The sequence below is a fragment of the Carcharodon carcharias genome, chromosome 18 (assembly GCF_017639515.1).
Source record: "Carcharodon carcharias isolate sCarCar2 chromosome 18, sCarCar2.pri, whole genome shotgun sequence".
NCBI classification, from domain to species: Eukaryota; Metazoa; Chordata; class Chondrichthyes; order Lamniformes; family Lamnidae; genus Carcharodon; species Carcharodon carcharias.
Genome location: NC_054484.1, coordinates 60,321,933 through 60,394,021, shown reverse-complemented (window position 1 = coordinate 60,394,021; position 72,089 = coordinate 60,321,933). Strand labels below are relative to the sequence as shown.

The following is a 72,089-nucleotide window of genomic DNA, read 5'->3' as shown; positions in this document are numbered from 1 at the left end:
AAGGACAATCAAGGAAAGCAAACACCATCAAGGAGTTTGATGTAGCCAGTATTGATTTACTGAACACTAATATGATGTTTCTTGTGACTTATTTTCAATTTATTAAAATGGGTTTCCTTCAAACAAAAAAAACTGCACATGCACCTTATCTGTCCTAAAGCTAGCTCACTTAGTGCAGTCATTGTGTGACAATAATGATAGATCTTGTAGGGAATACAGGAGTCCCCTGGGGTCCAGCTCACAAATCAGTTTTACATTTTGGAAGCTGGTGAGGGTGCTGTTTTCTCAGGGGAGAGCAATCAGAGCCAGGTGGAACAAGTAGATCAAGTATCAGTGGGGGAACATTTTGGAGACAGTGATCATTGTATTGTAAGCTTTAGGATGACAGTAGAAAAGAAAACGTGCAATCCAGAGTAAGAATAACTAATTGGGGGAGAGTCAACTTCAATGGAGCAAGAACGGAGCTGGGTCAGATGGACTGGAACCAAAGGTTCGCAGGAAAAACTAGAGCTGAACAATGGGCTACCTTCAAAGGAGAAATGATTCAGGGCACAGTCAACGTATATTCCATCAAAAGAAAAAGGTAGGGCAAACAAATCCAGAGCTCCCTGGATGAAAAAGGAGATGGAAATTTAGATAAAGAAGAAAAAAAAGTGTGCTTATATCAGGTGTCAGGAAGAAAATACAATTGAGAACCAAGCAGGATATAGAAGGTTCAGAGGGGAAGTGAAAAGGCAAATGAGAAGCAAAGAGGGGTTATGAGAAAAGACTGGCAGCCAACATAAAAGGGGAATCCCAAAGTCTTCTATTGGCACACAAATAGTAACAGTGTGGTAAAAGGTGTAGGGCCAATTAGGGACCAGAAAGGGGATTTACACATGGAGGCAGGGGCATGGCTGAGGTGTCAAATGAATACTTTGCATCTGTCTTTACCAAGGAAGCAGATGCTACAGAGGCCACAGTTACAGGGGAGGAAGCTCTATCACTAGAAGGGTCCAAAATTGATAAGGAGGAAGTGTTGGATAAACTGTCGGTACTCAAAGTTGACAATGCACAGGGACCAGATGAGATGCATCCAAGGATACTGAAGGAAGTGAGAGGGGAAATTGCAGGGACAACTGGCCATAATCTTTCAGTCTTCCCTGGATTCAGGGGACATGCCAGAAGACTGGAGAATTGCAAACATTCTTGAACTAGTTTGTGTTATATATTTAACGATTTGGACATGAATGTGGGGGGCACGATTGGGAAATTTGCAGATGACACAAAGATTGAGTAGTGGATAGTGTAGAGGAGAGCCATAATCTCCAAAACAATATAGATGAGTTGGTGGAGTGGGCGGTAAAGTGGCAGATGGATTTTAACATAGAGAAATGTGAGGTCATACATTTAGGGAGGTCAAACAGTTACAGGGATTACACAATAAATGGGAGTATACTAAGAGGGGTAGGCGAAGTGAGAGATTTTGGCGTACAAGTACACAGGTCCATGGAGGCAGCAGTTCAAGTAGACATGGTTGTAAAGAAGGCATATGGAATGCTCTCCTTCATTGGCAGAGGTATAGAATATAAAAGGATATAATGTTTGAATTGTATAAAACACTGGTGAGGCCACAACTGGAATATTGTGTGCAGTTCTGGTCACATTACTGGAAGGACGTAATGGCTCTGGAGAGAGTGCAGAGGAGGTTTACAAGAATGTTGCCAGGGTTAGAAAAGTGTAGCCAAGAGGAGTGATTGGATAGGTTGGGGTTATTTTCCTTAGAACAAAGGAGGCTGAGAGATGAATTGATTGAGGTGCATAAAATTATGAAGGGAATAGAGAGTGTGGACAGGATAAAATGGTTCCCTTGGTGGAGAATTCTACAAATAGGGGACAGAGATTCAAGATAAGAGGCAGAAGGTGTAGGGGGGACAAAAGGAAGAACTTTTTTTTTTTACGCAGAGGGTAGTGGATGTCTGGAATTTGCTGCCCAAGTTGGTGAAACTCAACTCTTTTAAAAAGTACCTGGAACTGCTCCTTAAGTGCTGTAAGCTGCAGGGCTATGGGCCAGGTGCAGGAAGGTGGGATCAGAAAGGGCACCTGGGTGTCCTCAGGCTGGCATGGACAAGATGGGCCGAATGGCCTCCTTCTGTGCTGTAATTTTTCTATGGTTTCTAACATCCTTGTTCAAAAAAGGTTGTAAGGATAAGCCCAGGAATTAGACCAGTTAACTTCAGTGGTGGGGAAGCTTGAAACCATTATTCAGATAAAAATTAATAGTCACACGGAAATGTGTTGATTAGGAAGATCCTTTCTTCAGGGTTTATTCAGGGAAAATTGTCTTTAACTAACTTACTGGAGTTTTTTTTGAAAAGGTAACAGAAAAGGGCGATGAGAGTAATGCTGTTGATGTGATGTACATGGACTTTCAAAAGGCATTCGATACAGTGCCACACAGACTTGTGAGAAAAGTTATTGCTCATGGAAGAAAAGGAACAGTAACAACATGGACACAAAATTGGCTGAATAATAGGAAACAGAGGGTAATGGTCAATGGATGATGATTTTTGGGCTGGAGGAAGGTTTGTCATGGAGTTCCCCAGGGTTTGATATTGGGACCCTTGCTTTTCCTGATATATATTAAATGATCTACATCTTGTGTGCAGGGGACAATTTCAAAGTTTGCAGATGATAGGAAACTTGAAAACATTGTAAACAGTGAGGAGGACAGTATAGAACTTCAAGAGGACATAAACAAGTTGGTGGAGTGGGCAGATGGATGAAGTTCAATGCGGAGACGTGTGAGGTGATGCATTTTAGTAGGAAGAACATGGAGAGACAATGCAAAATAAGGGGTACAACTCTTAAGGGAGTGCAGGAGCAGAGGAACCTGGGTGTATATGTGCATAGATCATTGAAAGTGACAGGACAGGTGGAGAGAGCAGTTAATAAAGCAAACGGTATCCTGGGCTTTTTTAATAGAGGCAGAGAGTACAAGAGCAGGGAGATTATGCTGAGCTTATGTAAGACACTAGTTATACCTCACCTGGAGTACTGCATACAGTTCTGGGCACCACACTATAGAAAGGATGTGAACACATTGGAGAGTGCAGAAAAGGTTTACTAGAATGGCTCCAGGTATGAGAAACTTCAGTTATAAAGATAGATTGGAGAGGTTGGGACTGTTTTCCTTGGAGAGGAGAAGGCTAAGAGGAGATTTAATAAAGGCATTCAAAATCATGAGGGGGCTGGAGAGAACACATTGGGAGAAATTGTTTCAACTCATAAAAAGGATTGAGAATGAGAGGGCACAGATCTAAAGTGAATTGCAAATGAAGAAAATATGATGGGAGAAAACTTTTTTTTCCCCATCATGCTCAGTAACCGCAAACTGTACAATTATTAAAGTGGCGCCAACTGTCTCACTCTTCCACCTATCCCGAATAGAGCCACACCTAATCTCAAGAAGCTCGAGTACAAATTGGCAATCAATTCCCAAAACCCTCCTATGACCTTACCTAATCCCTGCTGGATTCCCACTTCACATCCAATATATCCGTCTGCGCACAGTAGAATTGTGCTATTTTACATGTTAGCAATCACATTCAGATACATTTAAGTCAGGCACTGGTCTGTTCTTTGAACTGTGTATTAGAAAATATTGGAAAGAAAATGCCATCTGATCCATCAGAGCAATATTCTGAGATTAAAATTTGGGCTGCAAGGTCAGGACAATGCCAGCTGGCAGATTCTATGATGGAGGGAATTATTTCTCCATGGGGCTACAGGCCATTTCACATAAGGCTTTTGTCTATTTCCCAAAGTGACAAATATTCTGAAAATAGCTGGAGGTAAGGCAGTCAACAGCATTAAGTCTTAGCAATCAGAACACCCCAGTATTTCTGCACACTGTCCTCGGAGAATTTTCCCATAAGAGTAAATTTCTGCATAAACCCTTTTCAATGCAGCTGGCATTGTACAGCAATGTCACCTTCCTAAGCATCAATAAATCTACAATCATTCAAAAATTATCCAACCATATTATACATGCCATTTGCACATCCAGAAGAGAAATAATTACATACATCTGGCTGGAAAGCTCTGCTTGCCAACTAAGTAGAGGGTGACATACTTTCCTACTGAAAGACAAGAAATTCATTAGCATTGGTGCAATTGTACTTCTTTTGCTGCATTTGAGTCTTTGCAGTTTTTTAAAGTTATTCACAGTGAAGCACTTCATTCATACATACATTAAACTTCAATTTAATTTGAAGAAATCTGTTTTATGTTGGACTAAAAAGTTTATTTAACAAACCAACTAATGTACAATTTTAATTGAATTAAAACTTGAAAACATCAGATAATTTTATCTTGAAGCAAATAAATAGAAAAAGCAGCACTAAAATGGCAATCCATGACCTGCAAGAGAGAGTTTCCACTCCCCAACCCACCATCAGTCTGCCCAGCCCACCGCCACCATTAACTACCTGCCACCCCAACCCCCATCCCCCACTTCCCTCCTTATTCCCACATTACTTGTTCATAGCCTCACTTGAATAGACCAGTCACCTGAATATACTAGCCCCATTCGAATGCCGCCCATGGCTTCTGCAGCCCTTGATCCAAGTCTCAACTGCAGAGAGCACCTTCTTTATGTTTAATAATGGCAAAAATAAAAGTACAATAGGCTTGCCATTGTTGGTATAGTATTAAATAATAGCTCAGATATTCTGAATAGAATTCATTCAAGGACTGTTAGGGTGTTAAGATCAATGAATCAGTTTTAGAGAAAAACATTTTTATAAACCAGGAAATGATTCAACAGATGCCAATGAAAAGGAAACTACACAGTGCTGTTAAATTATTCCACAATTCAAGCATCAATCATTGGTTGTTTAAAACTCAGTGCATATAAAAGAAGCAATGGAACATATCAATGCGCCACTCATGGAACACAGTCACAGAATCTTTACAGTGCCATTGGACTGTACACTACACAGGAGGCCATTCGGCCATTCGAGTCAGCATTGGCTGTCTGAAAGAGCATTCTACCTAGTTCCATTCCACTGCCTTATCCCTGTAATCCTGCAACTCTCTCTTTTCATATAGTAATCCAATTCACTTTTGAATACCTCAATCAAACCTGCCTCCACCACCCTCTCAGGAAGGTCGTTCCAGACTCCAACCACCCTCTAGGTGAAAATATTTTCCTCACATCACTTTTACTCCGTTTGCCAATTATTTTGAATCTGTGTTCTCGAGTTCTTGATGCTCTGCTGAGTGGGAACAGTTTCTCACTATTTACCCTGTCCATACCGCATAGGATCTTGAATACCTCTATCAAGTCTCCTCTCAACCTTCTTTTCTTCAAGGAAAACAGTCCCAACCTCTCCAATCTATCCTCATAGCTATATTTTTTTAATCCATGGAATAATTCTTGAGAATCTCCTCTGTACTCTCTCCAATGCCTTCATATCCTTCCTCAAGTACGGCACCCAGAACTGGAAGCAGTACTCCAGATGAGACCTAACTAGTGTATCATACAAGTTGAACATGGCCTCCTTACTCTTGTACTCAATGCCCCTATTAATAAAGTCTAGGGTGTTATATGCTTTAATGACTGCTCTCTCAACATGCCCTGCCACCTTCAATGACTTAGGTGCATTTACAAAGTTCTCTCTGTTCCTGCACCTCCTTTAGAGTCAATCCCTTTATTTTATACTGGCTCTTCATATTCTTCCTGCCAAAATAAACCATCTCACACCTCTGCATTGAACTTCACTTCCCACTTGCCTGCTCAATCCACAACATGCTTAGGTCCTTTTGAAGTTCAAAACTATCCTCATCACAGTTGACGACGCTTCCAATCTATGCATTATCTGCAAATTTTGAAATTGTGCCCTGCACACCACAGTCTAGGTCATTAATATATATCAGGAAGAACAAGGGTCCCAACACTGACCCTATGGAACTCTGCTACAGAGCTTGCTCCAATCTGAAAAACACTTATCACTACTGTTTCCTGTCACTCAGCCAATCACTTAGCCAAGTGCCTACTTTCCCTTTTATTCTATGAATTAGTTGTGAACTTGGCGCAAATTGTTTGCCATTTTATGACCAGTACATTGAAATTTATGGTTCCTTTTTCCCTCTAACATAAATTAAACTTTGTGCCTTTTCTAAAAATTTAAGCAAGGCACTCTGGCTAATACATAAACATACATTACATAGAGTGTGGTGAGTTATCACCTAGTTTAATTTATGATTAATGTAAAATTTTATATTGTAAATATTTCTGAAATCACACAGGATTTAAGCCCTACTATATAGATGACTCCTTAAAAACAGAGAAAGCTTCATATTTTGAGAAGCATCAGATAAAGCTGCAAAAAGTCAACAAGTATCAGAAACATCAGAACAACCAGATGACACATGGGAGATTTTAATTTTCCCAGACCAAGGGAAAAGCAACTCATGTAGCAAATGCTACAAATTCTGTAATGCATTCTGGACAGTTTTCTAAAACAACATGTTTTAGACCTGACAAACCATACTAGATTTAGTGATGATTAATGTTCCAGAATTAGTTATCAATCTGACAGTAAGGGAACATCTTGCAGTGTAACCATATAGTAGAATTTGATGTTACATTTGAGAGGGAGAAGGGAGAGGCACAAACCAAGATTTCAAATTTGAGTAAGGCAAGCTTCAAAAGTATTGAAAAATAAACTGACTCCATTAAATGGACTGTTCTGTTGATCCTACCATAATGGGAATTGTGTAGAGAAACATCTGATATAACACTAAACACACACCCCTATAATAAAAAGGCTAAAGTTCTAGTTGTTTCTCTGTGTACCTAAACCACCTTGGTCAAATAAAAGAGGCACAAGACAGGAACAAGTTAAAAAATCTTGCACACATGCAAACATAACACAGAATCCAGAAGACTGGGATGACTATATTTTTTTTAAAAAATCAATATAGGGAAACCAAAGTAACAAGAGGTGGAAGAAGGGAACAAGAACAAACAAGAAGCATTTCATAAGGTGGGGCAATCCAGAAAGGAGGTCATAATCTTGACATGAAAACAATCTGATTTAAGAGGGAGATCAAGAAGTACTTCTTCACAAAAAGCCTGTGAATGCTGGGTTAACTAAAACCCAGATAGATTTTTTGTTATACAAGAGCATTATGGGATACAAAACAAACACTGATAAATAGATTTAAAGCATCGATCAACCACATTCTAATCAGATTGTGAAACAGGCTTAAGGGGACTGAATAGCCTACCCCTGTTCCTATCTACTGAACAAGTCAAGAGTTCACATGATATAAATCATCACCTTGTCTTTAAAGTATTATGGAATAATTGACACTTAGATAATCATATTTTGGCGTACCCCACAGGAGGAAGCATGTCCAACACTTCACAGTCCAAATCTATCCCGTGAGCTGTTTCCAACTGGTCCCGTTTCTTCCACCATTCAACAAAACAAGCTGAGTTCAACTACTGTTACTTATGGTGGGAGCTAAAACTAACTTTGGTTAAAATAAACTTTGCATGTTTAATATAAGAAATGAGGGTCATATGATCAGCTGAGCTGCAACTCTTTAAACTACTACAACCTCCGAGAGTAAAAAAAGCTGATACCCAATTATTGGATTTAGATTAATTTGGCACAGTTTACTACATTGGTAATCTAGACTGGGAAGTTTAAAAAAAAGAATTGAAGTTTTTAAGCTTCTGGGAATAGATGGAAGTGAAGGTTTTGGATGGGTGGAGGAAAGAAGGGGTAAAAAGCACATGAAGATTTGAATATTTTTTGTATGGATGATTTCACTGTTCTTTTGTATAGATTTTTGCACTTTTTATATACAAGGCTGCCTTGATTTTTCCCCCACATTACTTCACTTCTTTGAGTGTCTTAATTTTTGTGGGTGGTAGAGTTTGAAATTTCCACGTAGCCCATTTGTTGGTTTTAGCATGAGTATACAGCCCACAGACAACCAAACAGGTGATTCTAGAGAAACTTGAGCATTCCTGAATTTGGAATATAACCAAGTTCAGAAAGTGTACTAATAGACAATGATATTTTGTTTTCCAATATTGTTATATTGTCTTCATGTCTCAGTGGAATACCTGTTCTGCCAGAAAGTAGACTCCAACTAATCTCAATGCATAGGAGACCAGTTGAGTAGGAGGCCAAGAAAACTACTTTCAGACCATTCCCACCAACCACAACACCCCCCCCCCCCCAACCCCTCAATCTGTCCCATGACCCACATTGAAAGGCCTGCAAAGACCTCAACATCAGGGTCCCCCCATCTATGAGAGAATCAGGAATGTTCACAATATAGTTACAATTGAACATACTGCATGCATTGACAAAGATTATAGATACTGAAAATTAGACAGAAATCCTGGTTTCTATGGAATAACCAAAAAGGTAAGTGTACTGAAATGTTGAAATTTGGCTCACCAATGGTTTCATTACAGGGACCTTTCTTGAGCTAATCAGTTCCTATTTTTTTCTGTTTGTTTCAGCAGCCTATCAATTCCATCCCAATTCATGTGCATTGAACATGGATAGCTGGAGGCAGTCCAGGGATGAAAATGGGCAGGGTTGAAGAAGAGGCAAAGACCTCTGAATCCTTTTTTTTTATGTTTAAAATATAACAAAGGATCAAATCATAAGAAAACACTCAAGGTTTTTGAAATTGTTTATTTTTATTTGCTGATTTTCTACAAGATGGCACACTTGCATTTATTCACATATGGTTATAAACGTTGATCAGATATTTATCTGTCTTCGAGAGGATAAACTAAAATATTGTATAACTGTGCCGTCCTGAGTATCAAATAAGCAATATAAAATGCCTCAATCCCTAATACCTGAAATTCTCACCAGGCCTTTTGGAAGTGTTTTTTTTAAAAGATTTACCGAACTCGTAATGGGCAACGGGGTGGGGGATCGAGGGGGTTAGAACTATACTGTATATCTGAAAATAATTCCGAAGTACAAGCCTTTGAAATGTTCTGCTGCAATAACCATACTTTCACGCTTCTTTGCTGTTAAATTGTCGGATCCCAGCCCACTGAACTAGTAAATTGAAATAATTGACGGTCTGGTTTTAAACCGACTAACACTTGTGCTCTCTAATGGCTACCCTGTGTCAGCGTTGAGTGATAAATGTTAATGAAGACTGATGAAAGGGCTGAAAAGGAGGTAGAAACGAATCCTAGAGAACAAAAACATTGAGCAACGAATAGATTATGAAATATATTACGGACTTTCGCTTAACTGCCTTGGTCATATATCCCCCTACAGGTCAACAACAGACACTGCCGTTGCACAGCACACACGGCACTGTTCAGTACGACCCGCAGATAAATTGTAACCAAAAAAATCTTCCAAACCTAAAAAATATTCTGCAGTGACACGCAATAGAACAAATCAATAGCGATCAGCCCTCTTTCTCCTGTTCATTTGCATCGTTCTGCCTCCTGGAGAAAACAGCGGAACTGACTTTAGTAATTACAGATCCTACTCAAATTACAAATTGTAGCAAAAAAGGTAGCGGTTATCGATGAAACAAAATGTACGGCATGTGTACCGACATTACGGAAATCAGCGAGTCAACCCTGTCCAATGTAACAATAACAATCGAATGTCACTGTCTAATTGTCTCCCAAACGCAGATGTTCACCTCTTGTTTAAACTCCCAGTCCTCATCACCAATAGTTAACCCAGCCAGCACCAAATAAATCCAATAAAGGGGCATTCTCCTTCAATTACAAAAACCTACCCCCAATACATGATCATGCTTCGACACTTTATAACGATGCTGCATTCCCTCCCAACGGATTAGGGCATCACTTCAAATGCCGGGGCGTGCCATTAGACGAAGAATTTTTTTAACCACTAAAAGGGACTTATTTCTTATCATTGCCGCACTGATATTAGCAACAATGCCACTGGAATATGAAAACCGTGAACACAATTTGAGAACTGCTCAGCTTCAGGAACCTCTAACAACTGCATCCGACAGTAAAGAAAAGTGTTCAATTGCAGAATTAGCTGATTGGGATCAGATGAACTGGTGTCTATTCTAAGTTCAGATCCGCTACAAAGTCACGGTTTTGTTTACAGCGACGCATTGTACCAGTCTATACTAGTACCAAATACAAATATAAACCTGAAAAATAGATACCCCATACCAAGTATAGTGCATTTTGACTGGGTTATGTAATTTAGACGTCCAGGATACAAAGCTGTTTTGGAACAAGTACATAAACTATGAATCACGAACATTTTATTAACTTGTCAACAGTCCATCTTTCCCAGGTTGAAACAGACATGTCCGTTCTTTTTTACTAAAGACAATTTTGGGAGATTCGGGAATGAGGTAGAGGGTTGTACTCTTTCAGATATTCATCACTGTATTTTGCAAATCATTTCGCAAACCTAGATTTCTATCGTCCTGGTTGTGGCAAAACACAGGTTTTGCTCCAGTCTTTTGCATTGTAACGCAACATTCAACATTTGCGGAATCACAATTTTGAACTTGACATCCATTGTAAAGAAGGAAAGGTGTGTGTGTATATATATATATATACATACATACACACACGCACACACACAGACACGCGGAGTATATGCATATTCTCATTATTTTCGGCATAAGGATCGGACTTACAAATTCTTGTTCAAAACACGTACAGATGACTCCAGCTCAGATCACAAGTGTTTTGCTGCGGTCTTTTAGAAGGCAGTTGTTTTTACCCCCCTTATCATGAGATTTGTAGCACAAGTTACTATTATTTGCGTATAGAGTGCCGCAAATTGTATTTTCAAATTACATTTTTACAAGTTCCCTACCTTGAAATGCAAAGAAAAAGAAGAATCCCAGAATCCCGATGCTGTGTACCACGTAGAAACGCATCGTATTTGTCTTGCTAAAACAATCCCGGCAAGGAAGCAAGTCCTTCTTGGAATCCCACGACTGCGAGTGTCTGTGTACGCAATGGACAGTGTTAGACTGCGATCCCGATCCCTCAATGCGTCTCTCCTTGCTCCAGACAGACAAGTGAGAATTTTACAAACAGTGCAGCTCCCGCGCAACAACGCCACTCAGCGTCGTGAATCTCAATGAACTGTGTTCTCACACTCAGCAGGAAGGATAGCTCAGCACCAGCTTACTGTTCCGACTGCAATTCCATCAAACACTTTTATTTTGGGTCACGCCAACAATAATCATTTCTATTTGTTAATTCGCCTTTATTTTAAATGTATACGAGATACCAACAAACTGACACATTCCCCCTTTTCACTTGGTAGATGCTCCCTCCCCTCCTCTCACGTACTGGATCATATAACCAGCAGAGACACCACCTCCGAAAGGGGTAATGCGGTTTACCTACAACTCTTACCCGATGCCAGTTAGGAGATTGCTAATGGAAAGTGTCTGTTTCATTTTGCTTTAATACAATATAGACAACTTCTAAATTTGCACAGTCGCCCTTTCTGAGGGTGAAACAAAATTGGAGGGGGTGTCGACATATCTGGAATTTCACCCCCTCTTTAGCAGGTGCTGAGTTTGGTAGATCCAGATCTGTAGTTCTCTGTTCAAGAAATCACTACAAACGTGAGCGGCGTGGAGCCGCACCATTTACACAGGGAGGAGCTGCACCTGCTCCCGGGCGAGCCGCGCGCCCGCACTCAGTCCGCACCTGCTCCCGGGCGGGCCGCGCCCCCGCACTCAGCCCGCACCTGCTCCCGGACGAGCCGCGCGCACAGCACTCATCCCGCACCTGCTCCCGGGCGCGCCGCGCGCCTTCACTCAGACCGCACCTGCATTTCGCCCGCACATGTGTCTCCCTCCCCGCTCCCCCCCCCCAAAGCCGCAGGTGAGGGATGTTATTCTGCACGTCTCCACTTACATTATAAGTTTCCAGCGCCACTTGACCTCATTTCACTAAATGTTGTTAGTTCGAGGCACCTCGTTCTTTTAGCAAACAAACATAAACTGCATAATTAATAGTAAATGGAATTAATGGCTTTTGGTGCAGATAAATATCCCTTCGGGGTTAACAAATACACAATATTGGAGATAACTTACTACAATCATTGATATCTTTTCATTGATTTTTCTCATTTTTTGGAAATACTGAATAGACTCCACCTCTTCCCCAACTGTTGCAATTTGAAAAGCAATAACTTGTATTCATACAACACCCCTTCCAACCGTGGAGTTTTCCAAACATCTCACAGTCAATGCATTACTTTTCACACATAATAATTAGTAATGGTTTATTCTCAAAATCAGGAACATATAAAATTAATCAAAATGAAAAAAATCTGAGTGCACCGACGGAACAGATTTGCTCACTGGCATTCTTGCCTGCTCACACACATACGACCCTCCCCCTGGACTAAATATGAAGCAGGGACTATGTCTTCCATATAAAACTCATTTTTTAACTTGTGTTCTGGCACATTTGGTTCGAATGAATTCTTATCGATTGTTAAACCAAATGGTAAAAGCCCACAGCTGATGCCAGTCAAAGCGCTTCTTTCAGGGCCGTGTCGGGCCACCTATGATTCTTTTTTCTTTTTGTTAGGGTCACCTATGATATTGAACTGTGTTAACCGCAAGGAACAGGATCCAAGACATGTCAACGTTATTTCTGATATCTGCAATCAAAAGCCTAAAGTGCCGGATCCAGAATTAATTTAACTTCGGGATTTCCCAGTTTACTCCTTCAGTCTGCACATATCCCTGGGCATATTTGACAACTTATTGCAAATGTTAATTGACCTTGCAATTTACGCATATGCCAATCATCCACGTTTAATATGGGCAAGTCAATTTTTTTAGAGTTCAGTGCCTAAAAGCAGCATGGGCTGGACTCCGTTCCCCTGCTGGTCTAAGAGACTGAATCCCACCCCACCCTCTGTAAAGTTCTAACACATTCAGGAATTCCCACCTTGAGTGAACAGCGGCATATCATTCTTTAGGATAACAGTTTTATGGCAAAGAAACACATTGGGGAGAAATGAGACCCGGTGGATGGGGCAGGGAAAATGACACAGGATGTGCTGGGCCACCTCCCGAAGTATTCCTGCCTCCTCAAACTTTCAACTGAGTCGGCTTCAGACCGGCGATAGCGGGGGGGGGGGGGGGGGGGAGAGGCGAGGAGGTAATCATAGAGATTTTCGCCAGAATTTCCAACTTCCTAGAGACAACCGGAATCCTTGCAGTGTGCAGCTCACAAGAGGCGAGTGCACAGCGGGAGGTCCCAACCACTTGACATGTACATGCAATCTGACCTAATTTACTGATGATGATAAAACAACGATCATCCCCAGGCACAAATCTGCCATGGCAATATCTTTCATAGAAACTGCTGCCACTGAAAGTGATCGCATCAGAGACCTTCTGGCGCCTTCAGCCTAACATATTTCTGTCCTCTCATTGCTCCCCCTTGTGTCCCACCGACTGTCCTTGCACGCGCACTGCAGCCACAGTGAAGACTCCATTGTACCTGCGGGCCCTGAATGGCGCTACCGCCTCCTCAGTCTGTCTGTTATCCCTAATTGAACGGTGATCTCGGAGGAGGGTATAAATTGGCTGCCTCCCATAAGATCACACGTGAACTTCAGCTACTATAGCGAAAGGGATCAAGACTTGATACCTGTACATTTTCTATGTCCAGAAGATTCAGCCCATCATTTCAATCCATCTAGACTGTGCTAATCCTTTTCTTCATGTAAGTCAGCTCAATATTTTATAGCTTTTAATATTCATCTTTTTAAAGAAACTATCTTAATTCTATTTTAAAGTAATCTATGGACTCTGTTTTGTTGCAGAGCATTCTACATTCTAACCATGTTCTGTCTAAAGAAAGGTTTCCAATGCACCACCCCTCCCCAACACTGGCCACTACCTCCAGCCCAATTCTTTAAGCTTTTTTTCACATATATTTGCAACAGAAGAAAGAGGCCCTGTGCAATGGTATGGGGACAAAGCCAGGAATGGTGGTGGACATAGGTATCTGCTGGAAACAAAGTCTTGGGTGGAGAAGAGAGTGACAACTTCAACTTAAGAAGTTCAAGTGATCCATGAACTGTTGCACAGTGATTTGATGATCTTGCCTCAGAGTTACAGAGGGAGATGTTGGAGGGAATAGAATATCCATTGGGGAAGTGAGAGGAGAATTCATAGAAAGTAAAAGAAATGTAAGTTAGTATATCCTCAGATTTCATGCCCCCTCCCTCCCCCCACAAAAAGACCACCCTGCCCTCTAGAAATGCATTATCAATTTAGATTCCTGTATATGATGTCACTTAACTTGGTGTGCATATCCACAGATCCCTGAAGGTAGTTAAGGTGGTTAAGAAGGCATATGGGATACTTGCCTTTATTAGCCAAGGTGTAGAATACAAGAGCAGGGAGGTTATGTAGACCTGTATAAAATGCTGGTTAGACCACAGCTGGAGTACTGTGTGCAGTTCCTGTCATCACATTATAGGAAGGATGTGATTGCACTGGAAAGGGTGCAGAGGAGATTTACCAGGATGCTGACTGGGCTGGAGGGTCTGTGCTATGAGGAAAGATTGGATATACTGGGGTTATTTTCCTTGGAGCAGCGAAGGTTGAGAAGGGACCTGATAGAGGTGTACAAGATTATGAGAGGCTTAGATAAGGTGGCTAGGAAGGCACTTCTTCCATCGGTAGAGGGGTCAATAACCAGGGGACATAGATTTAAGATAAGAGGTAGAAGGCTAAAAGGGGAATTGAGAACTTTTTTCACCCAGAGGGTGGTGGGAGCCTGGAACTCACTGCTTGAAAGGGTGGTTGAGTCAGAAACTATTGTAACATTTAAGAATTAGTTAGATATTCACTTGCATTGCCATAGTCTCCAGGGCTATGGGCCAAGTGCTGGAAAATGGGATTAGTGTAGTCAGATCTTTGTTGACCATTGCAGACAGGATGGGCTGAATGGCCACCTGTGTTGTAAGCTTCTGAGTCTGAGTCTAACTGCAAGAAGAAAAGGTATTTTCCAATGGTTGTTAAAGTTCAGGGTAGAATGCATATATGCTTTGTGCTCTAATGTTTAGCTGAGAACCTTAGGTCACATGTCCTGCCCGTAATGACATTAAGGTTCAAAGAGACATGCTGAGAAATAGCATCAAGTCATTCTTTTAATTCCTCCCCTTTTTAAAATAAGGTTCTCATTTCTGGAGTTTTCTAGCCCTCTCACCACTGATAATATTTCTATTCAAACATCATTTCATTTAATTTCAGATTAGTAGTTTAATGAGTTGCAGATCAATAGGGTATCCCTGACACAGACAAATGACAGATTTGCCTTTTTGATTTGCTGGTGCAAACTTTAACGCAATGTGTACAATTTGGTTGAAATATGCATCCATGCTGACTGACTCAGGATATCTCAACATTTTTCAATACTCTACATCGTGTTTATTTCCTTAAATATAATTGTTTTAAAAGTCATCCCTTTGTTGTGAAATTTTAGAGGTGGCTCTTGAAATTTATCCTTTGAGTCATATCAGATAATAGTAATCTCTGACTGCTAAACTTGTCAGTTAACTGGAAGTTTGAAGAAACTAAATATCCATAGAGACTTCACGGAGATTCCAACATGGGGGGTTAACATGGATGGTTACATATTTTATAATGTTTTTATTCTTAATTTATATTCCTTGTAATCTTCACACCACTTTCCCACATCTTTCCCATATCAATCAATGCTACTTACACACCTATTACAGACAGGAGGGAGTTGAATTTAAACAGCCCAGATTTCTTCTCTCACCACATGTCTGTAAACAGAAAGGTGGTTTTGATTTTTGATTTTATCCCTTTATATGTGGTGGTGTATTTTCCCATCCCTTCCATTTTGGTGTGATCTAATTCTCTATTAATAGCCCCAGATAGGATGAGCTAAAATGGTTAATTTATTGGCACACACTCAAATGCGAGAGGAGGGTTGCAATTTGGCCTCCTTTTCATTCATACAATAAAGGTGGGATAGAGAACAGAAAGAGGTTCAGGGCAATGATCACAGACAAAATAAGAATTATGGTTTCATCTGAGTCCAAAGTCCAGAATCATAGTCCAATGGTGTATTCTTTCAGAGTTGGCAGGCTGAAGACTGAATTACAGAATCTTTTCAATGCAGAAGGAGACTATTCAGCCCATTGAATCTGAACTAGCTCTCTAAAAGTGCTTTCTACCTAATCCTACACCCCTGCCTTATCCCCATAACCTTGCACCTTATTTCTTTTCAGATAGCAGTCCAATTTCCTTTTGAATACCTCGATTGAACCTGCCTCCACCATCCTCTCAGGAAGTTCATTCCAGACTCCAACCACCCTCTAAGTGAATTTTTTTTCTTCAAAACACTTTTACTCCTTTTATTTAGAACCTGTGCCCTCTAGTTCTTGATGCTCTCTTGAGTGGGAACAGTTTATCATTATTTACCATGTCCAAACCCCTCAGGGTCTTGAATACCTCTATCAAGTCTCCTCTCAGCCTTTTTTCCCCCCAGGGAAAACAGCCCCTGTTTGCGTGCTAGATGGAAATGATAGTCTGCCTTTTTTAGATCCACAAGGTAGGATAACTGGTTCTACCAGCTTTGGCGGGACGGAGTGGTGTTGGTGGGGTTGGGGGTGGGGGGAGCGGAAAGGGAGGGGGAGTCATGTGGCATGACTCCCACTTCTCCACCTTGATTTGGACATAGGATATATATTCCTTGTATGGATCCTTCAGATGGTTAATGTTTCAACCATTAATAAGTTCAACAGAGGTTTCAGGGTTATTTTTTCCCACATACTGATCATCCCCATTGGCCAGGGCCTGGCCTTAGAAATGTAATGGGCCTTTTATACAATTATTGCTGAACTCATATTTATGTGAACTACAAATATAAATTGTCAGATTATCCAGTTTTCTAATCTTAGCCCCCATGTATAATTTTAATTAATTTATTTTATCTAGACATCTTCTAAATGGACCTATCATCTTTATTTTAGCTTTATATAGGTTGGAAATTGATAAAACTCTCCAATGCCAACAGGGTTTTATTGGTTTCAAATTGTTAATTCTTAATGCATGGTTTTAAATTACAGCTATCAATCTTATTATCTTCTCAGGATGCAAAGGGTCATTATCTTGTTCCTTCTCCTTAGTTCTTTGGCAGTGCTTAAAATCTACTCATGACCTTAGTGACAAGATATCAGTATTTTTATACTGATTTCTGCTGCAGTGCTGCAATACCCTGGAACCACTCTAATCAATCATTAGCAACAGTTGCAATTTTTGGTTGACTGATACAGTTGTATACAGTGATATTTGCAACGGGCAATGTTTCTTTCTTGCAATTTATAATCTTCCCATCTAGAGTAAGTTGTCACAGAGAGATATCACGCTTGAAGAAATTGCAGTCCATATTTTCCAGAGAATATGATATATAGTACCCAACCTTACCATTCAGCCTTCAGTCTTTCTGATTGTAGTTTATTCTCTGGGTAAGTGATGAATATTGTTCTTTCATTGTAAGGTGACCTTCAGCTTTCCCAGATGAGCATGTTTTATTGTTCCAATGTGAAATATGAATACATTTTAGGTACAACACTCCCAATTACAATCTAAACTTAAGTTTCTTGACCCCTAATTATCAAGGGGGTAGTGGTCTTTTAGCTCTTATAACACATGGCCAGCAAATTTACAATTTAGTATTTCCTAGCCAATGCTGCAGAAAAGACGCTTTTCTGCACTTTTGTGACAAATCTGTTAGAGTGCCAATTTTCCCCACGATGGGACAGTGTTAAGCCTATAGACTTATAGCAGTATACCCGTGGCCTTCTGATGTATCTGTTTAATTTTACTCACTAAACTTGCCTTTCAAAGTGCATTTTTAGTATGTGTAAAGACAATTGTCATGACAGTGGATCACAGCTCTGAATCACCCACAGACATATTGAACCTTTTAAGTAACACGTGTATTTTAAAAAGAATGTAAAGTGGCTACTTTCCAGAAAATTCCTATGTGCATTATGCTTGACCAACTAGTCCAGAGAGAACATGGAAATTTGCACCTAAAAAAGGTACCAAGGCCTACTCCAGACAGGAACACTTGGAAGGAAGAGATGCAATGCAAAAGACTGAAATTTAATCTCCTGTGGTTGCAAAGGCAATGGAGACTGATTACCACATCTCAGCAGAAACCATCTCTTGTTGAGTTATATCTCAGGATGTGGAAATAGTCTGAGTTGAAAGAAAGCAGATTCTGAGTGAAAGACATGTTTTTTTTTTCCCTTCCAGGAATACAGAAGGAAATGGGTAAAAAGCCAGCTGCAAATCTGATCTGTATGTTCTAGTTCTGGTATGCTAATGTGTGCTGTGAGGATCACAACAGAAGAACAGCAACTAGGCATTCCTGCAGCTTGCAGGTATAAAAGTCTCTATTTCTCTATGCGCATCTGGAGGCAAGTCAACAAAGCTACAGGCAAAAAGGAAATAGGACAGTTCCTTCAGCTAACTTGCAGAACTCAGTGTCTCCAAACCCACTGCTCAACTGCCAAAGTCAGGTCTACCCCAATCACCCAACTTAATGGCCACAACATTTCGCCGTCAACTCCTCACAGACAAGCCGAAGACTGATTCGTATATCTTATTTCAATTTTTATTTTTGGACTCAACTTCTCATTTCTCATCTGACTGTTTATGTGTGTTGTGTTTTTATTATTTTTTTCTTGGGTTTTTAGTAACTAATAAACTTTTTCATTGACTCAAGAAAGCCTGGTGGCTCTTTCTAAAACATAAATACATTTGGACTGGGAAAAGTTATCCATGAGGGAAGGGGTCCTTTTTAAATTAATCTTGTTGCAACCAGCCGAGGGGTTTGAATAAAGAAGGGGAGCCAGCTCATTCCTCCTCATCTGGGAGCGTAACAAAATGGGGTCCCATTCAGGAAGTTAACAATTTGGGGTATCTTGTCTGGAGTCATAAGAAATTTAGGGACCTCACCTGGGGACTGGACATAACACAATTTAAATCTACTACAGTCTACACATATTGCACATTAATTCTGTCAATAGGCTATCATGCTCAAATTTCAATTGATGTTTTAGTTTCTATTTGAAGTTAATATCAATTAAAAAATTCACTGAAATGGACTCTAAGAGGCAGGGTGAGAAATTCGGCCCATGTGCCCATATTTTCGGCACAGTGATTACCCGTAGAGGTCCAAAATTGTGTCCACAGCGCAAGTACATTTGTGGGTTAAATTGCAGCAAACACCACATTGTTGAGGGCCTTAATATGCATGTACAGTTACCATGCAGCAAAAGTATGCATTGCAGGCAGATCATGACATCAATCAACAGGCAATGCTGAATGAACACTACTTGTACCATTTTTGAGCTCAGTCCTCTAGCTAACTCTATTATCCTCGCATAGCTGAACTCAGTTATCAGCAGGAAGGACTCCAAGCCCCATCAATGCTATTTAAGGGGATCATCAACTATTTACAGGTTAGTTGCTGGCTAATTTCTTCTGGCTGTTGCTGTAAATGTTTGATGCTTTCATATTGTTTCAAGTTGCAAAAGTTTACAGGGAATTGCTGAAGAACTTTTTGCTGACTTCAAGGCTTCTGCACAAACCAGTTGCTCCCAAACATGGGTGCACTGGTAGCCATCCCCCTTGGCTAACAGCGTAAACTTGGAGAATGAACAGAGGCCATACAGAGCAGGACAGGCTATTGGAAGAGATAGGAGGAGTAGGTGAAGAACAACTCTCAGCAGTAGATCATATCCATCCAGGGTGTGCAGGAGCAATTCTCCTATCTGAACCTAGCGAGGAACAATCTGAGGAAATTACATTTCCACTTCATTAAGGGAGATGTTACTGAAATCTGCCACAACTGCAGTCTTGAAGCAGGGCAAGGATTACATTACTAGTGGTGGAAGTGTCTAGGTGATTAACTTTTATGTTTGTCTCCTTCCAGGCTGAAACTCTAGATATTTGCACCATCTCATAGTTTGTCATTGCATAAGGGATATCACTGAGGCTCTCTGTTCAATGAGAGCTAACTATTTTTCATTTTCTCATTCCAGAGCCAAGCAGGCCAAGCAAACATAAAACTTTGGTAGAACTTCTGGTCTCCACATGGCGCAGGGTGCCTTTGAACTGCATACATGTTGCTTTGCAGGTGCCACATGTCCTCTCTGCCCTATGCCAGATGAAAAGGGATTCCACTCCCTCCACATACAGTTGATGTGTCATCATAGGCAGCACATCATGCAGTCAATGTCCAGTATCCTGCAAGAGTCATTATGTTTTCGTTCTGTGGCAGTCCACTGTGCCAGCTGCATGTGACCCATCATGGCAAACCAAAGGTTTGATCAGAGGCCCATGGAAGGCAAGTGTGTTGATGCGAGCCGTTTGGATGGGTAAATACTTGTTTAATAGTGATGCACAGATGTCAGATGGTGTCGCCTTAATGCTGGTTGGGAGATTCTCCCAAACCATTTGGTGAAACGCCTCATTTTCAGGGTTTCTCTCAAACCATTGGTACCCAGTCCCTGATGGCCCTTATTTGGCTCAACATATTGTCCTGGATCCTGATGTTCCTCTTCTGACTCATTGTTGGACTCATCATTTGGGGATGCCTGGTGATCCACGGTCTCTTCATCTGCCATTTAATCCCCATCTACAATTTGTGCAGCACACAGCAAACGACAATGATCAAGGAGACACAAGCCAGTGCATACTGCAAGACTCCAGCTGATTTGTTTGAGGTAGCGGTATCTTAATTTTAGAAGACCAATAGTCCTGTTTATAGTTGCCCTGGTGGAAGTATGGCTTACATTGTAACATTCCTCTGCCTCAAAGTAGATGCTTGATCAATGTCATAAGCCAGCTCCATAATGGATAGCCCTTGTTTCCAATTAACCAGCCATATAGTGGTGCTGAGATATGAACAACTATGGCACCTGGGACTGCCTCAGAATATAGGCATCGTGACCACTCCCAGAGTATCATGCATACACAGGTAGGATCTGCAGATGGTGATCACGTATTATCTGCACATTCAGTACTTTCTGGTTCACAAACACCCCTGGCTGGCCTGTAGCTGCCTTGACGACCATATGAATGCAGGGTTGATGGTCCTTACACTTTAGGGAATCTCGCAATGGCCCCAAACCCCTTTGCTCTCTTGGCCTAGTCATGGTCATCTGTGGTAAACTTTGTGACGTGGTCCACTTTCCAAACAATGCATCGGTTACTATATTGATAGAATAATTGGCTGATGAGTGCAACATGGCACAGAGATGTCTTGCTGATCCTTGAAAGGATCCCAGGCATAGAAATTTAAGGCCACTTTGGCCTTCAGTGCCACAGGCATTAGAGGGCCACCCAGCCACTGGAATCTATCTCCTCTATAAGCATCTTACTAAAGGATGTGACCTCTTCCCTAGAGAGACAGTCTTCTGTGACACTGGTGCTCTGTTATTTGAAAGTAATTTGAGTGTTGCCTGTCCACTGTACACACTCCCTTCAGGATAATGTCTTCTCCTTGGGTGGTCTTGTCCACACTAATCTGTGAGGCCTTTTGGCCCTTCAATGTAACCATGCAGTACATGTGGCTGGCAAGCTGGATGCTGCTATCTTTGGCCAGCTGTCCTCTTCCTCCTTCTTCCCTTATCCTCACTTGAGGAACCTCAACTGGAGTGAATTATTCCCATGGTACCTGTGCCTCCTTTGTTTCAGCCTGCCCTGTATAGGTCCATCCTTGGCTGATGCCATCTGTTAAATGATTCCCTTACAGCTGAATCCTCCCCTGTTTCAGAGTACTCAGAAAACAATTTCCCTCACCTCTCATGCAGTCTCAGCAACTCCTCGCTGTGCTCTTCTGTTGAAGCCTTTTATCCCACCCTTGTTCTCCTTGGACAGGCTGTGCAGTGATTCCCTCCTGCCTGTATAACCCATGCAACCACCATTAAAACACACATGCAGTGCTAAATCGTAGTTAGTTAGCAATTTAATTGCCATAACTAGCTCTTAATTGACCTGGGACAGAAGGCTGATCTTTTGGCCCACTCACCTTCCGTAATATTCCAGTTGGGCATAATGATGTCAGGGACCTGACTGATGTCACCACGCCCGATCTTCTTTTTACAGTGGATCGGGGCGGACATCTGCCTGCTGTAAGAATGTAAAATTCTGCCCATAGAGTAATTTCAGCACTGCAAGGGATCATTTAGCTCATTGCATCTGTGTCGGCTCTTGGCAGAGCAATCTAGTCAATCCTGTTCTTCTGATCTATCCCCGTAGCCTTGCAAGATTATTTGCTTCATGTTTATCCAATTTCCTTTTGAAATCATTGATCATCTCCACTTCCTCCTCTCTCGTGAGCATAGTAACATAGGACTTAGGAGCAGGAGTAGGCCATTCACCTCCTTGAGCCTGTTCCGTCATTCAATAAGGTCATGGCTGATTTGGTTGTGTCTCAAATCCACTTTGCTTTCTGCTCACCATAACCTTTGACTTCCTTGTCTATCAAAAATCTGTCTAACTCTGCCTTGAATAAATTCAATAACCCAGCCTCCACTACTTTGTGGGGAAGAGAATTCCACATACTAACGACTGTTTGAGAGAAAAAAAATTTCTCCTCATCTCCATCTTAAACATAAGGCCCTGGATCCAGTCTCTCCCACAAGTGGAAACATTCTCCCGGTGTCTACTCTGTCATAATTCTTCAGGATCTTGTATCTTTCAATAAAGTCACCTTTCATTCTTCTAAACTCCAGTGGGTATCAGCCCAACTTTTCCTCATCAGATAAGCGCCTCATCCCAGGAACGAGTCGAGTGAACCTACTTTGAACTGCTTTTAACGCAATTATATATGTTTTCAAATAAGGAGATCAACACTGTATACAGTATTCCAGATGTGGCCCCATGCAGCTGCAGCACAACTTCCTTACTTTTATATTTCATTCCCCTTGCAGTAATTGACAACATTCCATTTGCTGTACCTGCATACTAAAATTTTGTGATTCATGAACCAGGCCACCCAAATCCTGATGTACCACTAAATTCTGCAATCTCCCTCCATTTAAATAATATTCTTCTTTTCTATTCTTCCTGCCAAAGTAAGCAAGTTCACATTTTCCCACATTATACCCCAGCTGCCATTTTTTTGTCCACTCACTTAACCTATCTATACCCCTTTGCAGATTCTCTACCTCCCCTTAACTTAACTTCCTACTCTTAGTGTCATCAACAAATTTAGTTACCATACGGTCAGTGCCTTGTCCAAATCATTGATGTAGATTGTAGATAGTTGAGGCTCCAGCACTGATCCCTGTGGCAATCCACTTGCCACAGCCTGCCAACCTGAAAAAGACCCATTTATTCCTACTCTCTGTTTCCTGTTAGCCAACCAATCCTTTATCCATGCTAAGGTTAACCCTTGCACGATGTGCTCTTATGTAGTAACCTTTGATGTGACACCTTATCAAATACCTTCTGGAAATCCAAGTGCACCACATCTACACCACCGCTATGCACCTTGCCTGTTACTACTTCAAAAAAGACTCTAATAAATTAATTAAACACAATTTATGTTTCATAAAGCCATGTTGACTCTGCTATATTCTAAATATCCTGCTATAACTTCCTTAATAATTGATTCTAGCAATTTCCCTATCACAGATGTTAGGCTAACTGTGCTGTAGTTCCCTGCTTTCTGTCTCCCTCCTTCCTTAATAAAGGTGTTACATTAACAATTTTCCAATCCACTGGGACCCTTCCAGAATCTAAGGAATGTTGGAACATTATAACCAATGCATCTACTATCTCTGCAATCACTCCCTTTAACACCCTAGGATGCAGGCCTCCTGGTCCTGGGGACTTGCTAACCTTTAGGTCTATGGTCTCCCTAGCACCTTTTCTCTAGTGATAATGATTGTTTTGAGTTCCTCCCTCCCATTCACTTCTTGATTTTCAAGTATCAAGTGGCCAGCAGAACATCCTTTTGGACTGACGTTCAAGTCTTGCAACCTTTTTTTGAATTACCCAGGAGCTTGGGGACCCTACCATTCCCTGTTGCTTTCCCCATGGCAACACTTTAGCCAGTCAGAGTCAACTTGCCAAATGACCAGCATGCTTTTTTTCCTGTAGTATTGTTGCAGTATAAATTTGGCAATCTTGCATTTGTCCTGATGAGTGCAAGTTGAAAAGCTTGGGAAGTTTTCTAAGTCTTCTACAATGAAGACGTACAGAGTATCTGTACAACACCTCCATTATTTCCTTTGTTTTCCATTATCAGTTCTCCTAAGGAACTCTCCAGATGACCAACTCTAGCTTTAGTTATCCTTTTCCTATTTAAATACTTGTAGAAACACTAACCATCTGCTGTTATATTACTAGCTAGCTTTCTCTCATACTCTTCCTTCTCCCTTTATTATTATTTTAGTCATTCTTTGCTGGTTCTTAAAATTTGACCAATCTTCTGATCCATCACAAATCTTTGCAGATTTGTACAGTATTTCTTTCAATTAGATACTATCCTTAACTTCTTTATTCAGCCATGGTTGATGCATCCTTCTCAAAGAGTCTTTCTTTCTCATTGGGGTAAATCTTTGCTGAGAGTTATTAAGTATTTCCTTAAAAGTCTGCCATAGCAGCTCTTCTGTTCTACCTTTTAACCTTGTTTCCCAATTCATTTTTGCTAGATGTACTTTCATACCCTTATAATTAACTTTTTATTCAAGTTTAAAACATGGGTCTTAGACATGCACCACTCCCTTTAAAACTGAACATAAAATTCTGTCATGTTATGATCACTGATGTCTAGAGGCTCCTTCACTCTGAGGTTATTGATCAATTCCATCTCATTGCTTATTACCAGGTCTAGAATAGCCTGCTCCCTAATTAGCTCTAGAATGCACTGTTCTAACAATTTGGCCCGAATGCATTCTATGAATTCAAGTTCCCAGCTACCTTTGCCAATCTAATTAGCCCAATCGACGTGTAGATTTAAGTCACCTATGATTATTGCCGTACCTTCCTTATACGTCCCATTTATTTCTTTACATATATCCTGTCCTACCATGTAGCTACTGTTAGGGGGCTTATAGACTAATCCCACATGTGACCTCTTGCCTTTATTTCAACCCAAACTGATTCTACATGTTGTCCTTTCGAGCCAATGTCATCTCTCCCTGCTCACTAATGACATCCGTAATTAACAGAGTTACCCCACCACCTTTTCCTAGCTGCTTCTTCTCGAAATGTCAGATACCCTTCGATATTTAGGTCCAAGCCTTGGTCAACCTGCAACCATGTCTCTGTAATGGCTTTCGTGTCATACGTATTTATTTCTATCTGTACTAACAATTGATCCATTTTGTTACAAATGCTGCTCCCAATCAGATACAGCCTTTAATTTTGTCCTTTTGCCATTTTTGCACTCTCTTGCCTAATCTGCTGGTGCACTTTCAAGTTTGTACTCTGACCCTTCCTGTCAAGCTCTGGTTATCATTAGCCAAATCGCTACTCTGCTCTATTATCTGGTTGTTTCCATTTGATTTACTACGTTTCCTCTGGCATGATCCTTCCAACCTCCCACTATTTAGCTTAAAGCCCTCTCTACCACCGAGTTATATAACTCACCAGAATGCTCATCCCAGCAAGGTTCAGATGGAAAACAAAAACAGAATTACCTGGAAAAACTCAGCAGGTCTGGCAGCATCGGCGGAGAAGAAAAGAGTTGAAAAGAGTGCTGCCAGACCTGCTGAGTTTTTCCAGGTAATTCTGTTTTTGTTTTGGATTTCCAGCATCCGCAGTTTTTTTGTTTTTATCTCAAGGTTCAGATGGAGACTGTCCCAATGGTACAGCTCCCACTCCCTCAGTTTGTGGGCTACTGGCACCAGTATCGGAACCCATTTCTCCCGTGCCAATCTAAGTCACACATTTGTCTCTCTAATCTTATGTACACTACACCAATTTTCTCATGGCTCAGGTAATAATCCAGATAGTATTACCATCGAGGTTCTGCTTTTTAATTTAGCCTCCAGATGTTCATAATTCCTAAGCAGAACCTCTTTCCTAATTCTATCTATGTCCATGGTAGCAACATGGACTACGACAACTGGATCCTCCCTCTTCCACTGCAAGTTCCTTTCCAACCCCGAGCAGACATCCCAAACCCTGGCACCGAGCTTGCAACACAACCGCCTGGACTTATGCCCTTGGCTGCCAAGAACTGTGTCTATACCTCTGACTGTACTGTCCCCTACTATCACTACATTCCTATTAACTCCCCCCCCCCACAATTTGAATGGTTCCTTGTTCCATGGTGCCATGATCAGTTTGCTCATCCACCCTGCAGCTCTCACTTTCACCCATACAGGCTGCAAGAACGTTGAACCTGTTAGACAATTGCAAAGTCTGAGGTCCTCCACTTCTACCTTTTGGGTCCCCATACCTGCCTCACTCAGTCACACCCTCCTGTCCCTGACCATGGACCAAGTCAAAAGACCCTATCCTAAGGGGTGTGGCTGCCTCCTAGAACAACGTGTCCAGGTAACTTTCCCCTTCCCTGTAGCTCGGCCTTCAGCTCAATGGCTCTGAGCTGAAGCTCCTCAAGCCACAGACACTGACTGTAGGCATGTTTGCCCCGGATCACACTGGTAGCCAGGAAGATCTACATTCTGCAGTCACAACACATCACCTGCCCTGGCATCTTATATTATGTGCAAATTTTATTATTATTTTTCTCATTTAATTTATAATTAATAAAACCTGCTACTCCTAACCAGTCATATTACCTCTAGAAAAGTTTACTAACACTATTAAACCTGACAATTCCAAAACAAATACACTGGTTTTGAAGATAAATTAGCAAAATACTCACCAACCAATCACTTATCTGTTTCTCTGTGATGTCATTCTTTTTTTCACAATATAGTTAGCTCTTCAGGGCACCTCCACTGCTCTCGCGCTGCTTTAGGGCACCTCCATCGCTCTCACGCTGCTCTTACAGTGAGTTCCAGGTCATTATCATTCACTGCATAAAAAATGTTCTTCCTCACAGCCCCCATGCAACTCTTGCCTAAAACCTTAAATGTGTGTCCCTTAGTCCTCTTCTATCAGCTATTGGGAACAGGTTTTCCTTGTCTACCTGATTCAAACCTTTCACAATTGTACACCTCTGTCAAATCTCTCCTCAATTTCCTTTGCTCCAAGGAGAACACACCCAGTTTCTTCAAACTGACCTTGTAGCAAAAATCCTCCTTGGAACTATTCTGTTAAATCTCCTCTGTACCTTTGCCATTGTCTACTGTCCTCCAGTCTAAAAGAAAACCATTTAGCACAACTTGCTGTTTTCTGCTCTTAAGCCAATTTTTTTTATCCAAGCTGACTCTAAACCTCCTATTCCATGAGCTACAATTTTGGATGGGATTTTCTGGTCCCATCAGTGGTGGGTATCATGGTAGGCAGGATGGGAAAATGTGGAGGAGGGCCAAAAGTCGGTTTCTAGCCAGCATAAAAAAGTTTGCAATTGTCCACAGCCCACCACTCCATGTCAGGAACCACATTTTCATTTGTGTAAATATTATGAATACTCATTTTAAAGACAGCTTGCCAGAATCACACCCCCACTCCAGATCATAGACCCACACCAGCAGCTAATTAGACCGCCATGGTTCACGACCAGATATAAGTGATGTGCACCTGGCAAGCACCACTTCATTCGGGATCTCGAAGTATGTTCGCCTACCTTTCATTGCAGTGTGCTCACGGCTGCCCTGACTCTGTGCCAGGCTGTGCATACAAGACTAGCAGGGAGGCGTGGAGGTCCCTGAGCTAAGGCTTACTATTCCGGACCAATGGAAGGCAGGGGCTGGGAGGCAAAGGCAGGGGCTAGAGGGCAAATGCTTGACTGCAGGGGTGGGGGGAGGTGAGGCAAGAGAGGCAGAGCAAGGGGCTGGTGGGCAAAGGCTTGACTGTGGGTGGTGGGGGTGGGGGAGCTGAAGAATGGAGAAGGGTGCGCACAGACACCTGACTGGGTTGAGGTGGGGTGATGCTGAATGCAATCATAGCTAGAAAGCTAAGGCAGTCCTGTGGATCTGCACCACAGTTTAGAGGACCGTGCTTGGCATGCCATCCTGGTCCCAACCAGGGGGGGGTCATGTGGTCTCTGTGAGTCATAGTGCAAGAGGCCCTAGAATGGGGAGCAGCCAGGTCAACATGGGGCATTGGAGCATCAACATCAAGTGGTTCAGAGAGAGGACTGGAATATCAACCATAAACATGGTGGGACCAAGGATGGGAGAGGAGGAAGGAGAGTGGTTAGAGGGAGGGAAACCTGAACATGATGCTCTCCAGCACAATGGGAGGGGTCTCAATGGTCATGGGTTGGTAGGGGGTGGGGGTGGTGGAAGGTTAGGGCTGGGTTGTGGGTGGTCCAAGCTTATCTGATAGTAAAACATCAGTACCAGCATTTTCTGAGCTGATCCAATGATGCAGTTAAAAAAACAAGTATGGGGAAAAAATGTTAGGGAGGAGTCAACCACTGCACTTGTGGGCTGATTGAAGGGGCACCCAAATAATTTCTGCTTTTCCAAATTAAGAGGAAGGCAAAGCTCAGACATGTTAGGAAAAGTCAAAAGCCAATTTAGGGAATGTGGCACCTTAACTCTTGCAGCACATTCATGTGAGCGTATAATCCCAATTGGGGCCAGTGTAGGATCAGCTTGCAAAGACCTTTTGTCCCTGTTGTGAAAAATCCCAAGGGTCAGAAATAACCAATTGAAAAGGGGCCATGGGCCAAAATGCATCTGCCTAAAGGTCCTAAGATCTCTAAACCTTGCAGTTTCGTGTTTAATTTGTGAACCCAACTCCTTCGCCCCGACGCCTCCACCTCCCCCTCCCCCACCCACAAGACTATCATACCATGATTGCAAGTTTGGGCTGCTGTGTAATCCAAAGGATGCAGTCTGACAGTCTTCTGAGTGAGGTTTCTTCTGCTTTGCAGAATTCATTGACATCTAAGGCCCTGTGTCAAAGCACTGTCAAATGTTTGTCATTTTTGCGGTTGGGGGGGCGGTGGGCTAGGTGTGCTAGCAGTGAGCTGCAAGCCTGTAATAGCACTGCAAAGGGACAAAGTGGTGATGTAATGACTGCAATGATAGGAATCCATGGGCTCCACAGAGACTCCCTAGTTAGCGAATAAAAGGTAGTTATTACAGGCTTATGTTCATTCGTGTTTCTGTTTATTTCTTCTGCAGAGACGAGCACAAGGGCATGATGGATGCAGCTGGAAATGTTACGTTCATCCTGACAATCAGGCAACAAAGAAGGAGGAGAAGAAAGGCCTGTCGCTGCCAGGCTGGGCAAAGGCAAGATCATCACCCTGATGATCAAGGGCCAGTGGGGCCCATTCAACACCCAGAAGTGGAGGCTGCCAGAGGCATTTTGTATAGACATCTGATTTGGCAAGACCAAGGGCATCCAGGAAACGCTTCTTATTTCTCCAGATGAGTGAGAGGCTGTGCTGTGGACACCTTTGTATGTCCAGGGATGCAGTGGCTTACATTTGCCACATTCTTCAGGAGGAGTTGACGGTGCATTGGAAGGCCATTCCTTGCCAGTGGCTCTCAAAATAACTGCTGCTCTGAATTTCTTTGTGAGTGGCTCATTCCAGGATTCCACTGGGGAGCTCTGCAGGATTTCTCAAGCATCTGCTCACAACTTGGATCTGAGAGGTTGCAGATGCCCTATTTAGCAAGGTGCACAATTACATCCTGTTCTTCCTAGATGAAGCCAGCCAGGCTGCCAGAGCAGTGGGATTTGCAGCTATCTCTGGATTTCCACAGGTGCAGGGTGCCATAGACTGTACTTATGTGGCTTTAGGAGTACCCGGGCAGCAGCCACTATTATTCATTAACAGGAAGGGGGTTCCACTCTCTCAATGTGCAGCTGGTCTGCAATCATCACAAGCAGATTATACAGGTATGTGCGAGATAGCCTGGAATCTCCCACAACTCTTACATCTTGCATAATTCCCAGCTGCCCCAGATCTTTGAGGGCCCTCAGCACATCCAGGGTTTGCTCCTCAGTTACAAAGGCCACCTGCAAAGGGTGTGGTTGATGACAGAAGCGCATAAGAGCTGTGAGTTTTCATTCCAAAGTCAAACGCTCTCAAGCCTGTTGGAAGGTACAAGGAAGCCATGAAAAAGGCAACAACTCCATGTGTACGGCCATTAAACCCTTTAAGATACACATTGTAGAGTGTTTAATTCAAAAGCATGGGGGCAATAAAGTAACCTGCAGATTCTGAACTCATGAGGCAGCATGATATGAACCTCTGAAGCAGGACTCAATAATGCCCTGGCCAACCACAAAGTTATTAGAGGGTCATGCTTCACTCAGGTCACTACTTAGCAGAGAATGGAGAGACCACAGAGCTGAGGCAGCAGATGGAACATCTGGGAGGAGTGGGTTGGAGGCGTGGGGGGGGAGTGTGGGCATGGCCATCAATGACACCTGAGCAACCGTGGAACATATTAGAGAAAAAAGGCATACACAACATGAGAAGTGGGATGACTGGAAATATGTTTACATAAGTGCAAAGAATATACAAACAGTGGACACCCATGCTACCCTTGTGCTCCTAGTATTTCTTATTTTTTTCTAACCTTATCACTACATCTTGGTGCTTCCCTGACATCCACAACTGAGGCGGAGGCAGTCTGTTGAATGCTATGCCCTGTTGTTTCGGATGACCTTGGCTCGTATCCTCTGGTGGGCAGAGGCCTAGAGGGTCCCAGCCTGCATGGAGCCTCTTGCTGTAGGGCAGGTGCACCCTCTTTAGCCTGTGGAGCAGGAGCTGATGGGGTCACAGGCAGAGGGGATTGGGATTGGCCGGACACTCTTGGAGTCCCCTGGGTCGATAGCCCGTGGTGTCCAGCTGTGTTGGCCGTCCCTATGGGTGGTCAAGGGTCCCTCACTGGTTCATTGAGGAGAAGGGGCACCTGGAATGAGGTCCAGGTGCCCCGTCCCCCTCTCACTTAACCAGTGATGGATGCCACCTATGCCTACAGCTATGGAGTGAAGGTCCTGCCATAAATCAGGTGCTATGTCTTGCACCACAATTTCCATGGTGGTCACTATCCAACAGTGTTGATCTGAGTGTGCTGGCATGTCAGAACAACGACATCAGACAGAAAACTGACAGACTCCTCCATCGTGCGTTGCAATCTGGTGACGACATCTGACAACCCTGCCTGATGTTCCTATTTCTGTCTTTGCAGCTCCAACATCTGTATTAGGGTGAAGTCCAGAGACTCATCATCTGACTCGGACTCAACATGAGCTTGAGCTCCAGTAGTCCTCCGAGTGCCGGTGACCTTGGAGGTCCCGACCTCCATCTGCTGTGTGTCCGAATCTGTGCTGCACTCATAAGATTGTGACTCTGAACCTGCTGTAGAACCAGGTCCCACCAAAGTGTGTGTGTTCTGCACTGGTGGAGCGCGCGGCTGAATGATGTGATATGTCTTCATGTAGTGGGTCCTCGGGATCCTCATCTTAGGTGGTGTGGGGGTTGGGCTGTTGGACTGACTGCCTGTGCCTCTTTTCCTCTTTGTGCTGGTGCCTGTCAAAGAAAGATGAGATTATTAGTAATTGTCTGTACAGAGACCAACATAACAAAGCAATCACAGTTTCATCGGCTGAATGGCGAGATGGTGATGTGTCCTCACTGGGTTGGGGACACCGATCTCATAATTGGCGCAGGCATGGTCCTGTTCCTCATTGGCCAGCTCTGCTGTATGCTCCTCCAACTCTGTGGTGGGCCTGAGCTCAGGCATCCCCCTCCAGTCCGGGATCCCTCCCCGTTATTGTGGGCGATCTTGTCCTGCATAAAGACAGGTGGACAGATTGAGAGCAGGATAATTGTCAAAGCGGGTGATCAGGATGCCTGCCTTCTGTGGGACCCGAGTGGACCTGTGTAAAGGCTGAGGATGTGAGCTGCACAGAATGTGAGAGAGATGAAGATGTCAAATACGTGAGAGACCCAGTGGTGACGTCACTTGTGCTGGCAGTGCGAGAGATCCCTGTGGACTTTAACCCTATGATTGCCTGATGGGCTTGTGAGAATGAGAGTTGAGAGGGAGGAGAAGACTGACTTAACCTGATGGAACGAATGAGATCATTCATCCTTTTCCTGCACTGGATGGCAGTTCTCCTGTGGGCCATGTTGGCACTGACTGCACTGGCAACCTTCTTCCAAGCTGGAATGGTGAGGTTGGTGGATCTCTGTCTCCCGTCATGGGGTTAAAGAATGTCCTGATGTGCCTCCACTACTTCCAGAAGCACCGCCAGTGCTTTGTCACTAAATTTTTGGGTCATTCAGCTGCTTTTATTTGTGGGCCATCACTCACTTAACCAGTCTTGAACTGCAGGGAATGAATGATGTACGCGGATGCAGTTTAAATATGGTGCCCAGAAAGGTGATCCAATGAGGTCACAGTGGGGCAGACGAATTGCAGCCCGCCCCACCACGGGATCCGATGTGGATCATGTTCATGCATATTTCCTGAGCTGAAAAGCGGATGACCTGCCATGCAAACCCACCATTCCGGCCAACAGGAGACATGCTGCTTTTCCACCTGCCAATGCACTTAATCTCCACAGCAAAAAATTCTGCCCTTTTTCACCATCCTTTTTGTGGTTCTTTGTCAAATGCTTTCTTAAAATCCATATAGACAATGTCCATTGCATTCTCTTCATCAACTTTTCTTACTTCATCAAAAAATGCAGGCATATCTGTTACCTTCTGGTTAACTCCTGCTACCTCAGGTTGTGTGCATGCTTGTCTTGAACAAGAGAGGAAAATATGTCAGTAAGGGACATGCAATGTGTTTGGCTTATGTTGAATAGCTGGCAGGGTGTGCAACCTGTGAAATGTGGATGTGAGGCTTGCTAAGTATGTGAGGTTGAGGTGAAATTTATGAATATCAGCAACAAATCCTCCCCTGTCCACCTTTAAGAGGTGCATGCTAATTAAGTAGTGCTTAGAAGATATGACTTTGGGATCCCCTGATGCATGTAGTCAATGATAATTGTTCAAATGAACAGTCAGCAGAAATTTGTCATGCTGATCGAGTGTGCAATGCGATCATCGCACCCATTATGTGGGGTATCCAATTTCACCCTTATGTTGTCTCATGAGCTCCAAGTGGAACTACAAATGAGCAGTTAGTTTCTTTTTTACTGTTGGAGCAGACACAATGGGCTGAATGGCCTCTTTCTGTGCTATAATGTTTCATGGTTCTAGGTGGTATAGGTTGTAGGTTTGGAAGGTGCTGTTGAAGTAGCCTTGATGAGTTACTATCGTGCATCTTATATATCGTTACACACTGCTGCTTTGTACATTGGTGGTGGAGTAAGTGAATATTTAAGGTGGTGAATGAGGTGCCAGTCAAGCAGGCTGCTTTGTGCTGGATGGTGTTGAACTTCTTTGGTATTGTTGGAGCTGCACTCACCCAGGCAAGTGGAGAGTATTCCATCATGCTCCTGAATTTTTCCTTGTAGATGGTATACAGGATTTGGGAGTCAGGAGGTGAGTTACTTGCCACAGAATTCCCAGCCTCTGACCTGCCCTTGTAACCACAATATTTATTTGGCTGGTTCAGTTCAGTTTCTGGTCAATGGTGACCCCTAGGATGTTTGTAGTCGGGGTTTCAGCAATGGTATTGCTATTGAATGTCAAGGGGAGACAGGTAGATTCTCTCTTGTTGGAGAAGGTCATTGGTTGGCACTTGTGTGCTGCAAAAGTTACTTCTCACTTATCAACCCAAGCCTGAATGTTGTCCACCTCTTGCTGCATTTGGACATGAACTGCTTCAGTATCTGAGGAATCACAAATCATATTGAAAATTGTGCAAACATCCCACTTCTGTAATTGTGATGGAGGGAAAGTCATTGATGAAGCAGTTGAAGATGATTGGGCCTGGAGCCCTGAGAAACTCCTGCAGCGATGTCCCGGGACTGAAATGACTGACCTCCCACAACCATAACCACCTTCCTTTGTGCTAGGTATGAATCCAACCAGTGGAGAGTTTTCCCCCTGATTTCCCACTGACTTCAGTTTTACTAAGGCTCCTCAATGCCACACTCAGCTGAATGCTTCATCTAGGGCAGTCACTCCTATCTCATTTCTTGTTTATGTTTGGACCAAGATTGTAATGACAGTTGGAGCCGCGTGGCACTGGCAAATTCCAAACTGAGCGTCAGTGAGCAGGTTATTGCTAAGTAAGTGTTATTTGATAGCACTGTTGATAACTCCTTCCATCACTGCTGATGATAGAGAATAGACTGATGGGGCAGCAATTGGCCAGGTTGGATTTGTCCTGCTTTTTGTGGACTGGACATACCTGGGCAAATTTCCACATTGTCAGGTAAAAGCCAGTGTTGTAGCTGTGCTGGAACAGCTTGGCTCGGGGCATGGCTAGCTCTGGAGTACAAGCCGTCAGTACTACTGTCAGGAAGTTGTCAGTGCCCATAAACTTGGCAGTATCCGATGTCTTCAGCTGTTTCCTGATATGCCAAGTGCACTAGATCTGTGATGGAGTGAACTAACTGAGGAAATATTTACTAATATGTTCACATCCACTTCCTCAGTTTCTTGCATTGTTCTGCCTGGTTGTGGGATCAAAAGTTTCTTTCCGGAAGCTGTGATATTTGTTGTCTGATAGGATCCAAATCTCTACGACAATGTGGGTAATACCTTGCAGACTTTCTGGAGTGGAAATTAGTTTTATTCAATTATACATGTTGCAAAACACAATGCCAAACTGTGTTTTAACAATCTGGCTGATTTATGACTCGTTTTATCTTTGCCTTTAATGTCTGCTGTCTCACTTGTCTCTCCATTCTACTATTTTTAAATACCATTCCTCTAAGTAGTATATAATGGTAGTTATGTATTCAATCCAGCCTGACTTGTACAAAACCTTCCATTCACCTTCCTTAGGATAGTTAGTGGTGTGACATTCTGAAACAGGGTCATTCTGTCTTAAACTTAATACATATCTTGTTTTTATCTGCATGTCACTAGTTTTGTCCTTAGCTTAGTTAAAAATAATATATAAATGCAAGATGATTGTATGGTATTTGACAGTAGTCATTGAATACATCCACTTATAAATGGTTGGGTATAATCCAAGAATTCAGAATAGTTCCCATCATTACTGCCATAGCAAAGTTGGATGCAAGATATCCTAATATATTCGTGTTGCCTGGTTGTGTTACAGCAAGTTAAATTGTAAAATCTTCTCTTACTCCTACCTCCACAAGGGAATGTCATTGATTGCAGGGATATCAAGTACACCCCTGCAGTGTGGCAATTTCAAATATTTTTTTCAAAAAAGAAATCACAACTTTAACTGGCTTTGAACAATTAGCTGCAGGTGTCCAAGAGGTGCTGTCGTAATTTTTCTTCCCCACCTTTGCTCCATCTCAGCCCTTTCCTCAGCTCATTTGCTGCTGAAATCTTCAATCTTGCTCTTTACTGAAAACTGTTTCCCCTTGATGTAACTATTCAAATATTCTACTTACTGGCCTCCCACCTCCATAAACTTAAGCTCATCCAAAACTCAATTGCCCATTTCTTACTTTGCACCCAACACCCATCACCCTTCTAATTGCCGACCCACTTTGGATCCTGGTCCACCATTGTTCAATTTTAAAATTCTTATCCTTGTTTTCAAATCCCTTCATGACCTTACCCCTCTATCTCTGTAACTTCCGTGAAAGTTAATTAGGCATCCACATGCTTGGCTGAAACTTCTGGAACTCCCTCCCTAACAGCACTGTGGGTGTACCTACACCATATGGACTGCAGCATTTCAAGAAGGCAGCTCACCATCGCCTTCTCAAGGGCAATTAGGGTTAGGCAATAAATGCTGGCCGAGCCAGCAAAGCCCACATCCCATGAATGAATTTTTAAACAATCCACAAGAACCTCTCAATGGCCTGATTTGAGTTTGTAAATATTCAAATATATGAGAATGGGGTCAGGTTCAGTTCGGGCTACTCGAACCTGAAGTTTTTTGCCACCTCCCCCACCCACCCCAAAACATTTCCCACAGTTTTTCGAGTTTTTGTCCTAGATTCTGAATGAGATTGAGTTCAGATATGGTGATGTATATGAGGTTCTCAGATCCTCAGGTTTTAGTTTTGATCGATGGTCCGCTCATCAGGTATGACAGCAGGCCATGATGTAAAATCCAGAAGCCAAAGAAAATGTCAAAGAACATATCTAAAAAGAAGTATTTTACCCTTAAAAAGTAAAAATGACTTTATCACACATTAGTTTTCTGTACACTTTTACATTGATTTTGAATATTAAGACTTCCTGTCAATTCTTCTGCTTGTTTTGTTTTTTGCACACAACTCCTCAGCGGAATATATAATTTTTTATTTTGTCTCAAATAGGCTTCTCCATTAATCAGCCACAAATTAAAACGCACATGCAACATGAAAGACAATATTAAAAAGTCCTTATTTAGTTATTCTCTGTAGCAGACAATGTATTTTAGGATGTCTCCATCACACCTTCAATTGCTTATGTGGTCTATCAGAAACCAGGGGCATAATTAATTAATGAAGGAACTGAAAACACTGATTATTGTTAAATCAGGACGAATAGATTGCAATAATGAGAGGGAATAATATCAACACAAAACATAACAATAGGATGCTGGAAAAATTAAAAAAATCAAATTCTATCTCGGATCAAATTATATTTTAGACAATACAGAAGCTGAATTCACACAGATAATACTGAATAGATACAACAGATTGAAAATGACCGTATTAGACATGAACAAGAAGTAACATAACAACTGAACAAAACCGAGTAAAAATATAGCTACCTACTGGTGAGTGATGACACTTGGGGATACATGCATCAGCAAACTGAAATGACAGAAACTGAAAGCTCTAGCCAAGAAAACCAAGAAGGGATACCAGAAACAGAACAGACAAGTGTATAGAGGAAACTGAATAGTACAAAATTGTAAGGGTTCAAATTTCTCAAAATCTCCAAACCTCATTATCAATGTAAAAGAAAAAGCAATAAAACGTAAAAAAAAAACCAACCAGAGAAAGAATGACTGGTTAATCTAATTTAGTTATGTTGGTTTTGAGAGAAATGTTGGAGAGGACACCCTGCTCTTCAGCAAGTGGGCAACATGGCATCTGAATTTTCAAGTCTTGCCAGGGGTGGGATTGGAAGTGAACAAGATCCAATATGCCAGTGGGTTGGTTTCCTGACGCTGTTTTTGGTGCTGGACATGTTCAATATTCGGGGAGGGTAGTATCACAATTGCCCATTAAGGTGGTTGAGGAATTCTTTAATTGGGGTGTTGAGTTTTTCGAGAGGGCTCATGGGCTGCATGTGCTGTCTTAGGCAGACCAGTTGAAGGGAGGTGGGTATACTGTGACGAGCCAGTCATGGCCATCCAGGGAATTACCTTAGGCCCATAAAAGGGTAAATATTACAGAGGGGAACTTGGGCATTGAGAAACAGATGCACTTGGTGCTGCACAAGTGTGGAGAGAGTCAGCAGTAAGCACTTGGGCATGTAGGGATCGTCACCCACCTCGCATTGTTGGGGCATAAGAGCATGGAGCAAGGCTGCCAAGGACAATTGGGCAGCCACTGAACCATAAGGAAGGCAGCAGCTGGCAATGGGGCAGGGTTCTCTGATTTTGGCAGGAAAGGTGACACCCCAGGCGTCAGGAGGGGAGGGGAGGGGAGTTGAACAAAGGGTATAGAGGCCCTTAGCATGAAGGTGGATTTCCCTGGAGATGACTAAGAACCAGTGCCATATAAGAAACTACAGATGTGCAGGCAGATGTTTTCAGACATCAGTTCCCTCATCACAGAGAAACCTCGCATCATTGCAGCCTTGAACTTCTTTGCTTCTGGCTCCTTCCAAGGATCAACTGCAGACCTTATTGGCATCTCACAAGTCACTGCATCTTACAGGTCCCTGATGCACTGTTTTCCAGAGCTGAAAAGTATATTAAGTTATTTTATACTAAGACAGATGCAGTCTCACAAGGTTGGAGGGCATTGGTTTTGCTGCTATTGCTGGTTTCCCCCCAAGTGCAGGGCATCATCGATTGCACACATGTGACTATCAAGACACTCACTGACCAGCCAGTGAGATTCATCAACAGGCAGGGCTTCAACACCCTCAATGCTTAACTGGTCTGTGACCAAACCAAAAGATTCCTCCATTTGTGTGCACACTTTCCTGGCAGTTGCCACGACTTCTTTATACTCTGCCAGTCCAGGCTGCTGCAGCTCTTCAGGCCAACCCCCAAAATCTGTGAATGGATTCCAGGGAACAAGGGAGATGAAGAAATGACTACTCAACCCTCCATGAGAGCCCCACACAGAGGTACGGAGTTGATATAACAAATGCCACCTGCTCACTAAGACAACCATTTAAATATGCTACCGGGCTTCCAATTTGCGGTTCTGGTATCTGAACCAGTCAGGTGGGCCTTGTTCATGGTGATGATCTTCTGTGCTCTCCATTGCATAACCCTCCAGAGAGATGTGGACCTTGAGGGTGGCGAGGCCCTGGAAAGAGACAGCTCAGTGGGGGAAGAGGAGGAGCAGGAGGTGGGAGAGGAGGAGGAGGAGAAAGAGGAGTTTGAGGGAGATGACGCACAACAGCTAAATGCTCCAGCTTCATATGGTGCTGGCTGGTCATGGTGTGGAGCTCAAAAGTATTATCAGGATGTCATGAAAATCAGGGATCATTTGATTCAGGAACATTTCAGTAGAGCCCCTCTGACTCATAATGAATAACCTAGTGTGGAACTCACCCTGAGATGCCTGGTGCCTGTGCAAACCCAGCCTTTGAAGATGCCACCTGGAATGTCTAAACTCTCACACATCTGACTAGAAGCTTTGTCCTCACTGTTGACAAACCTTAGCTCTCCTTCACTGCTTATACCTCATTTCATATCCTGCCATCAATAAAATGAGTGTCACATGTGTACATTAAGGTGTCATTATTTAAATTGTGATCAGAAAGGAAATCAGTGCTCAGTTACAGCAGAAAAATACCCCAGTGATCTGTTTAGTGCCCTGTGTGATGCATTGGCATGTGCACTTAGCCACCGCTGCATGATGTTCTCTTGTGGCCTCAGAGGAGGTCGAGGTAGCCTGCTCATTGTCTTGGCTTGTGGCTGAAATGCACATGGCTGTCATTCCTGTGATGGAGACGCCAATGGGGACATCTCCAGAGGCTGCTGGACCTAACATCATTACAGGATCATCCATCATCATCCAGCCCTGCTGCACAGATATTTCCACTGCCAGAGGAGCCAAGGAAGCTGTGGATGATGAAGGTGCCGTGTGAGGGGTGGCATCCTTCTCATCCTCAGCAAGATTTTCAGCCTTGGCAGGCACTCCAGATAGCTGGAGGGGAGCACCAGCTGGATGCCACTGCCATCCCTCCAACCAACATTCCGCTACCAGCACCATGGATCAGTCATGCTACACAGTGTGGATGTCAGTGTGCATTACCTGCATGCACTCCAACTGCTGCTGCAAGTGGCGCTTCATGAAGTTGACCACTCTCTCAATGGAAAAGTTCATGCTTTCAAAGCCCTGAGCCACGGTGGCGCACATGAGTTAGATGGGTTTCTTCATTCTGTGCACTGCCTCAGGGAATGCCATTGTGTGGCTGTATATCCGCTGCTACTGGTCTAGCAAAAGTCTCCTTTCCTGTGACTCCTGAGGCCCTAAATATGCACTTAGTTGAGCAGACCTGTGTTTGTCTTCATGTCTCTGAGGAAAACGGACCACAATTGATCTGCCTCTGGCACCTGCATAGTAGTGCCATGCTTCTCGCCTAGTGCCATCCTATCTAAATGCACATGAGGACATATAGAGGTGAGAGTCTCTGTATTGGTGGATGATATGCAGCTAAGTTGTGGCAGTGCTTCCTTGGGTCATTACTGGGCACCTTGTGTTGGTGATGGAGAGGGCGAAGGTCTCCTGGGCTGCATGTCTGTACCTGTGAAAGACACAAGAAGAGATCACGAGACCTAGTCTTGGAGAACAGAAATCCCTGCAATGCTGAGGCTTCCCAATGCAACTCAGTGTTTGGTATGCTGTTGGATGGTGTGGAGTGCAATATACCAATTTGATGAGCACGTTGCCCTCTGTAATCACCATTTTGTTAGGGCCTACTTTCTCAGACTCTCTGATCCTGGTGATTTCCAATGCCCACTCCTCTATCATGTGATGATCTGCAGGAAAGGCATTCCTCCATCTGCCAGCACCCTCTCCTGGGTGTTATGTGCCTGTTTCTCCTGCAAGGAAAAAAAAGAGAGTGAGGTGAGACACTGCTGTCCTTTATGGCCAATAACATCAGCTCCAATTCATTAACACTATGGCCCAAAGCCATTCCAAGAGGTCAATAAGTGCCCTGGATGCACACCCCACCCATGTTCAGGAGCAAACTGTGCCCTAGGGCTCTTTAGCTGATGTGTCTGCTTTGAGAGTGAATACCCAGTGGCCTGTCCTGAGGGTTGGTGGTTACAGCCACCTTACCAGACCAGCTGAGATCATTGAACCTTTTCCTGCAGTGGATTCACAATGCTCCTGATGCTCAAAGTGGCAGTGATTTCTAGCTAGTTTTGTTGTGCGGGTGGCCTCTTCCTGCCATCCCCGGGAAGAGGACCTCACTCTTCCCCCTCATGCCTCCTGCATGATCTCAAGGTCCATATCCAAAATAACGAGAATGTCATCCTGGCTCTGGTTCCAGGCCTTCAGCTCTCCTGAGACATCATTGACATGGTGAAATTGTATCCCAAGCTTCTCTGTCCTTCTTCACTGTGCACATTCACCACTCAAATGGCTCTCACAGTAAGGATTGCCATAGTGAGTTTAAATCAGGCTGCATTTCAGTTGGCCTGCCTCCATTCCCAACCCAATGGTTTCTAACTGGCCACTGTGCACGCCCCCAAATCAATTAAGTGGTCACCCTTGTGAAAATTGGAAACTGTTCTGTGTAACCACCAAGCGACGGGATACGACCCCAAAACAGACCTCTTGACTTCTATTTGCTGCTGTCATGATAATGAAAGAAAAACACCGAATTGCGTCTGGAAATTTTGGACTTTAAAAATAAGACCTAATGTTTTTAAAAATGCACACAAACCACTGGCTGGAATGCTGCAGGATGCCTCCCTAAGAGGTAATGCAGCCCCACCCTGTTGCCTGAGAAGGTACTCCTCAAGACATCCAGAATCTAACTGCTCCCTCCGGAAGAGACAATGGGACATAATGGGAGATGAGTATCATCTTATCTAGAAATCCCATGAATATTGCCCAGATAAATTTGTGATTTCGCTTCCCATTTGGAATATACAAAGAAGGGGTTAAAAGTGATCTGAAAAGCTGCCCCTGTGTCAGTCTGTTGGCGGGTGTTCTGAGATAGACCAAATGCTGGAAGTTTGACTCAGAAGTAACGGACACACACAGTACCCCTGCAAATCGCCATTTAATAGGTATCCCGATCTCTCTCCCTCTCTACCGAATTCAACACTACTGGAACTTTGAAACCGATTATTCGTCTGCCAGAGTCAACTCTACTGGAACCTCAAACCTGACTATTCGTCTACTGGAGTCAATTCTACTGGAATCGCGAACCGCAATGGCCGCAACACTCAATCACCAACTCCCACAAGCCAAGGACTGTTCCTTATACCTTTTTTTATATACATATGTATATTTACTTACTTCAAGCTAAATTCTTACTTTTAACCTCTATGACCATATATGCTTGTGTTTTATCCTTTCTTGCCTTTAGCAGTTAATTAACTTATTCTTGCCTTTAACTCAAGAAAGTCTGATCAAATTGATTCCTTCAAAACCAGAACAATTGGGTCTGGGAAAACGGTATCTGCAAAAGGGATCCTTTTTAGACTAAATCTTGTTGCGACTAATGGTGAGGGGGGGGGGGGGGGTGGGGGTTGGTGCTGTGTGGGTGGGGGCTGAATTAAGACAGGAAGCCAGTTCATCTCTCCTCACCTGGGGCATAACAATTTGGGGGTGTCCCAGCCAGACGGTAACGAATTGGGAGGTCTCGTCCAGATTAACAACTTTGGGGAACCTCACCTGGGAGTGGGTCATAACACTATCCCCTAAGCTAAAAAATCCAGCCTGGAATCTTTAACAGCCAACAATAGATGGCCTCAGTTTATCATCTCATCCGAAGAATGACAGTGTAGCACATCCTCAGTACTGCACTTGTGTCAACCTCGATTTTGTACTCAGGTCCTGAGTGAAGTATGAACAACCTTGATCAACAACATTCTGGCTCACAGCTAAGTATGACAGCCATGTTCAGAGTTGAAGTCAGGTTGCACTTATAGAGCGCTGTTCTCATATAGTTGCAAATGTAAATATGTAACATATTGCTGGCATCGATGTTCGGTAGTCATTGAAGCTAGGTGGTCTTTCTACATCAGTGCTTTTGGAATCAAGTTTTGTTGCACAAGTATGCATAGATACAGAATAATCTGAATCATTAGAAACATTAAAACTGGCAACTGAAAAAAGCATTTTTTTTAAAATGCTTAAAATTTGGAATTAAAAGAGTAACAAGTCGATGTTGTTTCCTGCTGTGTCTAAAAATCTGGATGTAATGTTGACAGACCTCACCAAACAAGCGCAATTAGAGGATGCTCCTATTTGAGAGTTGAGGCTTGGCCAATTTTCTGGCCAGAGAGTTAGTCTGCTGGAGGATTTGATGAACAGACATAATAGATCAAGGAGACTTGATCCTTAGCGACACTTATGTCCAAAATTCCATGATCTTTAAGTTACATAATTTGTTGTGGCCACATTGCAGGAAACTCTAGACCACTTAAGTCAAATGTCTGTAAGGATTATCTCAGCACCAATAAGATAAAAGCCGATTTTGTCTTACCTTTATACTTCAATTGACTTGAGAAGAATTATTAAGAAGTAAATAATTTGAAATGGTCAGCTTGGAAGGTCAGTTCAAGTATAAAATTACATCTTTATTCATTCTTTCATTTGATGTGGGCATTATTAGCAAGGCCAGCATTTATTGCCCATCCAAGTTGCTCTGGTTATGAAGCTGTTTATGATTCTGCTTCTTGACCTGATGCAGGTATATCACAGTGCTGTTAAGAAGGGAGTTCCAAAATTTTGACCCAGTGACAATGAAGGAGCAGCAATATATTTCCAAGTGAGGGTGGTATGTGACATGGAGGTGAATTTGAGGTCATGGTATTCCCATACATCTGTTGCCTTTGTCCTTCTAGAAGGTAGAAGTTGCTATCAAAGGAGCCTTGGCAAATTGCTGCAGTGCATCTTGTAAATGGTACACACTGCTGCTACTGTGCACAGTGATGGAGAGAGTGAATGTTTAAGAAGGTGGATGGGTTGTTGATCAAGTGGGTTGCCTTTTCTTCAATGGTGTTGAGCTTCTTGAGTGGTGTGGAAGCTACACCCATCGAGGCAAGTGGAGATTATTCCAACAAATTCCTGACTTGTGCCTGGACAGGCTTTGGGGAGTCAGGAAGTGAGATACTTGATGCAGAATTCCATGACCTGCATTTAAAGCCACAGTATTTATATGGCTAGTGCAGTTAAGTTGTTGATGGTACATGATTCAGGGATGGAATGCCTTTGAACATCAGTAGAAATGGTTAGATTGCCTCTTTTGGAGATGGTCATTGCCAGGCACTCGCTTGGCATGAATGTTACTTGCCACTTATCAACCCAAGCCTGAATGTCATCTGGATCTTCCTGCATGTGGGCATGACAGCTTCAGTATCTGAGGAGTTGGTTATGCTACTGAACAGTGTATATTCATCATTGAACATCCCCACTTCTGATCTTATAATGGAGGGAAAGTTAGCGATGAAGCAGCTGAAGATGGTTGGGCCTAGATACTATGCTGAGGAACTCCTGCAGCCATGTCCTGAGGCTGAGATGATTGGTCTCCAACAAGCAGGTATAACTCCAACCAGTGGAGTTTTCACCTTGATTCCCATTTACATCAGTTTTGCTAGGGCTCTTTAATGCCACACTTTGTCAAACATTGCCTTGATGTCATGGCAAATCACTTTAATCTCATCACTGGTGTTCAGCTGTTTTGCCCTTGCTTGAACCAAGGCTGTAATGAGCTCTGATGGAACTCCAATTGAGCATTAGTGAGAAGGTTATTGCTGAGCAAGTGCCATTTGTTAGCACTGTTGATGACACCTTTTATAACTGATGTTTGAGAGTGAAGTGATGGGATGGTTATTGGCTGAATCAGATTTATCCAGCTTTTTGAGGACAGGATACACCTGTCCAAACTATCCTAAAAACATTCTATGAACTCCTTATCTAAGCTACCTTTGTCCATCTGATTTGTCTGTCTACATGTAGATTAAAATCCCCCATGATTATCGCCATAGCTTTCTGACAAGCTCCCATTATTTCTTCTTTTATACTCGGTCCTACTGTCAAATTACAATTAGGGGGCCTGTACACCACTCCCACAAGTGACTTCTTGCCTTCATCATTTCTCATCTCAACCCAAACCGCTTCTTACATCCTGGTTTCCTGAACTTAGGTCATCCCTCTCTAATGTGCTAATGCCATCATTAATTAATGGATCCACCCCTCCATTTTTTCCTAAGTTCCTGTTCCTCTTAAATGTTATGTAACCTTCAATATTCAGGCCAATCTATGTCATCCTGTAACCATGTCTCGATAATGGTTAACAGGTCGCACTTATCTATTTCTATTTGCGCTTTCAGTTCATCTCTTGTGTTTTGCCCTTTTATTATTTTTGTAGCACCTAGCCTTATCTGCTGACTTACCCTTAGATTTATACTCTCTGTTCCTTCCTGTCATGGTCTGTTTATCATTTCCCATATTAATACCATTCTCTCCTGCCTTATCTCTACTCTTTTTGGTTTAAATCCCAAATTTAATCCCTTGCCCCCATTATTCAATTTAAAACCCTTTCTACTTCCCTAGTTACTTGGCTCACGAGGACACCAACCTCAGCAGAGTTCAATGGTACAGATCCCACTTTCCCCAGTACTGGTGCCAGTGCCCCATGAGCTGGAACCCAGTACCCCCACACCAGTCTTTGAGCCACATATTAATTTCTCGAATCTTATTTGTCCTATACCAATTTGTACGTGGTTCAGGTAATAATCCAGAAGTTATTACCTTTGAGGTTTGGCTTCATAATTTGGTGCCTAGCTCCTCATACTGACTATCCAGAACCTCCTTCCTCATCCTACCTATGTCACTGGTACCTAGATGGGCCATGACCACTGGATCCTCCCCCTACCACTGCAAATTCCTCTCCAGCCCTGAGCAAATGTCCTGAACCGTGGCAGGAGGCAGACAATATAGCCACCTGGACTCTCGCTCCTTGCTATAGAGAACTATACTGTCCACTACTGCCACTACATTCCTTTGTGCTCCCTCCACTTGAATGGCTTCCTGTACCACAGTGCCGTGATCAGTCAGCTCATCCACCTTCTAGCCCCCACTCTCATCCAAACAAGCTAAACGAACCTCAAACCTGTTGGGCAATTGCAGAGACTGACATTCCTGCACTCCTGCCCTCTGGGTCCCCTTACCTGCCTCAGCTGCAGTCACACCCTCCTGTCCCTCAGCAGCTTCCAAATCAGAAGAACCTATCCTAAGGGGTGTGACCAACCCATGGTACAAAGCATCCAGGTACCTCCTGCCCTCCTTGATGTGTTGCAGTATCAGCTGCTCAGCCTCCAGCTCAATGACTCTGAGCTGAAGCTCCTCAAGCCGTAGGCATTCACTGCAGACATATTTGTCCTGGATAACACTGATATCCAGGAGCTCCCACTTGCTCAGTCAGGACACATCACCTGTCCTGCCATACTTATGCACTTTAATTAATTATTTGTGTTTAATTATTGTGTTTCTCACGTGTCGGTACAGACTTGATGGGCCAAAGGGCCTCTTCTGCACTTTGTGATTCTGTAATTTAATTATTTTATTCAACTATTTATTTTCTTTTATATATTTATTAATCTTATCACACATTCCTGTGCTATTTTAAACTATAGGGATAGAATAGGCATTGACCAATAAACTGATAATCACTAAACAGCTGGCTTCTTCCCCTGTGGTAGAGCAAGAACCAGTACTTTCAGGGTGAAAAAGTTAGAAAAAGCAAAGGAGTGCCTCCCTTCCCTCCTCACTGAACTTCCCCAGTTCACCAAACTCTCACACTCTGTTGAGGTTGTACACTTAGTGCTGAATTTATATGTTTTAAATAAAGGGACTAGCTGAGCCCAGGTACAGCAAGACCAGTTCAAGCTAGTTTCCTTAATTAAGCATTTCAGCCCCTGCTAGTGGATACCTTCTATCTCCCTGCTTAGGTCCCTGGATGAGACTTAGAATTTAAACAGTACTTGCAGTTAAGCAGAACTTGCAGTTAAACAGCCCTAGCAGTTAAACAGCACTTGCAGTTAACTGTTAAATATAAATACAGGATTATTAGAAAGATTTAATTTCCCTCAGCTCACCAAACTCTCCATTGAGGTCACACTCAGGAGGATTTTCCTTTTGCACATTTATCCAGATGCCATGAGAATGCATGGGGTCCAGAGACAATGTTGAGGACACCCAAAGCCACTCCCTCTGTAGTAATTATAGTTTTGGGAAATGTTGGACTCTAGATTTAAGAATAATCCTGTGCTGTAAGATCACATGATCTGTGTAAACCAATGTGTTAGTAGCACAGGGAACCTCTATTTGAGGTTTAGCCTTTAGTTATGGAGTTTGATGCACACGTGTAGTTGCTACTGCCATCTTGTAAATAAAGTCAAATGTTTCCACTAAGAAAAGTTGACTGTTTAAGACTCTGCCACTGTTTCTGGGTGGCAACGAAGGAGTCTGGGACTTTAGCTATAAGATATGATTGGGGGCGTGGGGTGGGGCGGTGATGCTGTTAAGTAAATCAGTTGATCCTTGATGGATCAAGAATCTCGCTGGTACATACAACTTAAGTGAGCTTTAGATCTAATGTTGCAAGTCACAGGCAACCTAACAAAGGGGAGGAAATGAAATGAGTTGGTAGAGGCATAGATTCAAAAATGTTTAATATTTAATTTAAATGTACAATTTATATAAAAGAAAAAGTTGTAATCAGAAAACAGTACAACCAAAAACAAATAATGCAGTGTCATAACTGCCTAGAAATTATTCAAAGAAAAGGGCAAACAAGACAGGAGACAGCAAACCATTTTCTTATCAGTAAAGACCAACACATCAGAACAAAAGCAACAATGGTACAAAGCTCAACCCACAACATAACAGCAATACTTGAAACTGTTCTGACAAACACCAGTAGAGCATGACAAATCATTCAGAAGCAAAAATCAACCAGAGAAATGGAGCAGTAACACTGTATCAAATTATACAGACATTTGGGTCAGCAGCCAAAAACATGAAAGTCATCTGTACCTGTGGAGTGCTGAGTGAACAGCAAGAGAAACAAAATATACAAAAGCTTTATTTTTCACGCAACCCAAAATAATAAAAACAATTTAAAAAATATTACACAATACAACAATTTCTACTAAACGTACAAACACTTATCACGTATCCATCAAACTATAATCTTATTTAACATAAACAGAATGGAAAAAACAAAACCCTTCAAATCATGCATATATGGTCAATTGCAGTTCATTGCCTTCACAAGCATAGTTCAGTTCATTTCAACAAAAGGATTTTAGAAAGACAATAATCTTGATTTTACAAGGAATTCAACCATGCAAAGATTAGTAGTTATCAGATAAAGATGAATCTCATCTGGCACAAGTGAAAAAGATTTGTAGCTTTTTTCAATACCTATTTGTTCTCAGCAATTGGATGTTGTGGCAAGTTGATGATCTTTTGTGTGATCATTGACCGGTGGTGTAGACATTAGTTGAGGTCAGATGGGGGAGGTATTGGCCCAAAGCTTCTGATCAGGATCAACCCTCTATTTCTGACCCTGAACAGACAAAAAATACATACTTGCCTTCCTCCGAGTTTTCAGGGCAGTTTTCTAATGGAGAATCCTGCAGAACTAACTCAGTGCAGAAAACCCCAATGGAGCAGCAGAAAGAATCCCAGTAGTAACCATGTCCCCTTTTTACAGCACTTGCTCCAGTATTCTGTAAGTAGAGCTTAAATGTCCCAAAGCTTCTTTGGAAAGCTATGGAGAGATGGTAAGTGGGTAATGGGATAGGGTGGGTCAGGTAAGTGGGTAAGGGAATAGAATGGGAAAGGGGTAGGGTGGGTAATGGGATAAGGTGGGGAAGGTAGGTGAGTAAGGGAATAGGGTGGGTAAGGGGAGGGTAGGTAAGTTAAGTGGGTATGGATGTGGGTGACAGGTGGTTCAGTGGATAGGTGGGTTGGGTGGCAAGTGGGTGAAGTTGTACCTGGGTGGGCAGTGACAGGTGGGTAGGGCGGCAGATGGGCAGGATGATGGGTTGGTGAATGGGTAGGTGGCACAGGGGGTGGTAGTCAGATTGGGCTGGGAGGGGTTGTCAGGTCAAGGGCTAGTTGGGTTGGAGCTGGGGAGTCGGGGGGTCAGGGGGAGTTGGGTAGGGATGGCTAGTCTGGTTGGTTGGTTGGTTGGTTGGGGAGTCAGTGTGTGATTGGGAGGTCGGTTCTGTGGTTACCCAGGTGTTAGACTAAAGGCAGAATTTTCCCAGATTTGCACTAAGTGTGGTAGTATGTGGGTAAAACAATGTTTTACCGCTGACTGCAATGGTGGGTTTTCATGCTGTATCATTCCAAACCCGCCTCATTATTTATGCACACCCAGAAAACATGCCGTTTCCATGGCGGGCTGGCTCTCGTTCACCCGCCGGCCATCACCCTGCCGCCACATCAAGCCGGTCCCATGTTTAATGTCCAACCACAAGCACAGCGCTCATTGCTTCCAGCTCACCACTGCTGCACGGAAGACATGGCCAGGAAAGGAAAAAAGACCACAGCCGCCCACTTCAACGACAGGTCCCTCGAGCGACTACTGGATGCCGTGGAGGCCCACCGAGATGTCCTGTACCCCTGCTCTGTCGCAGAATGGGCAGCAACGTGACCAATTCAGCTTGGGATGCAGCGGCAGCAGTGGTGAGTGCCAATGCCCTTCAGAAGAGGACAGCCACCCAGTGCTGCAAGAGGAAGAATGATCTCCTCTGCCAGGGTAAGTCACTCTTCTCATCACTCTCAACTCACACACTTACAAACCCATCACACATGCACAGGGCACTCACTCAGTGCCAGTTCAAGGCATATCACCATTTACTTTCTCACACACGTCACTGTACTCATCCCATCCATGGGACCACTCACCACCCACTCAGGCCAGGCATACTTATCATCTGGCCTGGCAGGTGTCTTGCTTACTCTTTCTCCATTTCTATCCATGCAGGACAAACTGGTACACAACAAGAGAGAGTTGTTGCAGACCAGTGATGGAATGCCCAAAATCAAGGTCCTCACAGATTTTGAAAACAGAGCCAACCAGCTGGCTGGTCATGATCTGGACCGGTCCTGTGCTGCTGATGATGTTGTTGGTGCTGCTCTAACAAGTGAGGGTCCAGCAATGCAACATCCATCAGACAACCATGCCACGAGTGATGTGTCCTCTTTCACAGGCCACTGCCAGGCACTAATTATCTCTCCTTGCTTTCGCAAACTGCCAAAAGTCGAAAGAGTCCATGACTCCGGGCCTCCAATCAAGCCCCGAAGAAACCTCTGGAGAGGAATCTGGAGGCACCTTCCCTGAAGTTCCATCACAGCGCTCACCCACACCCTCCACCAGCTCAGAGACACACACCTCTAGAGTAGCCCCAGGATCACAATCTGGTGAGCACATTGGACTGTCTGATCCACAGCAGGGACTTCCCAGGTGCCCAGCACTCGGAGAACTGCTGGAGGCCAGGATGTTGCAGAGTACAGAGTTCAAGTCAGATGACCAGCCCCTGGATTCCGTCATGTCAGTTACTGGAGCTGCAAAGGCAAGTTCGGGAACATCAGGAAGGGATATCCATGACACTCCTCAGATTGCAAAGCATGACGGACTAGTCCTTCCGCCTTCATGCTGAGGTGATAGTGCTGGCATTGCAATGCACTGAGGTCAACACTGGTAGGATGGCAACCACCATGGAGACCTTGGTCCAGGACTTTGCTCCTGCACTGCTGCATGGGCTCAACTCCATCGCTAATGCCATACTTGGCCTCAAACACTGTGTATGCGACAGAGGTGCCCTGCAGCTAGATCTCACTCCGGCTACCCCTGCTCATCAAGGAGTCAGCCTGGGGCTCGGGGACACCCATAGAGAGGAGGATCAGCAGGTGCACACTCTGGGCCCATCCATCCAGGTGATTCCGAGAGTGTCTGGCCCATCCCAATACTCTCTTCCTGTGACCTCAGCAGCTCCAGCTCCACAGGCCAAGGAGGGTGCAACTGCCACACAGCATGACCCTGAAAGCAGGTCAGGGCCCTCCAAGTCTCGGCTCTCCAGAGGATGCCCGCCAAAGTCATCACTGTCAGGGCATCGCAGTCAGCAGGCTGCCTCCACTCTGCTGTGGATGTCAGGGAGCAACAGGATAACGGCAGGGTTAGGGTAGTTAAGGAGAATTAACTCTTTTAGAGTCAACCAAATAAACTAAATTATCAAAATCAGGGACAAAAGGAGAATTTGTTGCACAGCCTAGGCACGGGTGTTAAACATTTTTACATATTGTTCACTATTGTTAATAAACTCCGAAGAATGTCTCCCTGCCTATGGCTGCTTGTTCTGTTTGTCACTCAGATGTGAAACCTTTCTACAGAAGATAAAGGCAGATGCCTCAGTCCAGGGCCTCTTCCCTGTGCTCTGTGCAGCCTTCAGATCATGGTGATGGTCCAGCCTCACACTCCCTGGAGACATTAATGATGTCTGCACCTCGGCGGTGCTTGTCATTGCTGCCAGAATGTAATGGGCAGGTGCCACTGAGTTCTTTCATTCTCAATGTGCTCTCAGCACCTTAAAGGAGGGGCTGTCCCCCATCTCCTCAGCATCTATGACAACTGGTGCTTTGCTCCAGCTCCTGAAAGGCTCAGGTGCTGAAGGCAGACAAAGCATCAGAACTTCTTAGATTTCATGGCTGCCGGGGTCACTGAAGGATGGAACAAAGATTGATTCTTCTCGGGACCGAGCTTAGCCATTTAAATTTAAAATCAGTGAAAATCAGGTCATCAAAGGCTGGGAAGCAGGATTAGATCAGACGAGCCTTGGACAGAGAGCAAAACTAACCTGCACCTCTGACTATGCTTATGGAGCGCTGGCCACCATGGCGTCATTCCACCTAAGGTTACTTTGATTTTTGATGTAGAGCTCTTGACACTCGAGTGAAAGCATTATTCGGTTTGTCTCATCCTTTTGGCACACACACATGAGCAAGCTTGCAGATTATGCATTGAATATGCAGGGCTTGACTATAATCACACTACATTTACCTTCTCTATCCACAACCTGCTGTATGTCAGCAACAAATATGCTTCTCTCATGGTCCTTTTGGGCTGTAACTTATAACCTGATGATCTTAATCCTGAATTGTATTTTTATAATCTTTTAAAGAAAATCATGCTTTGCTTTCTGATAATGACCCAGATCACGAAGCACAAGCGAATTGCCCTCAGCCAGACAGGAATCAGACATTCTCAGAGGCTATATGAAGATCTATGGAGTGTCCTCAGTGCATTTCATCATCATCCTCCTGCAATCGAGCAAATATTAGGGCCTCCACTATGTCTCCATGACAGGTGCATTCTCACAGACGGTATTCGTGCTGCCATAAGGCAGGTTGTAAAGGGCGCAGCAGATGATGACGATGCGTGACATCCCTCTGCGGACTATATTGCAGGGCTCCACCAGACCACTCCAGGCACTGGAACTTCATCTTCAGTGTCCCGATGGTCTGCTCCACCAAGCTGCAGACTGCTGCATGAGCCTCATTATAGCATCGGTCTGCTGCAGTCTGAGGCCGTTGCACGAGTGTCATCAGCCATGGCCTCTGCGCGTAGCCCTTGTCTCCAAGGAGCCAACCCTGCAGCTTCTTTGGACCCTGGAAGACTCTAGGAATCTGTGACCAACTGAGGATGTAGGCATCATGCACACTCCCTGGAAACAGTGCACACACCTGCAGGATGCGTTTCTGGTCATCATATACCAGCTGCACATTCAGAAACCCTTGCTGTTGATGTCGTCCACTCATGTAGCGACGGAGACCTGAGCACCACATGGGTGCTGTCAATTTCACCCTGCACCTATGGGAATCCCGAGATCTGGGAGAATCCACTGGCCCTTGCATCCTGGCTGTCCCGACCCAGGGTGAAATGCAAAAAGTTGTGTGCCCTCGAGAAGATGATATCTATGACCTCATTGATGCATTTGCAGGTGGCAGCTTGTGATATTCCACAGTGGTCACCTGTGGAGCCCTGAAAAGAGCCACTGGCATAGAAATTGAGCGCCGCAGTCACTTTCACAGCCACTGGCAGTGGATGCCCTTCATGTCCCCTTGGCAGCAAGTCCTGCAGTAAGTGGAAGATGTGAGTGATCAAGTCCCTAGACACACGCAGTCGTCGGCAATACTGGTTCTCGGTCATCTGCAGGAATGACAGGCGGCATCTATAGACCCTGTGTGTTGCTAGGCACCGACCAGCCACGGCTCGCTGTCGCTTCTGAGCAGCATGTGTGGGAGGCCCTGCTGCCCTTTCTCCCTGCACAGCCAGGAGCCTCAGTCACTTTTTCCTCCATCTTCTTTGCTCTCTGTAGGCCATCAGGCATGCAGCTAGGTCACCAGGCTCCATGCTCCCGATGTGGTCCTCCTGCAGCATGAAAGAGAGTGAGAGAGACATGGTTAGCATGGTTGTACTTAGCACTTTTCCTGGCCCTGTGTGAAGGCCCCTTAACGCTTGCTGGAGAGAGCTGGTCACCCCTCAGGTGGCCAGAGATGAGTGTGCTGCATGGTTGCCCTGTCAGCCTGCAACATGGGGGAGACAGCTCCTAACTAGGATGCTGAGATTGCATTAACTGGAGTCCCTATCAATAATTGTAGAAATAAATGTAAAATTTAAACAAATCAAAATGCTACTCGGCAGAATGCCATGTAGCCTTCAGCTTATAGAGGCCAAAATGAGAACTTATAAATGGAGTCCACCATAAGATGTCAACAGTAGAGAGTGCAGGCATTGAAGTGTATCCTGGTGGCAGATGTTGCATCACTCAATGCTACGAAGCTAGCATGTTTGGCTCAGTGTAAAATGGGTCTATTCAATTTTGTTCACTGTTCTTGCTCTACTCCAAAGAAAACCAATTATTTATATGGGAAATTGTACAATACTTTTAATACTTTAATTTGTCTTATTTACGTTCTTCTTCATTATAAAAAAAACAATTTACTGGCTGCTTTTAGGCTCCCTGCATCACAAATAATTTCCCATCAGGAATTTAAAAGATGTATAAATTCTCCCTGCAGCTCTGTTTATAGCATGCTGTGAGCAATGAGGGGGGATTATACTTCCTTTTAGTGCTTTCCTCTGAAGCCTAAGTTAAAATCAAGAACTTGATGTGCAGAGAGCCAGATAGCAAATCCCGTTACTCTGTTTGTAAAGTGTTGGAACACCAGATGCTGAAGCAATCATACTATATCTCACTGATGTATTTGGTATATGATTAAAGGGATTATCAAAACTGCTATGTTTAAAAGATTGATCAATAGTATATATTTTGGCCATATAATTATACATTTGATCAATAAGTGTTTGAAATACATTATGAAAAGTTTAATTTGAATGCTAAATGGCAAAGTCTGGGAGTTCCCAAGGGGATGAAAGAAATTGTGACTCAGAGTGGATGCTCCAGCCAATGCTTAGCCCATTAAACATTTGTGATTTGAAGCAGTACTCCTGATGATTTATAATGTCTGATCAAACTGCATCATCCAAGTAAAGTCTTATCACCATTCTTGCTCTTTAAAAAATTATGGCTGAATCATCATTGATGTTCTGTGTTTCTCAATTTCTAAAGTACTGACATAGCAATATTAGGCACTCCCAATTTGCTTGTATGCCCATGGTTCTGCAGAACGGATCACTTATCAATTTCAGACACTTCAAGCACTTTCATTTCAGGTACAGCATAATGAGCTGCAGAGTAAAGCTCCCTCTTTTCTGCAATGCACCTCAACCCCAACCTCAGAAAATCCCTTCATACTGAGCCAATGCAGCTATCCTGTGAGCTTTCTGAATGAGATTGCCAATTTTGTGCCTGACTAGGGGCAGTTCAGTGCTGTAACCCACATCTGCAAGGAATGGAATTTTGACTCCTCAAATTAATTTTTCAAAGGGCCATCTTAGCAATCAGAAAGAAGACTTTCAAACATTTGCAGAACAATTTAAACAGGTATGGTCGGTGTATTAATGTACTATACAGCCTAGTCCTCATTGCACTTGACCCTTCCCTCATGACAGTAAACGAAGCTGATAACAGCTCTGACTCAGGAAAATTAGATACTGTAAATAGATTTATCTCTCAATCAAAATAATTGTACCACCTTTAATACAATAAAAATGATAATGATTATTTCTAACATGTAAATAACACAACAACTTTCTAATATTGAGATATGCAAACAAAAGATGATAACATGCTGATTGGTGTATCCACTTTCTCTGTTGTTAGGTGAGGATGCCCAAAGCCAATAATGTGTCAGAGACATCCAGCACATTCCAGTGCAGGTGGCAAGCACAAATAGCATTGGAATATTTACATAGTCTGTACAATAGGCTAATATTTTGCAAATTAGATGGCTGCCTCTTAATGTGCCAGGACAGCACTTTAGCAGCACAGCACCCATTTGTAATGGTCGCTGAAGGCTGGGCCACCATTAAATCTTTTTATTAATATGAGCATACCTGATCATTTGTTCTCCTTGCATGGTGTTCCTGTCATGTATCTGCCCTTCACACAAGTGCATGCACTAAAACTTTGCCCCTGTCCATACGGTGGGGGAGCAGATCTTTGATGACTACAGCCCAACATGCTGCCCCATACCCTGGCAATTTGTGAGAGATGAGCCCAGCATTTCATAATCTTGTGCAAAACCTTGTGTTATCCATTTAGGCTAGTCCATTTGTGCACATGTCAATGCAACACTAACACATCAGGCTATTGTTATGATCCTGTTAAGGACTGTTAACAACTAAGGAGAAATCCAAACACCCAGCGATCAACTGTTAGCTACACCCTAAGTTTTCATGTTTTTAAACAAAAACAAGTTTTATTGTATATAAGAAGATTTAATCTATTCAAGCTTATTAGAACCATAGAAAATAGGAGCAGGAGTAGGTCATACAGCCCTTCGAGCCTGCTCCACCATTAAATATGATCATGGCTGATCCTTTATCTCAACGCCATACTCCCACTCTCTCCCTATACCCCTTGATGCCTTTAAAGTCCAGGAATCTATTTCCTTCTTAAATATATTCAATGACTTGGTCTCCACAACCTTCTGTGGTAGAGAATTCCACAGGTTCACCACCCTCTGAGTGAAGAAGTTTCACCTCACCTCAGTCCTAAATGGTATACCCCATATCCTGAGACTGTGACCCCTTGTTCTAGACTCTCTCCAGCCAGAAGAAACATCATCCCTGCATCTAGTCTGTCCACCCTTGTCAGAATTTTATACATTTCAATGAGACCCCCTCTCATTCTTCTAAACTCCAGTGAACACACCTAATGGGCCCAATCTCTCCTCATACAACAATCCTGCCATCCCAGGAATCAGTCTGGTAAACCTGCGCTGCACTTCCTCTATGGCAAGTATATCCTTCCTTAGGTAAGGAGACGAAAACTACACACAATACTCCAGGTGTGGCCTCAGCAATGCCCTGTATAGCTACAGTAAGACATTCTTGCTCCTTTACTCAAGTCTGCTCGCAATGAATATCATTTGCCTTCTTAACTGCTTGTTGCACCTGCATGCTTGCTTTTAGTGATTGGGTACAGGTACACCCAGGTCCCTTTGTACATCAACATTTCCCAATCTATCACTATTTAAATAATGCTTTGCCATTATGTTTTTCCTACCACAGTGGATAACTTCACAATTACCCACGTTATACTGCATCTGCCATGTATTTGCCCACTCAGTCAACCTGCCTAAAAGCCTTGAAACCTCTTAACACCCTCCTCACCGCTCATATTCCTACCAAGTTCGATGTTGTCAGCAAACTTGGAAATATTACATTCGGTTCCCTCATCCAAATCATTGATATATATTGTGAATAGCTAGGGCTCAAGCAGTGATCCCTACGGTACCCCACTAGTCACTGCCTGCTATTCTAAAAAATACCTGTTTATTCCTACTCTCTGTTTCCTGTCTCCTAACCAATTCTCAATCCTTGCCAATATATTACCCCCAATTCCATATGCTTTAATTTTACATACTAATCTCTTATGTGGGATTTTATCAAATCTTCATGAAAATCCAAATTCCACCACCTCCACTGGTTCTCCTTTATCTATTCTGCTAGTTGTGTCCTCAAAAAACTCCCTTTCATAAATCCATGTTGACTTTGTCTAATCCCATTGATATTTTCTCAGTGTCCTGTTATCACATCCTTTGTAATAGTCTCAAGCATTTTCCCTACTACTGAAGTTAGGCTAATCAGTCTGGAATTCACTGTTTCCTCCCTCCTTCCATTTTTAAATAGTGTGGTTAAATTTGCTACCCTCCAATCTGCTAGGGCTGTTCCAGAATCAACGGAATTTTGGAAAATGAAAACCAATACATCCAGTGTTTCCATGGCCACATCCTTTAGTACCCTGGGATGTAGATTATCCGGCCCTGGGGATTTATCAGCCTTTGGTCCCATTAATTTCTCCAGCGCTATTGTTTTAGTAATACTAATTTCATCAATTCCACCTTCTCACTAGACCCTTGGTTCCCTAGCATTTCTGGGAAGTTATTTGTGTCTTCCTTTGTGAAGCCAGAACTAATGTAATTGTTTAGTTGTTCTTGTTCCATTTCCTTGTTCTCTATTATAAATTCTTATGTTTCAGACCGTAAGGGATCTTCACTAATCTTTTCTTTTTACATACTTATAGAAGCTTTTACAGTCTGCTTTTATGTTTGTTTCAAATTTACTCTCATATACTATTTTTCCCCTCTTAATCAATCTTTTGGTTCTCCTTTACTGAATTCTAAACCACTCCCCATCCTCAGGCTTGCTACTTTTTCTAGCATTTTCAAATGACTCCTGTTTGGATCTAATACTATCTTTATTTTCTTCTGTTAGCCATGGTTGGTTCACTTTTCCTGTTGTGTTTTTGCGCCAGAAAGTAATGTATAACTATTGCAATGCATACATTTGTTCCTTACATATTAGCCATTGTCTATCCACTGTCATGCATTTTAATGAAGTTCCCTAATCAATATTAGCCAACTCATGCCTCATACCTTCATAGTTTCATTGTTTAGATTTAGGACTCTAGTTTCAGATCAAACTACTTCACTTTCCATCCTAATAAAGAATCCTATTTTGTTCTAGTCACTGTTCCCTAAAGAACCTCACACAACAAGATTATTAATTAACCCCTTCTCACTGCACAATACCAAATCTAGGACAGCATGTTCCCTAGTCAATTCCTCGAAGCAATGGTCTAAAAAACCCACATAGTACACATCCCAGGAATTCATCCGCCACAGTATTATTGCTAATTTGCTTTGCCCAGTCTATATGTAGATTAAAGTCACTCATGATTACTTTGGCACCCTTGTTATATGCATCTCTAATTTCCTGTTTAATGCCATCCCCTAACTTATCACTACTGTTTGGAGGCCTAAAGACAATTCCCACTAATGTTTTCTGCCCCTTGTTGCTTCTTAGCTCCACCCAGACTGATTCTACATCTAGATTTTCTGAGCCAATATCCTCACTCACCATTGCACTGATTTCATCCTTAACTAACAACGCCACCTCCTTTTCCTTTTTGCCTGTCCATCCTAAATATTGAGTACCCACAGATATTCAGTTCCCAGCCTTGGTCACCTGTAGCCATGTCTCCGTTATCACAATCATAGCATACCCTTTTACATCTGTTTGCACTGTTAATTTGTCTAACTTACTGCGAATGCTCCAAGCATTCAGATACCGTGCCTTTAGACTTGCCCTTTTAATATTTTACACATCTTTTCTTGTATTATGGCCCCATTTGCTCCTAGCCCTTGTTTTCTTTGCCTTCCACTTTTGTTTTCTAGTTTTCTGTCTTTCATAACTACTTTTGTTTCCCTCTCTTGTGTCTCCCCCCCTCAGGTTCCCATCCCCCTGCTGGTCTAGTTTAAACCCTCCCCCCAGTATTAAAAAATACCCATGCAAAGATATTGGTCACAGCCCTGCTGAGGTGCAACTGTCCAGCTTGGACAGGTCCCATCTTCCCCAGAATCGGACCCAATACCCCGGAATCTAAATACCTCCTTCCCACACCATCTCTCCATCCATGCATTCATCTGACCTATTCTCCTATTCCTGATCTCACTAGCACATGGCACTGGGAATAATCCTGAGAATACTATCCTTGAGGTCCTGCTTATTAAGTTAATTCCCAGTTCCCTATATTCTGCTTTCATGGCCTCATCCCTCTTTTTACCTATATCGTTGGTATAGATATGGACCACGACCTCTGGCTGTTCAACCTCCCCCTTCAGAATGCCCTGTAGCAACTCAGTGACATCCTTGACCCTGGCACCAAGGAGGCAACATACCATCCTGATGTCACGTCTGCGGCCACAGAAATGTCAATCTTTTCCCCTTACGATAGAATCCCATATCACTTTTGCTCTCCCATTCTTTTTTCTCCACCCTCTCCGTGCAACTGAGCCGCATGTGGTGCCATGGATTTGGCTCTTGTTGCATTCCCCTGAGAAGCGATCTCCCCCAGCAGTATCTAAAACGGAGAATCTAATCTAGAGGGAGATGGACCCAGGGGAGTCCTGCACTACCTGCCTAGTGCTTTTACTCTGTCTGGTGGTCAACCATTCCCATTCTTTATCTGCGGTGTGACCATCTCACTGTACGTGCTATCCATAAAGATCTCATCCATGCGTATGCTCCACAGTGACTCCAGCCACAGCTCCAGCTCTGAAATGTGGATTTTGAGTAGCTGCAGCTGGAAACACTTCCTGCACCCGTGGTTGCCCTGGACACAGGAAGTGTCCCTGACTTCCCACATTGCACAGGAGGAGCATTCCTATGAGCGAGCTGCCCTGCCATGACTTACACTTAAACTACTCCCATTACATTTGCTTCTTCCAGTTTAGAGAATATTAGGGACAGAAAGCATACTCACCAGGCCCTACTTACCAAGACCACTGCTCTTCTTACTGAGGAAAGGTAGAAAATGAATGGATCCCTCCTTCCTTCTTCAGGGAACTCCGTCTGTCACCAAACTCCAACTAAAACACTCTTGTGCAGACAAAAGCAGCACTGTAGATGGCTTGCTTTTATGATGTCTGAATCTAGCTTCTGAAAACCTCTTTAAGCCAGCTAATTAATTAATTAGCCACAGCTGCAAGCAGAGCCTATATAACCCCTGTTTTAAAGCTGGACTAAAACTCACCTTCTCCCAACACAAAGAACAACTTTTGTTAGTTTCTAAATTAAATAAAGATTAGACTTTAGATAGAAATTGACCCACAAAAGTCTGTCTCTCACAAAACTCCAGCTGATGCAGTCTAATGCAGCCCAAAGCAACACTCCAGTTAATAATCATAGTTTATCATTACTTATGCTTTGAACTCAGTTCTACTTTTTAATATCATTAACAGTTCCCTCATCTTAAAAAAATCATAAAGATTCATTCACTTTCCTGGGAGCAACCCAAAGGTATACCACAGCCCTCAGTAATTCACTTTAATTCTCCTCAGTGATCTAGTTATAGTCCAGAGGTATTATGTTATGGGGATCCTTCCATTAGCTTTTTGATTTGGTGACCCTCTGACTTTTATTTAATACCTCATGACTGTGGATGTCAAGCTCCTTGTTCTAGTTGCTGGCAGATATCCAACTGCCTTCTCACAACTTCCAAGCTGACTCTGCTGATTTCTTTCTGCCACAAGGCTCTATGAGGACCACTGTGGATTTCTTCATCTAGCTGAAAATCAAGCAAATCTTCCACTTACTTTTTCCCTCATGGTATCCAAACTGAGCTTGAACTGCACCTGCATACCACATAGTACACGATAAGGCTAGTATTTTTTTCTGCTTAACATACAATCCTGACTAACAATCATCTCCTATCGACTCTCTCAATCCAGTGAGACTGCAGCAATTCAAAACTGCAAATATCTGCTTTCTGAGCAAACACCCAGGTAACTTAAACAAAAGAACCCTCCACCCCCCAGCCCAACTCATAGCCCAACTCTTTGAAAATGTGGCATGCCTTAGGATGTCCTCAAACAGAAATGTAAATTTTATTTTATTTTCAACACAACACCTTGTTTCTCTAACTCATATTAATAATTTATATTTATAATGAATGTAATTGCCTTCTCTCCAGACTTCCTGGGTCCAAAAAGAACTCCCTATGTTTATAAATCTGCTTTCAACTTATTTTATTGAGATAACATTAGACTGCCTGTACTGAGAGGTCTAGCGGTGGATCATTCATGGTTCAAGTCCCCTCCCTTCAATGCCTGACCTCATTAAACAAACACTTTGAACTATAATTACCCTGGTCTATTTGAATTACACTTACTTCATTCAGGGTTGCTTATCAGTTCCTCAGTCAGGTCTTTAAATTTAATCTACTTTTAACACTTCAATTTTCAAACTAAAAGCTATATTCCTAAAACTAGAAGTTATATTCCTAAAACATATGAAATATGAATTGAATGTTTGTAACACCACATTATCTACAAATCCAACGGTAACGTAGTGGAGTATCATGTGCTAAATTATTACTGTTTCACCCACCAGTTATTTTCTTTTGGAAGAAGAATGTGATACTCTTACCATGTTGGATATTACCAAAAATATTTGCCTTACCCGAGGAAATGAGAACTCTTTTTACTGTTTGGAAAAGTACCATTTTAATTAAACAATTTCAAACAAATTGCCGTACACGTGATGAAATATTATTTTGTGAGCACAAATTCAATAAAATAAAATTATAGTCAGAACAAAGAGCTGTAAAAAAGCATTTGAAGGCATTTATCTTGATGGCAAGTCTCTTTAATTTACTGTAGGCACCAGCACCATATGTTTATTATTGGCAGACTGCCTTTCTGTCCCATGAATTCAGTTTCATCAAACAATATTAACTTCCAAATTTTGAAGCTTTATATATCTTCAGAATATTAACATACCAATAGATTGGATATATTTATACTCCATTTAGTTTTCCTTTTGTAGCTTGCCAGCTAGAACAATTTACTGGCATGAATAGTATTTTTTTTCAAAATTCTCATTACATTATTTTGCCTACAATGAAAAGCATGACAAAGAAGTCAAATTATGTGAAGTAAAGGAAACAGGTGAGTGCAACTGTGGAATTGTTCTGTTTCAAGCTCCATATAATTACAGAACAATTGTTCCTGAACAATTCCATCGTTTATTTTATTTCACCAAAAATCTAACAATGATCTACAGGCAGTATTTATTTAATGTTTCTATTAAACAAGTGACTCAAATATCTCAGGCTGAAGTTTGCAACTAAAACAATATGTACTAGAGCTTTACAATTAGAAAGGTCTTCCCAGTAATGCATTCTGCCTTTGTTAGTTCAAGAGTTAGGAGAATCAGTCCAGCAGACTAATCTCTCGTGGCTATACGTTTTACTTGATTTTTAAATTATTTCACGGGATGTGGGCATTGTTCGCTAGGCCAGCATTTTTATTGCTGCCCCTAATTGGTCTTGAGAAGGTGGTGGTGAGCTGCCTTCTTGAACTGCTGCACTCCATGTGGTGTAGGTACATTGGCAGTTCTGTTAAGGAGGGAGTTCCCGGATTCTGACTCAGGGACAGTGAAGGAATGGTGATATAGTTCCAAGTCAGGCTGGTGTGTGGCTTCAAAGGGAATTTGCAGTTGGTGGTATTCCCATCCATCTGCTGCCCTTGTCCCTCTAGGTGGTAGAGGTCATGGGTTTGGAAGGTGCTGTTAAAGGGCCTTGGTGGGTTGCTGCAGTGCTCTTATAGATGTTACACACAGCTGCTGATGTGTGTTGGCAATGAAGGGAGTGATTGTTTAAGGTGGTGGATGGGGTGCCAAGCAGTGGGCTGCTTTGTCCTGAAAGGTGTTAAGCTTCTGAATGTTGGAGCTGCACCCACCTAAACAAGTGGAGGGCATTCCATCACCGTCTTGACTTGTGCCTTGTAGATGGTGGACGGGCTTTGGGGAGTCAGGACTTGAGTTACACTGTGCAGAATTCCCAGCCTCTGACCTGCTGTTGCAGCCACAGCATTTATATGGCTGGTCCAGTTCAGTTTCTGGTCAATGGTAACCCCCAGGATGTTGATAGTGGGGAATTCAGCGATGTTAATGCTATTGAGTGTCAAGGGGAGATGAATTTGTATACCTATTCCAAGCTTACAAACTTCATTTTGTTGCTGAACCATTGTGGAATTACTATTAGTCAGACAAGTGTGAACAACCCTTCTCAGTCATCACTCCTTGATACTCCCAAGAATACAAGGTTCCTTAACTGAAAAATGGGGAAATGAGAGATTAGCCCATGATCAATATGCAGGCAGCGAATTACCCAACCTAAACATCAGACAAAAAGTTTGGGTAAAATGCCCAACCGATGGCACATGGAATCTAGTAGAAATCATCTGCATATGCCCAGACCGTATCAAATACAAAGACCAAATGGCTTGACGGTGCAACATAACAAATACTAAATCAGACCAATACTGCAAACAGAAACGCATAGTTAGTTACACCTATTCCTAGTAAAACATGGTCTAAGACACAACACAAACATAGCACCCCTACTGACAATCAGAATTATGAGAACATATAGTGATCCCAAACCATGTTCACCATAACCAATCCTGGGCATATAAGCAAACCTCCATTACGGTTTCAGATACTTATAAATTTGCTTTCTGTAATAGTGTATTCAAACACAGTGAGCAGAATCTTCTGTCTGTCGGCAGACTGGTCGGGAGCAGGTGTGGACCCAATTGCGCGCCTCCATTTTACGTGGGTGGGCCAATTAAGGCCTGCCCAGCGTGACGCCTGCCTGGTAGTATGCAGCATTGCCTGTGCAGGTGGGGGGGAGGAGGGAGAGTTGGGGCCTGCATTTTCTCACACATGCATGCGAAAGAGCACAGGAATCACCCTGAGGCACGGAGCTGCCTCGGGGAGATTAAGTTCAGATTTAAAGTTTAAAATAAAGAATGTTAAAAATAATTTACACATGTCCCCTCATGTGAGAGTGTCACATGAGCTGGGACATGTTTCTGAAATGTTTAAAAAATATTTATTAATTCAATAAACCCTTCTTGAAACCTCATCCCGCCTGTGGGTGAGGTTTCATGAAAAATGCGAAGGCCGCTCGGACTCTTCGCCTGCTCGCCAACATTAAGGTTGGATGGGCAGCCCTGTCAATTCCCTAAATTGGTTGATTAATGGCTTTAACAGGCCTTTGACAGGGCTCTGGCGCGCACCCGCCGAATGAAAAGATCGGAATGATGTGCAGTGATGTCAGGACGCATGCCTAACATCACTGCGTGTCATTTTACGCTCCTGCACGTCGATGGGAAAATTCTCCCCAGTATAATTTCTTTTGATGTAATGTTTTGATTCTTTAAGGGTAAAACTTTAATTTAGAAAAAGAAGGATCTTGTGATATATCTTTAAGGGGCATATCTGAAGCCGCTTTTCATCAATATGATGAGACAGGGTGTGGTGTATAATCCTGCGTACTCTGTAGACAGAACAGCCAGCAATCCTACAGAGCGTATGTGTTTTAATTAGCTTCCAAGTTACCATAGCATGTATATAGTCTTACCTTCAAATAAATAACTCACATTTATTGTTCTAACAATCTTTGTTGGATGATTGGTATTTTGCGCTATATGGAAGAATGCAATAATACTTGCGTATTTTAGGTTTCATTTTAATTTGTGTTCAGATAAGGATGCTTATACAGTGGGACCACAGAGAATTCAGCCTGAGGCCTGGGTCATTTGTACTCCTGGGCCTCATTTAAATACTTCACCATTGTTTTGTGCTCAAAACCAACAGAATTAAATCAGGGCGAAGCAGAAATTTGTTTTAGGGACTGAGGAACGTAAGGGCCTAAAGAAATGGGTTCTTGACATGAATTGTCATGAATTGCGTAGGTGTACTGGTGCTGTGAGGGAGAGTTAAGATCAAGAAGGCCCAAGGACTCTTTGCAACACCTTGGGGAATATTCCTGTTCATCAAGGCCCACAAGTATTCCTCAGAAAACTACACCTTGCTGTCAGGTATAGCCAGGCAGGTTTCCAGAGATTTAAAATGCTGTAGCATCATCAAACACATCATCGACTTGGGACTTTTGTAGGTAAATTAGACCCCTCTTGCCTGGGACAGGCAGTTGTCCCTTACCTTTTCTGAGTCTGTTTACGAAGGTGCAATATGGGAAAGCCTTAGGAAGCATGAGTCCCCTACTTTCTTAGGCAACCCTGCATTTTGGATGTCTGGGTATTTTGTATTCATAAAATGTACCTCAATAAGTTAAACTGAAAGCTGCAGTGTTGATTCTTATATGTTGCAATAAGCTATTCTGAACAAAATAACATACCTTTTTTTGAATCTTATTCTTGTCACCATATTTCTTTGAATCTTGAAATCACAGTTGGTGATATTCATATTATATTTCTCTTCTATTTTAAGATAGGTGTTAGCCATTGTTCTAAATGGGTTAACATCTTTGTCCAAATAATGGACAAAGGAATGCCATATGTGAGATATTAATATTGGAAAAAACATAGCCAATAATATTTTCCATGCTTTGGTCATAAAATGAGACACTATTATAACCATATAACATTCTTAACTGTTCACATTGTCCAGGTTGAATGTCCTTTATCCAAAACCCTCGGGGCCAATTGCATTTTGGATTTCAGGTAACTTTGGTTGTTGGAAGCCACATATGAACTTACATTACAATAGCCTAAGCCTAGGCTAGCCATAATCTAAAGTAAATAAAATGGCTAAAAAAGTAAGATGTAACACTGATAATACATACAGAGTACCTGAAAAAGTTTCTTTTTCACTTGTTCACCACAAAAATTGCAAGGTAAACAACGGTGCAGACAAACAATTAGACTTCCTGTGCGAAAGGTTGATGAGGTTAAAATAATGTGCAGTTTTTGGATGTGTTCGGTTTTCAGATTTATGGATAAAGAATACTCAACCTGCACTGCCAAAGCCATTACTGTAATGAAGAACTTTTATCACGCTAACTTGCATACGAACTTAATTAGAATTTGGCAGCCATGTTGTCCTGATCTTGTATGATTTGTCAATTTCCACAGGGCCTTGTGTGGGGTGGAGCTACCACTCACCCTGAACTTGCTCCCTGTGTTTGAGACATAAGTTACAAGATCAATTAGCTCTTCCCAAGCTCTCTGCTGGCCTGGTAACTCATGCTGTTCAAAAAATGAACATTCTTTGTTCATAGCATAGCATTAACTAGCTCAACAAATACTCAGAATGGGCTCTGTAATCACATTGCTGGGCTATAATTCCTGTAGAGTCTGCTGTTGGCTGTCAAGACTGGCCCATTCTTTTCTCTGATGAACAGCCATTATTTAACCAGTAAAAATGTGTTAAAATTGGATAATTGCAAATATGCCTGGATTGGTCAGAATTCCGGTATTAACAAAGCAATTTAAAATAATTCCGAGCTCACTGAATGGATTGAAAAAGAAATAATTTTATTCCATTTTCACAAAATATAGAAACTTCAGGAGTTTATTACTTCACTTTGCAAAAAAATAGAAACTGTAGCCACTAGCTACAAGGCAACCATGGGGAAATTTTAACCTTCCCTGTCTGTCAGAAACTGGGTGAGTGGGCAGTTAAAATTGTCCAAGTTACTTATCTGCCCTGGTGACCCAGATCTCAGGGGTCCAGTCTACAAAAGAACAATGCCGTAATTCCTTTAAGTTAGTCCATGCTGTCACTACTCTTTCAAGCAGAAAGGACCTTGGGAGATAACAGTGACCCTATATAGCCTTTGCTGTGTGTTTTCCAAAAACTGGGGAGATAAAAAGGACAGATACCATTTTGCTACCAGGGTTACCATCAAGTCTGAATAAGTCTGGCAACAGCGAAGGATGTGAAATACAGTCTGGCTTGATTCTTAAGGATAATGGTGGCATGCTGCATGGCACACAGCCTTATTTTGTAAAGAGGCCTGCTCATTGTGTCAGGATACGTCTGCCTCAAAGGGACCAGTTTCCAGCAATCTTTGCCTTGCGGTGTCAAAAAGTGTTGGTTCCATGTTTGAAGCAACTAAACGTATGATGCTAGGAATGGACCGTAAAATAGCAGGCTTAATAGTACTCTCCAGAAAGACAGCAAAATCTTTCAGCCCATTTTTCAGCCCAGGCTCAGACATGCTACTGGCCAATGGGATGGCAAACTTAACTGTCCAATCCAGTCTTGAAAGTCCTGTGCAAGTACAGCATTCAGCTGATCCTTAAGGCATTGAAGCACCTTTATTCTCACTATCTCTTGCTGGTATCTTGTTGCTTTAGAAATCTCCATGACTGTCTCTCTTTTCAACATATTCTGCAATGAATGAAATATATTGAGCAACGTGTTGCAATTGTGCTTTCATTTCTCTATTGCCTCAACCATATGCACAAAAGCATATCCATTGCTTGCACGTGAAATGGATGGTCCTTAGTCCTTAATTGCTATTTAGTAATTTGGTTCCCTTAGATCAGGAATCTAGGTTCACAGCTATGGGCCATTGTTTCTCAACCTTCCATGGAAGAACTATATTCTCTGCTTTTCCCTCTCCCAGGCTATCATACTGTTGAGTGTTCAGTTCTTTACCTGGTTAAAACCTTCCTGGCTTACTAACTACTTCCCTCCTGAGTGGCTGGCCATGACCTGGTGCTAGAATAGGTGAATTGCTGCAGCCAGATTCAAGTTCATATGACCATGTGTGGGACATGTGTACATCTAATGTGCCCACTCCAGTTATGAACACCCCACCTAAAAGCACTGTGCACCAACACCACACGGGCTGCAGCAGTTGAAGAAGGAAGTTCACCACCAACTTGCAAAGGGCAATTAGGGATGGGTAATTAATGTTGGCCTTGTCAGTGACATCCACATCCCATGAACAAACCTAAAAAATGTGCAGCGTTTCAAGAATTCCCAGCTACCATTAATGACAAACTGCAATTTTGGGAATGTTGAAAGAAAACATGGGTTTTGTACTGTTTCTTCTTATTGCCTGTGGTGAAAGAGATATACTTAATTGCTCTGGAACACAATACAGCACTCACCTGTAATATGCAGCAGTACACTGCAAACTGACAAATGTTACAGATGGACCCACTAGTACCCTAGAAAAGGCTTGAGGCATAAAACATTCAAGGTGGCTGTCATCTTCACTGTGGTGCCTAACCTGGCCTTGAGCTGGGCTGCAGATACTCATCTGGTATATTGCATAACTCTGTCACTAGCTCTTTAGTGAATTGTTGCCTTGAACATCAATGCTTCTCTGTTAGGTCCAGATAATTCCTTCATGGTCAGTATTTCAATTGGCAAAGTAACGAAGCAACCAGTGTTTGATTTATAAAAGTGCTATTGGCACCTGACGTACGACCTGTGGAAATGAGAGGATAACAGAAAGGCTAGAATGTTGTCACTTTTGACTCTTTTAAGCTTCATTTGCATTTTGTCCCCACTTAATCCATAACAGCCAAAGTGCTCTTTTGAATACTTCAGATATGACACAAATAACAGTATGTGGAGCAAAATTGGTGTCTTTTTACCTCAGGAGCAGGGTACAAATGCAACTAGAACTGATGATACAAATATCGCTGGTACCTTTGTTTGTCCTATTTTAAATGAATTTTCAAAATTGAATCATTTCCTACAAATACACAGCACAATTTACGCATATCTCAGCACAAGCAGGCACTAAAATGACAATCTCACTCACATGGTTTTATGTTGTGGTAACTGGAAAAAATCACTCATTCAACAAAATGTCCTTGTTAGATTGGAGCTCAGGACAAATTTTTGTGCAGAGTTGGGACAGTTTCTCTCTTCATCTTACAATGACGTTACCAACTAGAGCTTAGTGCTGGTTGTCTAGAAATAGTTCAAAACTCTCTTTCAGTACTGATAACTATGATCTTTGATGAGTCCCTCCTCCAAAGAAAACCCCTCTTGTTCAATTCCTAATAATAGTCTTAAGTGTGATTTTAACAAAGGGTTATAGCAGGTTGTTTGCCTGCCTATCTTTACGAGGGTATAATGTGTTGTTAACAATAATTTAAAACAAAACCAATTTTTTTAAAAATGCATAAAAACAAAGACATTATGCACTGTATTTTGGTCGCTCTGCAGTGTTGAAGAAGCAAGATACAGGTTTGTGGTCTTAATTCACCATGTGATGAATCTCTTTGTCAAAGGTGCCTGTGGAAGGAAGCACTGAGCAGTGGGTAAGCATTTCCCCAACAGAGAGGTAGTAGTATTATAAAAGGAACTTTTGGCTACTCTAATGGTGGTTGATGAGAACAACACGGACCTGGGAGTAAATTGCTTTTCCAGTTTAGCAATCAGGAAACAATGCAGAGCATGAAAGAAGCTAAGTTTGGGGGAAAATCATCAAAAAAAGAGACAAAAAGACCAATCAGTTTTCTTCCCTCCCTTGAGCTATTTTAAACTGTCAGCTTGTGTTTCTCTTTTAGGTCTTAGCTAATTAATCTATTTTCACTTACTCCTGGTATTTTGTTAAAACCATCTCATGCATAGTAATAACTTAGGCAGTTAGGTTGTTGAAGAACTGCAATACAATGCACTGAAAATCCCCACCTCTGGCTACTTTTTAAAATGTTAATTGCTTGAAGCATCTGCAGTTTGGTATTCTGTAATAAATAATATTTTCTCCCAAAGCAACAATAGCCACAAAGTTCAATCTAACCAGTGATTTCAAGCTAGTGCAATACTAAAAGACTGCCTGCATTTTTTAAAGGGGATGTGCATTTTGACTGGAGTAGGTGCTGGAACCATTCAAGCAGTGAATTTCCCTGGGAAAGAGACAAGAATGGCACAACATGGAACAACACAGGCTCCAAGGTTCTCCAACACAACACTGGAGGCATTAGTGCAGGAGGTGGACAGGAGGAGAAGGACACCGACTCTTTAGACAGACACTCGGAAGGCAATGGGAGCAGATTGCTGTTGCAGTCAATACCAACAGTCTAGCCCTGAAGACCTGGATGCAGAGCTGCAAGAAGATCAATGACCTTGCATGAATGATCAATGAGAGTGAATGAATTTTCAAATGCCATGTCTTTACTGAACCACAAGACTCACACAGTTCAATGCACCACCGCACCCATCCACTTCACGTACCTACCAATAATCTCTATCAATTGCAGCTCTAGCCTCACATTCAGAGCTTCCCCTCACCCCCACACACTAACACTGCTGCAAGCATCATACCAACATCTTACAGCTAGCACGCATTGGCCAGCTATTCAACCATGACAGGCACATCATCTAACCATAGTGCACCACACTCACTGACACACTTCCCCCTCTCTTGCAGAACAAGGTGGCATATAACTGGAGGAAGCAGAACATAAACAACAGAGAACAGACAGGTCTGCACATCCTGAACCCAATGGAGGAGCTGGTGCTCAACATTATTGCAGTGGGGTTGACCTAGGCTGTGGCCATTGGTGAGGCTGAAAGCGTTGAAAATGATGTCATATTTAAACATACTTGTCCTTCATATCCCACTTCCCCTCATCCTGACTATCTCTTTTGATATACAAACTGCAAATGGTCTATGCGTGCACTTCTTGGTTTAGCCCTCCTCCCCTCACCACAGCCTACCCTTATGCCTTTCTCCTTTTAGTTGCTCAAGAAATGCCACCTGACCAGGCAGTGGTACAGGAGCAGCAGGTTGAATTTTATACTGGAGTCAAGGGTCCCCGACCCCTGGCATCAAAGCAAAGGGTGTGCTGGTCCCCACATGGCTGGCTCACGCAGCAGTTATTTATTGACTAGCGGGTCAATCTGAAGATTTCTGCCCCCACTGGGAGGAAATCCCATCGCCAAGAGCCACCAGCCAATCAGAGGACTAGCAACTCTCTAGTCTCAGCAGTGGCCCATTACTATGGCTGCCATTTGACTGTAACAATGGATGCATTAGGGCTTCAGGACGAGAGACAAAGTGCAGGCACATGGGGCAGGAGTACCCCTCAATTCTCCAACATCGACTTTGAGACTCCCCTGGGAGGTGTTGAGAGAGAGGGAGAAGACCACTCTCCTAAGCCAAACTGACATGGCTGTGGGAGATAGAGACCACCAGAAGCCATTGTAGTATAGAGGAACAAGATTCAGTGCCAGAAAAGGCAACTAACCTCTTCACTCTGTCAAGGTGAGTCCAGTGTCAGACCTAGATGACAGGCATCTGGGTATCAACCTCCAGCAGACACTACAACTGTGAACCTGAGGGCACATGCTGTTCCTGAACATGGGAGCAATATCTGTCCAGGGCACCTACTGGCCCCTCAGCAAGACCTGGCAGCACTTATACATGCAACTTCTTAGGAATATTAGCCACTGGCTTTGGTCAGAAAAGTCAGCAGCTTTCTATCTATCTCTCTTTTCTGTCCTAGCAGGAGAAAAAGGCTGACAATGCTACAGAAAGACCTCTGACCTCTGAGGATTGCCTCATCTCCAGATCATGACTTCGATGGAGGAAGGAGCCAAGGAGATTGCAAGGCTGCCATTGCAGGACCAGGTTTGGGAAGGAGAGACATACGCTCCTAGTGGAGAGGCTGAGTAGATATTGCAATCTGTATATGAAGTGGGTGCAGTGTACTCCTCCCTGCACAACGGGATGCCATAGACTCAGCTGCATGATCAGCACTGCAGAGGCTTTTACTCTCACAAGGTAATTCTCATAATCTCTTCTTGTGTCTCCCATAGGTTCTTAAGTGGAGGAAGAATGCCAGAGTCCTGAAACAGTGCCAGGGCATTCAAGAAATAGAGCGAGCAGAGTTCAGGCTGTCACATCTTACAAGCATTGTCCTTCACCAGGCAGATATATGCACATTGGTAGGCCCTTCCTTACATGAAATTAGATAGGATAGCATCAGATTCAGAGCAAGTCACAATTAAATGAGCAGGAGGAAGCGAGGGAGGATGGAGGACAGATACAGCTCTACTCAGCTGTGCGCAGATGCAGGGCCTTAGAGTCATAAGAAAGGAAGTTCTACTTAGAGCAACAGCAGCAGATGTGTACCCACAGGTGGGCAGTTTGGGGTCATGGATTGTGTATCACCATAGCTCACCATGTTGAATGCGAAAGCTTCTTCATAACAGAGTCATATTCGTCAGCTCTAGGAGTACAATGCAGGAACTTCATACTGACATTCCATACCCGTAAGGGTCATTGAAGTGAGACAGCGAATCTCTGGACAGATGTGCATCATTCAATCCTGGTAAGAGTAAGCGTTCTAGGCTGTGTTTTCAATGAAAGTGCTCTAACAGACAGGTGAAAGTGAATTCCAGGCCATCCCTCACTAGAAAGACGTCGAGATCAGTGTTGGAGAATTGATCTGCAGACCTGCCCCATGTGCCAGCCTTTTGTCATTCTTCCTCAACCCCAGTAAACCACTCAGTGCTCTGCCTGACACAGTGG

At 42.9% G+C, this 72,089-nt stretch overlaps 1 pseudogene; it reads left to right on the top strand.

Annotated features, from left to right (window-relative positions):
• The first annotated feature begins 20,756 nt into the window (after nt 1-20,756).
• Nucleotides 20,757-51,539, top strand: LOC121290457 (annotated as a pseudogene).
• The last annotated feature ends 20,550 nt before the right edge of the window (nt 51,540-72,089 follow it).